The sequence below is a fragment of the Physella acuta genome, unplaced genomic scaffold, assembly GCF_028476545.2.
Source record: "Physella acuta isolate Inbredline_101_S28 unplaced genomic scaffold, ASM2847654v3 ptg001066l, whole genome shotgun sequence".
Taxonomy (NCBI): Eukaryota; Metazoa; Mollusca; class Gastropoda; family Physidae; genus Physella; species Physella acuta.
In genome coordinates this window covers 534103-606191 of record NW_026732583.1, presented here as the reverse complement: position 1 = coordinate 606191, position 72089 = coordinate 534103, and the positions used below count along the sequence as shown (strand labels likewise).

Below are 72089 nucleotides of genomic sequence, written 5' to 3'. Positions count from 1 at the left end.
AGACTTGCAAGCCCTATTACTTAATGTACCGTATCTAAACATAAACAAGTGTGATGAAACAGTAGAACAATGTGTTTATTACGGCCCTCGAATAAGGTAAACTGTGTTTGTTATACACTTCAACACGTAAAATCGTGTCAGAAAATACTACGAGACACTGAATTGAAGGTCAGGTGGTTCAAAAATCGATTCAAGGGGTGTAATTATCGTTATAAACTTTAACTCGTGATTAGAGTCGCGTCCCTTGCCTTCAGACTGACACTAATGTGACTGACGAAGTAATAGTTAGGTTGGTTGGTTTTTTTTTAGCCTTTTCTGTGTCACCGTGCCTATTCTAGCGCCCTAGATGGCATCTTTGGTTAGTTCAGGGAAGATCGAATTTAGGTTGTTCCTGAAAAAGTGGGCTGTGTTGTGTCAAGGATCGATGGAGCAGCTATTTTTAGTCGGAGCTTGACGGAAATATGAGGTGATAATTACACAGGCTGAAGATAGAACGTCATCGTCATTAGAGAAGTTTCCTCTCATCAGTAAATATTGTCTTTAGGAAACCGTATGTGACCTCACACCTATAGCACCAGTGCTTGTTCGTCTAGAATATGTAGCACCGGCGTTTTTGGCGTATAGAGTATGTAGCACCAAATTTTAGTGCATTATATGGCCTATTTAGGTATTCTAGTAGGATTTATGATGCAAATAATTAGACAGTAACTATTTTTGTTAATATTTTTACTTTTGTTCTATAGAAAAAAAATAATATGTATCTATCTACATTATATAGATAATATCAACTATATATATATATATATATATATATATATATATATATATATATGTATTTTTACCCATAAACTATCTGTAATTTAAGCTTCAAAGACTCCCGGTGTGGTGAGCTGAGCTTTGATACTCGGCTGGTCACCGAGATCTGGTCACTCTACTCCTAGAGCATGTGACTAGCACCACCCCGCCCCACCCCACCCCAACTTGTCCAGGATAACACCAACATGTCACTTGACCAACTTCCTTATTCTACCATCAACGCAGATTCCCTCTCTATAATCTTTAATGCCCCCCCCCCCACCATTACATTGTTTGCCCCTCCCCCCCCCCCCACCCACCCACTCCCGCACGCCATACATCTTTCACCCAATCCTTCTAAAGTTATTATCAACCAATCATCTTCCGCCTCGCCATTCCCGTTGTTCATCATCTCGTTCAGCCATCTTGTGTTTGTAATCATATCTGACACACAATTCTGGACCGCCTGTCGTCACGTGTCGTCTCGTGTCTTGCTAGTCCATTAGACCCCAGCATTGATAACCTCTTCATACTCACATACCAGAAACTAATCTTGTACTTTTTTTAAATCACTTATGTAATCCTATTGCAAAATATGAGTAACGTTTTTTTTATTAAGTAGTGATTTCTAAATCTTTGACTTTAATAATTCTACTTTGGTTAAAATCAATTTTAATATTTCCGGGTTTTTTTTTCTTTTTATTCTGAAAACGTCGACGTGTATTATCCTGTGAATGGGTCTCATATTATTACAAATTAGGTAGGTAGATACAAATATTTTGCCCAAAATGTTTGTAATGGGAATTTTTTTTTTAAATTGCGTTTGTTTTCTCTTGTTCAATCGGTTCCTAGAAAAATGCGCAATCGGAAACCTGCGCAAACACAAAAATGCACAAACATAAACTAATTATGTTAAAATTTACTTTAATTTTGTCATGTTTCGTAGAGAAAAGTTTTATTATGCTGCAAAACGTACTTATAGTCACTCTTTGTTAATGTCTATTGGGCTTGTAAGTTGTTAAAGTAGCTTACCAAGTTCTCGCTCCGGTAGTTGCCAGCTAGCGTTTTTGTTGTTTTTCAAACCAAATGTGAATATTTTTTATTAATTTTTTTTTAAGTTATGAAATCTACTTTCGCTTTTGGAATAAAAACGAACTCCGACAATGAGTTGTTTTAAGTAAATTAAGTTTAAAATAACACACACACACAAATATATTATATTTTATATAGATCTAGATAGATCTAGAATACATCCTGTATAATAATAATACATTTATATAAAATATGAGATTTATAGGCCTAAAAGATTTCAATCGTCAATCTGAAATCAAGCCTAAATTTAATAAATGTATAGAATCTATATATTATATATATAGGATATATGGCCTAGATCTAGATTTCTAGATCTAGAATTCTATATATAGATTCTAGATCTAGATCTATGACTTAAAAAAAAAAAGCCCTCTTGAAAATTCCGACTTAGACAGTAACATACGACATACAGGATTTATTTTTAATTTATAGACTCAAGAGTAGATTCTAGATCTAGATTCTTTTATTTTACAGTGTAATTGAGTGGAATTAATTACTAAAATTAGGCCTAATAAATAGGCTATTTACTTTAGGACTTAAGACAGGTAGACTAGAATATGTTCAATATCAATTTATATATAGAATCTAGATTATTCTAGATCTAGTCAGGGGCGTAGCGAGGGGGGGGGGTGCAGGGGGTGTGGACCGCAACGGGTGACAACATATAGGGGGGTGACACCAAGGCAAAAAATAGCAAAATATATAGAGAAAAACTTGAAGGGGGGTGCAAATCGAAAGTTTGAGGGGGGGGGGGGGTGCAAATCGAAAACTTGAAAGTTTGTCCCAGGGAAAGGTTGCAACGCCTCTGGGGGGGGGGGGGGGGGTGACACCATTAAGTGCCGCACCGGGTGACACCCGACCTCGCTACGCCACTGGATCTAGTGAAGTTTAGTGTGGTCTTGTTGTAGAACTTAAGTGTATGCAACTGTATTATTTTAGATCTAGTAATGTGTGACGTCATTTTAGGGGGGGGTCTGGCTTTTTGTGACGATATGTGACAGAGGGGAGGAGGTAAAAATCGTTTAAAAAGCGTGACGTCATTTATGGATGACCCCCATGGAGAAGATTCACACAGAAACAGTTGAAGGAAAGGGGCCTAACATTCAAACAGGTAGAGGTACCAACATGATTTTAGAGATCATATAGATATACATATATATAGGTGGAGGGGGAGAGAGAGAGAGAGTTCATCTGTAAATTGCGTCACACATTATATGATGATTTTTATCTCCCCCTCAATAAAGGAGGGCAGTAAAAAGAAGAATGTATGATAGCTGGGTAATCCTAATGCAACGTTGTTAATTTATATAATCAGATTATTGTGGAAGATGAATTTAAAATATGTATTATGACTTAGAGAAAGTTTGGTGAAATGGAAATATCTGCAAATTTAATTTATTGATGATGTGTAACTTATTTATATTATTCCTTTGGAGCTGATAGTAATAAAAAGTTAATGAAATTATAGAGTTTTATCCAATTGATGTTTCTAAAGCCTTGCATGAACTTAATTTAAATATATTTAGCTGCCCAGGCAAAGAACCCAATGAATTTTCCAGAATTGGCTTGTCGTTTGACCGATGGTAACAAAGAGAATCACCCAGGATCTTTGCTGATAAGAACATCTGAAGACGTACCTTATTCTTCTATACCTAAATGTGATTGGTCTAATGAAAATATTTATTCAGTGACAATTGCTAAAGATATTTTACCATTATTTCAAACATCATCTTCTGAAATGTTTTCTATCTCTAAACCTTCCACAATTTCTTCAAGTTTCAAGAGATATTTTAACATCATTGCCTACTTCCTACAGTTCTTATGTTCAAAATTTGCAATTTTCTGAGAAAAAAAGTAATAATAACTTTGTACCCAGTGTTTTAGTTTCATCTCCATTAAAATTTAATAAACCAATGAATTTCAAAATTAAATGTTTCTTATGATATGAAAGTAGTCTGTTAAAAAGATTTAATGTTTGGATGTCAATAAATTATTGACATGGACTTGTTTGCGAGTAAGCTTTTATACTTAATGTACAATGAAGATTCAGTTTTGATATCAATATAGTTGCTTCTTAAAGAATTAAACTATAAACAATAGCATTTATATAAATATCTCAATGGCAGTTAAGTATACTTTCATCATTGTTTTCAAATAACAAAATAGAACTAGTTTTAAAATTGAAAAAAAAAAATGAAAAGAATGTCATAAATGGATGGTTTTTTAATTACTTAAAACAGAAGATGTATTACAATGTATATGATTAATATTTGTTTTCATGGACAATTATCATTTAAATTCTTCATTAAAAGTTAAATTCAGCTTCCTTGTGTCTAACAATCCACATCCATGCTGTTCCATTTACCTAGAAATTAAATAAATAATATTTTTAACAACTTTCAGTAATATGAAAAAATTAATCATTGATTAAAACAGACAGCCAATATAGCAGATGAATTAAAATTCACCTGTTTCTGTGACATTTGCATGTAAAATTAGAGTATTCAGAGGTATATATACCCAGCCACCTTTAATTTCCCTATCTTGAGCCAGGTACTCATGAGAGCTGGTACTCATGAGACTTAGGACATCTTACCAGGACTAAAGCCAGGGAACTGAACTCTTATCTTTTAGAATAGAAATATGAAAGCTACTGTCTAACAGTCCCACTATCAAGCCATACATATTAATACTTACAGTAAATAATCTTAGTAGCAACATATTCTTTAAGAATTAGAACACTGAATCTGTTTCAAACTTGGGCTTAGCTGAAAAAAGGCTTATTATAAAAAAAATTCAGCTCACCTTTAGTTCAAGATCAGCACCAAAAGCCACAGTAAAGTGTGAGAAAATTGCTTGCCAAGTACCTAGAGAATTTAAATATAATAAATTATTAAGTTTATCCATATATTATATTAAAATAATTATTTAACTAATATGAGATATTAATATATATATATATATATATATATATATATATATATATATATATATATATATATATATATATATATATATACATTTATTGTAAAGGTTCAGTTTTCTATCTACTTAGCTTGTCTTAAAAACTAAAATATCTAGTTTACAGTTAACCATATCTTAACTATTACTAAACTATTAGTTTCATTTTCATTACTCGTAACTAAAAATTGTAGTCAATAGATCTAAAACTTAATTCTATTAACAGCTAACTGTAACCGTACTGACTCTGACCAATTTATTAATTTTTGTACCATGTAATTCATTAATAATTAGGCTTATACTAAAAGGCCAAAAGTTATCAATTGTAGAATTTATAGTCCCTGGTCTAGACTAACAAGACTAGCCTACAAGTCTAATAGTTCTAATACTCATGATCTAGTTTCTAAGTTTACAACTAGGCAACTTGCTAGAAGACTAACTTAACCAAACTTTAACCTGCTAAAAATAAAAGGGCCAAATACAATAGTAGTTGGCCTAGTAATACTTTTTTTTACTGTGCTACTTACACTGCTTTTGGTACTATTAATACGGCTAACTAACTACTAACTAAACTCTATTGTAGCTTGATGGAGATCTATCATCTTGCTCTTCTAGTAGTCTACACTACTTACTACTTAGAAAAGTAGTAGCACTACTGTAACAATTTCAATCTAAATTTAATCTATATATTACTAGATCTACTAATTGCAACACTGTAGAGGAGTGTAGTCTGATAAGCCTGTAAGCCCTAAATGTATCTAGATTCTAGTCTAATCTAGTTTAAGTCTAGTTATTAGTACCTACACTCTACAATAGTCTACAGTACTCTACACAACACTCTACTACTACTCTACTGGCTACTGATCTAGTAAATAGCTAGAGTAGATCTAGTCTAGATTCTAGATCTAAAAAAATCGATTTAAAATTAAAAACAGGTTAGCCTTACTTGCTCTTACTAAACTTAACTATAACTAGGGTAGGTTTTACCTAAACTAGATCTAATCTAGATCTGGAATCTGTCTAGATCTACTAGATTCTCTAGATCTAGAATAGATTTTAGATCTAGGGCCTACCATACTACCATCTGCATCTAGATCTCTAGATCTACTATCTCTATCTAGCCATCTATCTACAAGCGAAAATACTAGATCTAGTACTAGATCTAGATCTAATAGATTCTAATTCATGAACTTTAATACTCTTAGAACTAGAATCTAGATTAAAGCAATGTAGATCTTAGTAGGTAGATTCTAGAATCTAGATCGTGAGATCTAGATCTAGAAATCTAGATCTTCTAGATCTAGATTAGATCTAGAATCTAGATCTAGATCTGGGAATCTTGAGTCTGGTAGCAAAGACTGAGTAGAGTCAGAGTAATGTCCCCTAGCCTTGGACAAACTATCAACAAAAGAAATAAAATCAATATACTTACCGCCACAAAACTTTTATATTAAAAAATGCATACACGTGTGTTTGTTCCCATCCATATGAACAAAACAGCGTTGAAAGTTTTTACAATTGTTGCATTTCTGGAACGTTTGATGATTTTGAAATCTTGAAGCGGGACCTAGATCTACTAACAAATAGCCGCCATGTTTTTGTTATCAATGGGAATCCCGTTCACAACAATTGATTTAGTTCGAAAACTTTTATCTCTCCCTGGCTAACCAGACACGAATTAACGCGAGAAAGAACGATAAACTTACAAGTTCTATAAATGCTCGTTTTAAGAAAATAAAAATGCTCTTGCGCATTTTTTGTGCCTAGTTTTCCGTTTCGCATTTTCCCGGTCGCCGTTCAATACCGCAGAAAAAACGGCACAGTCGTGTGGGGTAGGCAGTATTGAAATATTTTTATTAAAATGTTATTCTCAGACACGTGTTCTCTGATTTATGATTCTCCAGAAATCATTCGTTCACCGGCAGCTGGGGAGAAGAACACAAAAGCTGCAGCGCCGACAAAAGGGTTGTCGACAAAAGGCGCCCCCGGTAGCGTCAGTCTGAAAGATTGAAGTTAAAATAAAACTCACCAACAAGTGGAGTGTCGATTGATGTGTCTGTTCACCAGACACATCCATCGACGCTCTGGGTTAACCCAGTCGCTTCACTCTGGTGATTTTAAAAAACTGCGACACTTCCTAATTAACGCGAGCATCTGACTTTTTATAAAACTTTTCGTAGTTTTGGTCAATTTCGTGGATCTATGGAGAAAGGGAGAAATCAAAGTTTAAAAAAATATTGTAGGACGTCGTGTACATATCAGCACAGTGAAATATTCTAGAATATCGTGTACACATCAACACAGTGCAACATTATAGTATAACTTATGTACATATCAACATCCTGCGTCTTTTGAATATTGTGGGTACACGTCAATATTGTGCAGGATTCTAAAATGTATTGTGTACATGTCAACATTGTGCAGGCTTCTAAAATGTATTGTGTACACGTCAACATTTTGCAGGATTCTAGAATGTATTGTGTACAAATCAACATTGTGCAGGATTCTAAAATGCATTGTGTACACAAGACGGTGCAACATTGTAGAATATCGTGAGTACACATTTTCTCGCTCAATGTTTGCACGGTCTTATCAGAGACAAGCACACCCTGGAGAAAGTCGCTGGCCCTCTCCCTACTCTCTCCCTACTCTCTCCCTCCCCCCCCCCCTTATTTCTTCTGATAGGGCATTAATTTCCTCGGTCCTCGTATCTCAGTGAAGTACCCGCGAAATTTTCCTCTCTGCTAAATCCTATTTCGTCGAATGGACGCTCGCAATGTAGGTCAAGTCAAAGTGGACCCAAAATGTTGACTAGACAGGCCTTGAGCACAGAGACAGATTTCGGGCAATGGGACGTTGGGGGGGGTGTCCTTTGGAAAAACAGGAAGTGACGTAGTTAGAGCTTTACAACTTCCGCTAACGAAAAAAATAGTTTTGAAACGGTTATTCCACTCGCTAATTACGGAAACCAATTAGATTCTAGCACTGCTAGCTGTAACTGCCAAACCCACATAGACCTCGACTGAAACGGGAGTCGATATGCAGACGAGAGTTTTCCCAATGCAAGTAAAACATGCATTTACTGGAATTGATGTGAACACACTGACACACCGTTATGGAGAATGAAGTGCGTCACACAACATGTAAGACAAACAACCACAAACGGGTTACAAGACACAAGACTCAATAAAACAAAGACTTGTTACAGTAATATATAAATATGTCATACCTATTTAGACTACCTACACACAGTCTATTTTAAATATTAATACTAACACGAAAGTAAAACGCAAACCTAGGATACAGTGGATACACTGATGTACACAACTTTAACATACACTAACCTGCACTAACCCACACTAACCTACACTAACCCACACTAACCCGATAGTGTCAAGTACTGGACTGGTGCCAACAAACCTCGTTGTCACGCAGCTTTTATACCCATCACAAACACGTACAAACTGGACTATGATCACGTGATTACAGAAGAGCTCAAGACACGAATGGTGAGCACTAGGGGAGGGGACGGGGTATTATGTATACACAACATCATTCACCCCTTTCATTCTCTTAACTCATTCACTACCCCCCCCCCCCCCCCCCCCCGCCATATTAATTATAAATAAAATATTAACCTTTTTTTCCAGTATATTACATAAACGATTTTGACCTCATAGAATTGTAATCACTGTTGAACTTCGATTATAACAGGCCAACTTATAACCCTAACCCTAACTAATTCTAGATCTAATCCTAATTCTTTCTGCGTACTTAGAGTAATCATGATCTAGATTAAAAAAAAAAAATTTCTTTTTACAAGCTTTTATTTAACTCACTTCCTCTGTCGTCAGTCGTCAGTCGTCAGTCTAGACGGAAACGCAGGAGTGAAAATTCGGACAGTTCTACTTGACCGATACGATTCAAAGTTAGCACGTGGGTCAAGACATGAAGACAATGCAATCTGAAACTAAATTTGACTTAATTGGATGCCTAATTAATTTTTTATGAATTAATTAAAATTTGGACCGAATTAGTAGGCATGTCTAGCCAACCACACCACACGCGTCATCACCTTCAATAGCTTCAATGGCTGCGTTCAAAAACCATTGCGCGCCTACTGAACGTGATGTTCAGTAGGCGCGCAATGGTTTTTAGTCATGTAACTCTATTGTAAATAAAACATGTAAAGTACTGAAAAAAAATTCATAAAAAACGTTTTAATAACAAGCTTTTATGTAATGATGCACTAAAAAGTAGAAAATAAATTATAGACTACTATTTAAATAACTATAAAGAAAAGCGTGGGTGTCTTCCTTAACATTAGTAAAGGTATCCAATAGATACTAAAGTGACCGACGCTTTTCTTTATAGTTATTTAAATAGTAGTCTATAATTTATTACAAGCTTTTATTTAACTCACTTCCTCTGTCGTCAGTCTTGACGGAAACGCAGGAGTGAAAATTCGGACAGTTCTACTTGACCGACACGATTCACAGTTGGCACGTGGGTCAAGACATGAAGACAAAGCAATCTGAAACTAAATTTGACTTAATTGGATGCCTAATTGATTTTTTATGAATTAATTAAAATTTGGACCGAATTAGTAGGCATGCCTAGCCAACCACACCACACGCGTCATCAATAGCTGCGCCATCACGACCACGTAATGGCTGCGTTCAAAAACCATTGCGCGCCTACTGAACGTGATATTCAGTAGGCGCGCAATGGTTTTTAGTCATGTAACTCTATTGTAGATAAAACATGTAAAGTACTGAAAAAAAATTCATAAAAAACGTTTTAATTACAAGCTTTTATTTAACTCACTTCCTCTGTCGTCAGTCTTGACGGAAACGCAGGAGTGAAAATTCGGACAGTTCTACTTGACCGACACGATTCACAGTTGGCACGTGGGTCAAGACATGAAGACAATGCAATCTGAAACTAAATTTGACTTAATTGGATGCCTAATTGATTTTTTATGAATTAATTAAAATTTGGACCGAATTAGTAGGCATGCCTAGCCAACCACACCACACGCGTCATCAATAGCTGCGCCATCACGACCACGTAATGGCTGCGTTCAAAAACCATTGCGCGCCTACTGAACGTGATATTCAGTAGGCGCGCAATGGTTTTTACAAGCTTTTATTTAACTCACTTCCTCTGTCGTCAGTCGTCAGTCTGTCTAGACGGAAACGCAGGAGTGAACATTCGGAAACTTCTACTTGACCGATACGATTCACACTTGGCACGTGGGTCAAGACATGAAGACAATGCAATCTGAATCTAAATTTGACTTAATTGGATGCCTAATTAATTTTTTATGAATTAATTAAAATTTGGACCGAATTAGTAGGCATGTCTAGCCAACCACACCACACGCGTCATCACCTTCAATAGCTGCGCCATCACGTAATGGCTGCGTTCAAAAACCATTGCGCGCCTACTGAACGTGATGTTCAGTGGGCGCGCAATGGTTTTTAGTCATGTAACTCTATTGTAAATAAAACATGTAAAGTACTGAAAAAAAATTCATAAAAAACGTTTTAATAACAAGCTTTTATGTAATGATGCACTAAAAAGTAGAAAATAAATTATAGACTACTATTTAAATAACTATAAAGAAAAGCGTGGGTGTCTTCCTTAACATTAGTAAAGGTATCCAATAGATACTAAAGTGACCCACGCTTTTCTTTATAGTTATTTAAATAGTAGTCTATAATTTATTAGTCATGTAACTCTATTGTAGATAAAACATGTAAAGTACTGAAAAAAAATTCATAAAAAACGTTTTAATAACAAGCTTTTATGTAATGATGCACTAAAAAGTAGAAAATAAATTATAGACTACTATTTAAATAACTATAAAGAAAAGCGTGGGTCACTTTAGTATCTATTGGATACCTTTACTAATGTTAAGGAAGACACCCACGCTTTTCTTTATAGTTATTTAAATAGCAGTCTATAATTTATTTTCTACTTTTTAGTGCATCATTACATAAAAGCTTGTTATTAAAACGTTGTTTATGAATTTTTTTTGTGTGCCTCAGACACGTTATTTATAGCGTAAGTTGTATGTTCGCTTTAGTATTACAGTTTTCATCATCGGCTTGTGAGGACTGATACAGATTTACAATAGTAATACTTCTTTCTTACTTGTAGCCTGCTTTCATTCATTTAAGATGGTTTACTTATACATAGATCTAATACAAAACGTCTAAATATAAAAAAAATAAAATAAAATTTAAAAAAAAAAAAACAACCTGAAACTGAAAATGCAAATGTGTAGTTAAATGATGATTCAATGGATTTTTTTCCATCAGCGTGGTGGTCTGAGGGGACGAGGGGGGGGGGGGGAGAGGGGGGAATTTGTTTTTTTTTTTTTTAATGTAGAGCTGAAATGAATTTGGGATTACAGAGAATTAAGATGTAACAAATTTTAAGCAATCAGAAAAGTTATGTTATTACAATGAGACACGTAAAAGCAAACACTCTTCCCTTTCAAATATCCATATCTATACAGTCCTCAATTAGTTTTTTTTTTCTTTTTTTTTTATTAATCCAATTGTTTTAAACATTTAAATCAGTAATAATAATTTATTTGATAGATTTTACACAGCATCAAAGACATGAACATCAATTGCATATATAATAATCAAAGGGAGAAAATAAAATGGCATAAGACTAGACTAAAATAAGGTGTGCAAACTCGGTTTCTCTTGACTGTTTAGTTTACTGTGCTCTGTCCTTAGCTGCGGAGTCAAAAGTTCACATTGTAGCCACCCATGGACAGAAATAGAAACGACCGTGGGAGAAGTGTCTCTGTAATTCTGTAATCACATACTGATCTATCATTCCAAAACTCTCCATGACATGAAATTGACCCTTGGCAATGAGGACACGCTACCTTGAAAAATTCGCCAGTCCGGTTGAGTGGGGGGTGGGGTGAGGTGTGTATGATCTAGATAAATACGTGTTTAACTAAGAAAAAAAGAACAGAAAGAGTTTAAATTTAAATTAAGCATTTATTTTAACCAAGTTGTTAGTTCTCATACTGAGACTGTGTCCATTTATTTTTAGATCCACTCTCAAGGAAAAGTTTGAAGTAAAATCTTAAATATAGAATCATCATTTCCTTTTAGATGAAAAAAAAGCAGAATCCAATAATAAGTAAATAAAGTAGATTTAACGGCATTTTTTCCCCGTTTCTTTTTCTTTAAATCAGATGAAATAAATGGGCCAGTTAACTCCCCTGGGGGTTCGAATTGAATTTTGTTTATCTTTCTTTTTCTTTCGAGAAGTATTGTTCGTTATGACGTCATCAGTCTTTGCGCAATTGGGGGGAAAAGCAGCCCCAGGGGAAACCTGTTAAGGTGAACATTCTGTGAACGTTGTATTGTGAACATTGTATTGTGAATGTTGCTCGCGCGCGTTCATTTTAAAGGTGCTATAATAAATGTAAGAGTTTTAAAAGGGGGTTTCATAAAAGTAAGATTTCCAACAGGTGGTTTGATAAAAGAAAGATTTTTGAAATGATGTTTGATAAAAGAAAGATTTTTGAAATGATGTTTGATAAAAGAAAGATTTTTGAAATGATGTATGATAAAATGTAAGATTTTTGAAAGGTGGTTCGATAAAGGTAAAATATTTCACAGGCCGTTTGATAAAAAAAAAAATTGTCCGAGGCCATATTTTTACTAGTGTTTATCTAGTTTTCTGATGAATGTGTTTAGATCGAAACTGAGACATTCGTTTAAGACATGTGTTTAGCCTGAATGTGTCTTTAACGTCAGACGTGTACTTGAGTAAAGAGTTGACGTCACGTATATAGTGTAAAAGTAAGAGGGGCGTGACGTGAGAGGGGCGTGACGTGAGCGGGACGTGAGAGGGAAGTGAATCTTACAACGTACGAGTGACGTAGATGGGTTTTAAAAAAGTATTTTTCAATTTAAAAAACAAACAAATTTATTTTCAGTAGCAGTTTTAAGATAAAAGGGTTGGGGTAGGTGCTAGTACTTTAATGTTAATGGGCTAATTTCTTTGGTGACAAAGTGTCACATTTTATTTGAATAGAAACACGTTTTTGTAACAATATGTCATTTTGAAGGTGAGAAGTTTTTGTGACGATGACGTAGTGCCAAACCTGGGAGGGGGGGGGGTCTAATGAATTAATGTTGTTAACGTAGTTTCGAGATGTGTAACGTTTATATTTTGAGAAATATGCTCAACTAGACGTTTGACCACGACCTATTTGATATAGACGTCCTTGAACTTACTTCTTTAACTCTTTAATCTCCCCACCGACAACCATAGTCTTACAAGTCAGCCCAGTCAGCTTATAAAGTCGGGGCACATAAAGGGAAATAACCATAAGAAAATTGTATAGAGGCATGGGTGGCTTCCCTTGGATACACTGCACAATAGCAAGAAAATATTGAACTACCGTCAATATAAACTCAGTAAACACGCCTACACCATTACTTTATCAATTTAGTTGGCTATATTTTATTACAAGCTTTATTAAGGCTTTTATTTAACTTACTTCCTCTGTCTGTCCTGCTTTTTTGTATTTTTTTTTCTGCGTGTTTTTGTCTGTCATTATGGATCTAACAGACCAATTTTTCTGAAACTTGGCACGTGGTTCAATACCTAATGACAATGCGAGCTATCATCAGAATTGACTTAATTGGATGTTTGATTAATTTTTAAAAACTTAATTTACTATTTAAAGTTATACGTGCTATAAAATTGCCATCCTCTACTCAACTGGTAATGTTATGTTATACACACTTCTAATACATACACACATCTGTACACACATCATTGGTAATCACATATTTTGTACACACTCATGTCTTATGTACACTCTTACATCTTATGTACACACTTCTATAAAAACTTGCATCTTTTGTACACACATCATCTGTACACTCTCATATTATGTACACATTCACATCTCAATGCACTTTTTCTGTATACACTTTTATAAACACTCACATCTATCAAACCGTACTGCCAAATTACCAATTCAATAACATGCAACAACTATGATATAAATCTGGTATTTTCGTCAACATCAATACTAGGCCTAGGTATTATAAGTAGATCACAGAAAGAGCTGAAAACATAGGTATATTTTTAATATAAATTAGGCCCTATATGTTAAGTGCTTGGTTTTTTATTGAACGAGTGTTTGCACATTGCTGCTGTGTATCTCTCGATTTTACAATTTTTTCTAAAGGTAGTCATCAGAGGGTGCAGGCAGGCCTCAAATATTTTTTGTCAAAGAGGGTGGGGCTGTAGACCGAACTATTTCATGTCATTTGAGTCTCATAAATGGATGACCCACAATTCCTATCTTGATGTAAAGTGTGCCGTCAGCCCTCTGTTAAATGTTTCGCTAACCTCAACGTCTTGTTATTGAATAATAAGCCTAGTGGCGTAGCGAGGTCGGGTGTCACCCGGTGCGGCACTTAATGGTGCGCCCCCCCCCCCCCCCAGAGGCGTAGCGACCCTTCCCGGGGGCAAACTTTCAAATTTTCAGGAGGGTGGGGGGGGGGGGGAATAAATGTCACGTGGGATAACCGTCAGGGGGGGGGGGGGAATAACTGTCAGGTGGGATAACCGTCAGGAGGGTGGGGGGGGGATAACTATCAGGTAGGATAACCGTCAGGAGGGTGGGGGGGGGATAACTATCAGGTGGGATAACCGTCAGGAGGGTGGGGGGGGGGATAACTATCAGGTGGGATAACCGTCAGACGGGTGGGGGGATAACTATCAGGTGGGATAACCGTCAGGGGGGGGGATAATTGTCAGGGGGTGGGGATAACTGTCAGGGGGGGGATAACTGTCAGGTGGGATAACCGTCAAGGGGGGAATAACTGTCAGGGGGTGGGGATAACTGTCAGGGGGTGGGGATAACTGTCAGGGGGTGGGGATAACTGTCAGGGGGATAACCGTCAGGGGTGGGGGGGAATAACCGTCAGGTGGGGGGATAACTGTCAGGAGGGTGGGGGGGGATAACTATCAGGTAGGATAACCGTCAGGAGGGTGGGGGGGGGATAACTGTCAGGTGGGATAACCGTCAGGAGGGTGGGGGGATAACTATCAGGTGGGATAACCGTCAGACGGGTGGGGGGATAACTATCAGGTGGGATAACCGTCAGGGGGGGGGGATAATTGTCAGGGGGTGGGGATAACTGTCAGGGGGGGGATAACTGTCAGGTGGGATAACCGTCAAGGGGGGAATAACTGTCAGGGGGTGGGGATAACTGTCAGTGGGTGGGGATAACTGTCAGGGGGTGGGGATAACTGTCAGGGGGATAACCGTCAGGGGTGGGGGGGAATAACCGTCAGGTGGGGGGATAACTGTCAGGTGGATAAACGTCAGGGGGGGGGGGATAACCGTCAGGGGGGGGGGATAACTGTCCTGGGGGGATAACCGTTGGGGGGGGGGGGGCGGGGAGACTGTTGGGTGGGGATGGGGACCATTTGAGTCTCGGTATCCAAAAATCACAATTACCAATACCAAGATAATTCTTAAGACGACGCTCGTTAGATGGGAAGTTCCTTGTAGTTAAGAAACGGTGAAACCGTGTGATCACCCCTGGGGGTAACGCATTGTTTACACTGCAGGCTACCTCCGAATGAATTCACTGAATCTATCACGTGATACGTTTCTCCCGAGTTGTCCCCCATTGTGGGACCAATGTCCTGGTCCTGTCTGAGTGGCGCCATGCCCACGGGACTTAAGGTTCACGTGTAGGCTTGTCAGAAATGTTGAGCTACTCGCGATTAGATTGCGGTTCTGATCAAGTGAAGCATTAACTCGGTTGTCTCCCTTGCCCGAAGTTCTCTCCCCTGCTGTCCACGTCCCCCTTACTTTAGACACGTCTTCAGTGGGATGTTCGCTTGAATGATCGCTAGACACGACTCGCACGATCGAAGTGGTCCATTTGTGGGACACACTGGCAGCCGTTGGGCTATTAATAGCTCAGCGTTTAGCACATGGAGATATTTTAGGATGCAGTTATCAGTGTTTGCCACTCTGTACTTATTTTCACCTTAAAGCTTGTACATGAATTGTAAGGTGGTGTACACATTCTAAAACCTGTACATGAATTGTAAGGTGATGTACAAATTCTAAAAGCTGTATATAAATTGTAAGGTGGCATACAAATTCAGAAGATTTGTATGCCAAAAGTTGGCTTCATATCCTGACAATTAACAAAATGTGTATGTCTGTGGATGTATGCATGCATGTATATAGATGAATGCCCCTGTATGGATGGATGTGTATGGATATCTGTTTGCAGAGGCATAGCGAAGGGGGGGGGAGGGGGGGGGGCAGGGGGGTACATATGTCCCTGGGCGCCGACCCTATGGGGTGCCAAAATGGGTTGGAAAAAAAATTAAAAGCTCATTTTAGCTGCAGTTTTGCATTATAAATATAAAAATATGTGGGGGGGGGCGCCAAATTGAAAGTTTGTCTCCGGGCGCCGGGAAGGGTCGCTACGCCTCTGTCTGTGTGTGTGTAAAAGTGTGACACCCCACAATGTGACAGTTCACAATGTGACACCCCACAATGTGACAGTTCACAATGTGACAGTTCACAATGTGACACCCCACAATGTGACAGTTCACAATGTGACACCCCACAATGTGATACATCACAATGTGACACCCCACAATGTGACAACCCACAATGTGACAGCCCACAATGTGACAACCCACAATGTGACAGTTCACAATGTGACACCCCACAATGTGACACCCCACAATGTGACAGTTCACAATGTGACACCCCACAATGTGACACCCCACAATGTGACACCCCACAATGTGACACCCCACAATGTGACAGTTCACAATGTGACACCCCACAATGTGACACCCCACAATGTGACACCCCACAATGTGACACCCCACAATGTGACACCCCACAGTGTGACAGTTCACAATGTGACACCCCACAATGTGACACCCCACAATGTGACAGTTCACAATGTGACACCCCACAATGTGACACCCCACAATGTGACACCCCACAATGTGACACCCCACAATGTGACACCCCACAATGTGACAACCCACAATGTGACAGTTCACAATGTGACACCCCACAATGTGAAACCCCAAAATGTGACACCCCACAATGTGAAACCCCAAAATGTGACACCCCACAATGTGACACCCCACAATGTGACAGTTCACAATGTGACACCCCACACTGTGACACCCCACAATGTGACAGTTCACAATGTGACACCCCACAATGTGACACCCCACAATGTGACAGTTCACAATGTGACACCCCACAATGTGACACCCCACAATGTGACAGTTCACAATGTGACACCCCACAATGTGACAACCCACAATGTGACACCCCACAATGTGACACCCCACAATGTGACACCCCACAATGTGACACCCCACAATGTGACACCCCACAATGTGACAGTTCACAATGTGACACCCCACAATATGACAGTTCACAATGTGACAGTTCACAATGTGACAGTTCACAATGTGACACCCCACAAAGTGAGACATCACAATGTGAGACATCACAATGTGACAGTTCACAATGTGAGACACCACAATGTGAAAATTCACAATGTGACACCCCACAATGTGATACATCACAATGTGACACCCCACAATGTGACACCCCACAATGTGACAGTTCACAATGTGACAGTTCACAATGTGACACCCCACAATGTGACCCCCCACAATGTGACACCCCACAATGTGACACCCCACAATGTGACACCCCACAATGTGACACCCCACAATGTGACAGTTCACAATGTGACACACCACACTGTGACACCCCACAATGTGACAGTTCACAATGTGACACCCCACAATGTGACAGTTCACAATGTGACACCCCACAATGTGACACCCCACAATGTGACACCCCACAATGTGACAGTTCACAATGTGACACCCCACAATGTGACAACCCACAATGTGACACACCACAATGTGACAGTTCACAATGTGACACCCCACAATGTGACAACCCACAATGTGACAGTTCACAATGTGACACCCCACAATGTGACACCCCACAATGTGACACCCCACAATGTGACACCCCACAATGTGACACCCCACAATGTGACACCCCACAATGTGACACCCCACAATGTGACACCCCACAATGTGACAGTTCACAATGTGACACCCCACAATATGACAGTTCACAATGTGACAGTTCACAATGTGACACCCCACAATGTGACACCCCACAATGTGACACCCCACAATGTGACAGTTCACAATGTGACACCCCACAATTAGAGACATCAAAATGTGACAGTTCACAATGTGAGACACCACAATGTGACAGTTCACAATGTGAGACACCACAATGTGACAGTTCACAATGTGAGACATCACAATGTGACAGTTCGCAATGTGAGACATCACAATGTGACAGCTCATAATGTGACACCCCACAATGTGACACCCCACAATGTGACAGTTCACAATGTGACACCCCACAATGTGACACCCCACAATGTGACACCCCACAATGTGACAGTTCACAATGTGACACCCCACAATGTGACACCCCACAATGTGACACCCCACAATGTGACACCCCACAATGTGACAGTTCACAATGTGACACCCCACAATGTGACACCCCACAATGTGACACCCCACAATGTGACACCCCACAATGTGACACCCCACAGTGTGACAGTTCACAATGTGACACCCCACAATGTGACACCCCACAATGTGACAGTTCACAATGTGACACCCCACAATGTGACACCCCACAATGTGACACCCCACAATGTGACACCCCACAATGTGACACCCCACAATGTGACAACCCACAATGTGACAGTTCACAATGTGACACCCCACAATGTGAAACCCCAAAATGTGACACCCCACAATGTGAAACCCCAAAATGTGACACCCCACAATGTGACACCCCACAATGTGACAGTTCACAATGTGACACCCCACACTGTGACACCCCACAATGTGACAGTTCACAATGTGACACCCCACAATGTGACACCCCACAATGTGACAGTTCACAATGTGACACCCCACAATGTGACACCCCACAATGTGACAGTTCACAATGTGACACCCCACAATGTGACAACCCACAATGTGACACCCCACAATGTGACACCCCACAATGTGACACCCCACAATGTGACACCCCACAATGTGACACCCCACAATGTGACAGTTCACAATGTGACACCCCACAATATGACAGTTCACAATGTGACAGTTCACAATGTGACAGTTCACAATGTGACACCCCACAAAGTGAGACATCACAATGTGAGACATCACAATGTGACAGTTCACAATGTGAGACACCACAATGTGAAAATTCACAATGTGACACCCCACAATGTGATACATCACAATGTGACACCCCACAATGTGACGACCCACAATGTGACAGTTCACAATGTGACAGTTCACAATGTGACACCCCACAATGTGACACCCCACAATGTGACACCCCACAATGTGACACCCCACAATGTGACACCCCACAATGTGACAGTTCACAATGTGACACCCCACACTGTGACACCCCACAATGTGACAGTTCACAATGTGACACCCCACAATGTGACAGTTCACAATGTGACACCCCACAATGTGACACCCCACAATGTGACACCCCACAATGTGACAGTTCACAATGTGACACCCCACAATGTGACAACCCACAATGTGACACACCACAATGTGACAGTTCACAATGTGACACCCCACAATGTGACAACCCACAATGTGACAGTTCACAATGTGACACCCCACAATGTGACACCCCACAATGTGACACCCCACAATGTGACACCCCACAATGTGACACCCCACAATGTGACACCCCACAATGTGACACCCCACAATGTGACACCCCACAATGTGACAGTTCACAATGTGACACCCCACAATATGACAGTTCACAATGTGACAGTTCACAATGTGACACCCCACAATGTGACACCCCACAATGTGACACCCCACAATGTGACAGTTCACAATGTGACACCCCACAATTAGAGACATCAAAATGTGACAGTTCACAATGTGAGACACCACAATGTGACAGTTCACAATGTGAGACACCACAATGTGACAGTTCACAATGTGAGACATCACAATGTGACAGTTCGCAATGTGAGACATCACAATGTGACAGCTCATAATGTGACACCCCACAATGTGACAACCCACAATGTGACAGTTCACAATGTGACACCCCACAATGTGACACCCCACAATGTGACACCCCACAATGTGACAGTTCACAATGTGACACCCCACAATGTGAGACATCACAATGTGAGACATCAGAATGTGACAGTTCACAATGTGAGACACCACAATGTGACAATTCACAATGTGAGACACCACAATGTGACAGTTCACAATGTGAGACATCACAATGTGACAGTTCGCAATGTGAGACATCACAATGTGACAGCTCATAATGTGACACCCCACAATGTGACACCCCACAATGTGACACCCCACAATATGACACCCCACAATATGACAGTTCACAATGTGACACCCCACAATGTGACAGTTCACAATGTGACACCCCACAATGTGATACATCACAATGTGACACCCCACAATGTGACAACCCAAAATGTGACAGCCCACAATGTGACAGTTCACAATGTGACACCCCACAATGTGACACCCCACAATGTGACACCCCACAATGTGACACCCCACAATGTGACAGTTCACAATGTGACACCCCACAATGTGACACCCCACAATGTGACAGTTCACAATGTGACACCCCACAATGTGACACCCCACAATGTGACACCCCACAATGTGACACCCCACAATGTGACAGTTCACAATGTGACACCCCACAATGTGACACCCCACAATGTGACACCCCACAATGTGACAGTTCACAATGTGACAGTTCACAATGTGACAGTTCACAATGTGACACCCCACAATGTGAGACATCACAATGTGACAGTTCACAATGTGAGAAACCACAATGTGACAGTTCACAATGTGAGACATCACAATGTGACAGTTTGCAATGTGAGACATCACAATGTGACAGCTCATAATGTGACACCCCACAATGTGACAACCCACAATGTGACAGTTCACAATGTGACACCCCACAATGTGACACCCCACAATGTGACACCCCACAATGTGACAGTTCACAATGTGACACCCCACAATATGACAGTTCACAATGTGACAGTTCACAATGTGACACCCCACAATGTGACACCCCACAATGTGACAGTTCACAATGTGACACCCCACAATGTGAGACATCACAATGTGAGACATCACAATGTGACAGTTCACAATGTGAGACACCACAATGTGACAGTTCACAATGTGAGACACCACAATGTGACAGTTCACAATGTGAGACATCACAATGTGACAGTTCGCAATTTGAGACATCACAATGTGACAGCTCATAATGTGACACCCCACAATGTGACACCCCACAATGTGACACCCCACAATATGACACCCCACAATATGACAGTTCACAATGTGACACCCCACAATGTGACAGTTCACAATGTGACACCCCACAATGTGATACATCACAATGTGACACCCCACAATGTGACAACCCACAATGTGACAGCCCACAATGTGACAGTTCACAATGTGACACCCCACAATGTGACACCCCACAATGTGACACCCCACAATGTGACAGTTCACAATGTGACACCCCACAATGTGACACCCCACAATGTGACAGTTCACAATGTGACACCCCACAATGTGACACCCCACAATGTGACACCCCACAATGTGACACCCCACAATGTGACACCCCACAATGTGACAGTTCACAATGTGACACCCCACAATGTGACACCCCACAATGTGACAGTTCACAATGTGACACCCCACAATGTGACAGTTCACAATGTGACACCCCACAATGTGACACCCAACAATGTGACACCCCACAATATGACACCCCACAATGTGACAGTTCACAATGTGACAGTTCACAATGTGACACCCCACAATGTGACACCCCACAATGTGACACCCCACAATGTGACACCCCACAATGTGACACCCCACAATGTGACACCCCACAATGTGACACCCCACAATGTGACACCCCACAATGTGACACCCCACAATGTGACACCCCACAATGTGACAGTTCACAATGTGACACCCCACACTGTGACACCCCACAATGTGACAGTTCACAATGTGACACCCCACAATGTGACAACCCACAATGTGACAGTTCACAATGTGACACCCCACAATGTGACACCCCACAATGTGACACCCCACAATGTGACAGTTCACAATGTGACACCCCACAATGTGAGACATCAAAATGTGACAGTTCACAATGTGAGACACCACAATGTGACAGTTCACAATGTGAGACACCACAATGTGACAGTTCACAATGTGAGACATCACAATGTGACAGTTCGCAATGTGAGACATCACAATGTGACAGCTCATAATGTGACACCCCAAAATGTGACAACCCACAATGTGACAGTTCACAATGTGACACCCCACAATGTGACACCCCACAATGTGACACCCCACAATGTGACACCCCACAATGTGACAGTTCACAATGTGACACCCCACAATATGACAGTTCACAATGTGACAGTTCACAATGTGACACCCCACAATGTGACACCCCACAATGTGACACCCCACAATGTGACAGTTCACAATGTGACACCCCACAATGTGAGACATCACAATGTGAGACATCAGAATGTGACAGTTCACAATGTGAGACACCACAATGTGACAATTCACAATGTGAGACACCACAATGTGACAGTTCACAATGTGAGACATCACAATGTGACAGTTCGCAATGTGAGACATCACAATGTGACAGCTCATAATGTGACACCCCACAATGTGACACCCCACAATGTGACACCCCACAATATGACACCCCACAATATGACAGTTCACAATGTGACACCCCACAATGTGACAACCCAAAATGTGACAACCCAAAATGTGACAGCCCACAATGTGACAGTTCACAATGTGACACCCCACAATGTGACACCCCACAATGTGACACCCCACAATGTGACAGTTCACAATGTGACACCCCACAATGTGACAGTTCACAATGTGACACCCCACAATGTGACACCCCACAATGTGACACCCCACAATGTGACAGTTCACAATGTGACACCCCACAATGTGACACCCCACAATGTGACACCCCACAATGTGACAGTTCACAATGTGACAGTTCACAATGTGACAGTTCACAATGTGACACCCCACAATGTGAGACATCACAATGTGACAGTTCACAATGTGAGAAACCACAATGTGACAGTTCACAATGTGAGACATCACAATGTGACAGTTTGCAATGTGAGACATCACAATGTGACACCCCACAATGTGACAACCCACAATGTGACAGTTCACAATGTGACACCCCACAATGTGACACCCCACAATGTGACACCCCACAATGTGACACCCCACAATGTGACAGTTCACAATGTGACACCCCACAATATGACAGTTCACAATGTGACAGTTCACAATGTGACACCCCACAATGTGACACCCCACAATGTGACAGTTCACAATGTGACACCCCACAATGTGAGACATCACAATGTGAGACATCACAATGTGACAGTTCACAATGTGAGACACCACAATGTGACAGTTCACAATGTGAGACACCACAATGTGACAGTTCACAATGTGAGACATCACAATGTGACAGTTCGCAATGTGAGACATCACAATGTGACAGCTCATAATGTGACACCCCACAATGTGACACCCCACAATGTGACACCCCACAATATGACACCCCACAATATGACAGTTCACAATGTGACACCCCACAATGTGATACATCACAATGTGACACCCCACAATGTGACAACCCACAATGTGACAGCCCACAATGTGACAGTTCACAATGTGACACCCCACAATGTGACACCCCACAATGTGACACCCCACAATGTGACACCCCACAATGTGACAGTTCACAATGTGACACCCCACAATGTGACACCCCACAATGTGACAGTTCACAATGTGACACCCCACAATGTGACACCCCACAATGTGACACCCCACAATGTGACACCCCACAATGTGACAGTTCACAATGTGACACCCCACAATGTGACACCCCACAATGTGACAGTTCACAATGTGACAGTTCACAATGTGACACCCCACAATGTGACACCCCACAATGTGACACCCCACAATGTGACACCCCACAATGTGACACCCCACAATGTGACACCCCACAATGTGACAGTTCACAATGTGACACCCCACAATGTGACACCCCACAATGTGACAGTTCACAATGTGACAACCCACAATGTGACAACCCACAATGTGACAGTTCACAATGTGACACCCCACAATGTGACACCCCACAATGTGACACCCCACAATGTGACACCCCACAATGTGACAGTTCACAATGTGACACCCCACAATGTGACAACCCACAATATGACACACCACAATGTGACAGTTCACAATGTGACACCCCACAATGTGACAACCCACAATGTGACAGTTCACAATGTGACACCCCACAATGTGACACCCCACAATGTGACAGTTCACAATGTGACACCCCACAATGTGACAGTTCACAATGTGACACCCCACAATGTGACACCCCACAATGTGACACCCCACAATATGACACCCCACAATGTGACAGTTCACAATGTGACAGTTCACAATGTGACACCCCACAATGTGACACCCCACAATGTGACACCCCACAATGTGACACCCCACAATGTGACACCCCACAATGTGACACCCCACAATGTGACAGTTCACAATGTGACACCCCACACTGTGACACCCCACAATGTGACAGTTCACAATGTGACACCCCACAATGTGACAACCCACAATGTGACAGTTCACAATGTGACACCCCACAATGTGACACCCCACAATGTGACACCCCACAATGTGACAGTTCACAATGTGACACCCCACAATGTGAGACATCAAAATGTGACAGTTCACAATGTGAGACACCACAATGTGACAGTTCACAATGTGAGACACCACAATGTGACAGTTCACAATGTGAGACATCACAATGTGACAGTTCGCAATGTGAGACATCACAATGTGACAGCTCATAATGTGACACCCCACAATGTGACAACCCACAATGTGACAGTTCACAATGTGACACCCCACAATGTGACACCCCACAATGTGACACCCCACAATGTGACACCCCACAATGTGACAGTTCACAATGTGACACCCCACAATATGACAGTTCACAATGTGACAGTTCACAATGTGACACCCCACAATGTGACACCCCACAATGTGACACCCCACAATGTGACAGTTCACAATGTGACACCCCACAATGTGAGACATCACAATGTGAGACATCAGAATGTGACAGTTCACAATGTGAGACACCACAATGTGACAATTCACAATGTGAGACACCACAATGTGACAGTTCACAATGTGAGACATCACAATGTGACAGTTCGCAATGTGAGACATCACAATGTGACAGCTCATAATGTGACACCCCACAATGTGACACCCCACAATGTGACACCCCACAATATGACACCCCACAATATGACAGTTCACAATGTGACACCCCACAATGTGACAGTTCACAATGTGACACCCCACAATGTGATACATCACAATGTGACACCCCACAATGTGACAACCCAAAATGTGACAACCCAAAATGTGACAGCCCACAATGTGACAGTTCACAATGTGACACCCCACAATGTGACACCCCACAATGTGACACCCCACAATGTGACAGTTCACAATGTGACACCCCACAATGTGACAGTTCACAATGTGACACCCCACAATGTGACACCCCACAATGTGACACCCCACAATGTGACACCCCACAATGTGACAGTTCACAATGTGACACCCCACAATGTGACACCCCACAATGTGACAGTTCACAATGTGACAGTTCACAATGTGACAGTTCACAATGTGACACCCCACAATGTGAGACATCACAATGTGACAGTTCACAATGTGAGAAACCACAATGTGACAGTTCACAATGTGAGACATCACAATGTGACAGTTTGCAATGTGAGACATCACAATGTGACACCCCACAATGTGACAACCCACAATGTGACAGTTCACAATGTGACACCCCACAATGTGACACCCCACAATGTGACACCCCACAATGTGACAGTTCACAATGTGACACCCCACAATATGACAGTTCACAATGTGACAGTTCACAATGTGACACCCCACAATGTGACACCCCACAATGTGACAGTTCACAATGTGACACCCCACAATGTGAGACATCACAATGTGAGACATCACAATGTGACAGTTCACAATGTGAGACACCACAATGTGACAGTTCACAATGTGAGACACCACAATGTGACAGTTCACAATGTGAGACATCACAATGTGACAGTTCGCAATGTGAGACATCACAATGTGACAGCTCATAATGTGACACCCCACAATGTGACACCCCACAATGTGACACCCCACAATATGACACCCCACAATATGACAGTTCACAATGTGACACCCCACAATGTGATACATCACAATGTGACACCCCACAATGTGACAACCCACAATGTGACAGCCCACAATGTGACAGTTCACAATGTGACACCCCACAATGTGACACCCCACAATGTGACACCCCACAATGTGACACCCCACAATGTGACAGTTCACAATGTGACACCCCACAATGTGACACCCCACAATGTGACAGTTCACAATGTGACACCCCACAATGTGACACCCCACAATGTGACACCCCACAATGTGACACCCCACAATGTGACAGTTCACAATGTGACACCCCACAATGTGACACCCCACAATGTGACAGTTCACAATGTGACAGTTCACAATGTGACACCCCACAATGTGACACCCCACAATGTGACACCTCACAATGTGACACCCCACAATGTGACACCCCACAATGTGACACCCCACAATGTGACAGTTCACAATGTGACACCCCACACTGTGACACCCCACAATGTGACAGTTCACAATGTGACACCCCACAATGTGACAACCCACAATGTGACAACCCACAATGTGACAGTTCACAATGTGACACCCCACAATGTGACACCCCACAATGTGACACCCCACAATGTGACACCCCACAATGTGACAGTTCACAATGTGACACCCCACAATGTGACAACCCACAATGTGACACACCACAATGTGACAGTTCACAATGTGACACCCCACAATGTGACAACCCACAATGTGACAGTTCACAATGTGACACCCCACAATGTGACACCCCACAATGTGACACCCCACAATGTGACACCCCACAATGTGACACCCCACAATGTGACACCCCACAATGTGACACCCCACAATGTGACACCCCACAATGTGACAGTTCACAATGTGACACCCCACAATATGACAGTTTACAATGTGACAGTTCACAATGTGACACCCCACAATGTGACACCCCACAATGTGACACCCCACAATGTGACAGTTCACAATGTGACACCCCACAATTAGAGACATCAAAATGTGACAGTTCACAATGTGAGACACCACAATGTGACAGTTCACAATGTGAGACACCACAATGTGACAGTTCACAATGTGAGACATCACAATGTGACAGTTCGCAATGTGAGACATCACAATGTGACAGCTCATAATGTGACACCCCACAATGTGACAACCCACAATGTGACAGTTCACAATGTGACACCCCACAATGTGACACCCCACAATGTGACACCCCACAATGTGACAGTTCACAATGTGACACCCCACAATATGACAGTTCACAATGTGACAGTTCACAATGTGACACCCCACAATGTGACACCCCACAATGTGACAGTTCACAATGTGACACCCCACAATGTGAGACATCACAATGTGAGACATCAGAATGTGACAGTTCACAATGTGAGACACCACAATGTGACAATTCACAATGTGAGACACCACAATGTGACAGTTCACAATGTGAGACATCACAATGTGACAGTTCGCAATGTGAGACATCACAATGTGACAGCTCATAATGTGACACCCCACAATGTGACACCCCACAATGTGACACCCCACAATATGACACCCCACAATATGACAGTTCACAATGTGACACCCCACAATGTGACAGTTCACAATGTGACACCCCACAATGTGATACATCACAATGTGACACCCCACAATGTGACAACCCAAAATGTGACAGCCCACAATGTGACAGTTCACAATGTGACACCCCACAATGTGACACCCCACAATGTGACACCCCACAATGTGACACCCCACAATGTGACACCCCACAATGTGACAGTTCACAATGTGACACCCCACAATGTGACAGTTCACAATGTGACACCCCACAATGTGACACCCCACAATGTGACACCCCACAATGTGACACCCCACAATGTGACAGTTCACAATGTGACACCCCACAATGTGACACCCCACAATGTGACACCCCACAATGTGACAGTTCACAATGTGACAGTTCACAATGTGACAGTTCACAATGTGACACCCCACAATGTGAGACATCACAATGTGACAGTTCACAATGTGAGAAACCACAATGTGACAGTTCACAATGTGAGACATCACAATGTGACAGTTTGCAATGTGAGACATCACAATGTGACAGCTCATAATGTGACACCCCACAATGTGACAACCCACAATGTGACAGTTCACAATGTGACACCCCACAATGTGACACCCCACAATGTGACACCCCACAATGTGACAGTTCACAATGTGAGACATCACAATGTGACAGTTTGCAATGTGAGACATCACAATGTGACAGCTCATAATGTGACACCCCACAATGTGACAACCCACAATGTGACAGTTCACAATGTGACACCCCACAATGTGACACCCCACAATGTGACACCCCACAATGTGACAGTTCACAATGTGACACCCCACAATATGACAGTTCACAATGTGACAGTTCACAATGTGACACCCCACAATGTGACACCCCACAATGTGACAGTTCACAATGTGACACCCCACAATGTGAGACATCACAATGTGAGACATCACAATGTGACAGTTCACAATGTGAGACACCACAATGTGACAGTTCACAATGTGAGACACCACAATGTGACAGTTCACAATGTGAGACATCACAATGTGACAGTTCGCAATGTGAGACATCACAATGTGACAGCTCATAATGTGACACCCCACAATGTGACACCCCACAATGTGACACCCCACAATATGACACCCCACAATATGACAGTTCACAATGTGACACCCCACAATGTGACAGTTCACAATGTGACACCCCACAATGTGATACATCACAATGTGACACCCCACAATGTGACAACCCACAATGTGACAGCCCACATTTTTAGTTCACAATGTGACACCCCACAATGTGAGACATCACAATGTGACAGTTCACAATGTGAGAAACCACAATGTGACAGTTCACAATGTGAGACATCACAATGTGACAGTTTGCAATGTGAGACATCACAATGTGACACCCCACAATGTGACAACCCACAATGTGACAGTTCACAATGTGACACCCCACAATGTGACACCCCACAATGTGACACCCCACAATGTGACAGTTCACAATGTGACACCCCACAATGTGACACCCCACAATGTGACAGTTCACAATGTGACACCCCACAATGTGACACCCCACAATGTGACACCCCACAATGTGACAGTTCACAATGTGACACCCCACAATGTGACACCCCACAATGTGACAGTTCACAATGTGACACCCCACAATGTGACAGTTCACAATGTGACACCCCACAATGTGACACCCCACAATGTGACACCCCACAATATGACACCCCACAATGTGACAGTTCACAATGTGACAGTTCACAATGTGACACCCCACAATGTGACACCCCACAACGTGACACCCCACAATGTGACACCCCACAATGTGACACCCCACAATGTGACACCCCACAATGTGACAGTTCACAATGTGACACCCCACACTGTGACACCCCACAATGTGACAGTTCACAATGTGACACCCCACAATGTGACAACCCACAATGTGACAGTTCACAATGTGACACCCCACAATGTGACACCCCACAATGTGACACCCCACAATGTGACAGTTCACAATGTGACACCCCACAATGTGAGACATCAAAATGTGACAGTTCACAATGTGAGACACCACAATGTGACAGTTCACAATGTGAGACACCACAATGTGACAGTTCACAATGTGAGACATCACAATGTGACAGTTCGCAATGTGAGACATCACAATGTGACAGCTCATAATGTGACACCCCACAATGTGACAACCCACAATGTGACAGTTCACAATGTGACACCCCACAATGTGACACCCCACAATGTGACACCCCACAATGTGACACCCCACAATGTGACAGTTCACAATGTGACACCCCACAATATGACAGTTCACAATGTGACAGTTCACAATGTGACACCCCACAATGTGACACCCCACAATGTGACACCCCACAATGTGACAGTTCACAATGTGACACCCCACAATGTGAGACATCACAATGTGAGACATCAGAATGTGACAGTTCACAATGTGAGACACCACAATGTGACAATTCACAATGTGAGAAACCACAATGTGACAGTTCACAATGTGAGACATCACAATGTGACAGTTCGCAATGTGAGACATCACAATGTGACAGCTCATAATGTGACACCCCACAATGTGACACCCCACAATGTGACACCCCACAATATGACACCCCACAATATGACAGTTCACAATGTGACACCCCACAATGTGACAGTTCACAATGTGACACCCCACAATGTGATACATCACAATGTGACACCCCACAATGTGACAACCCAAAATGTGACAACCCAAAATGTGACAGCCCACAATGTGACAGTTCACAATGTGACACCCCACAATGTGACACCCCACAATGTGACACCCCACAATGTGACAGTTCACAATGTGACACCCCACAATGTGACAGTTCACAATGTGACACCCCACAATGTGACACCCCACAATGTGACACCCCACAATGTGACAGTTCACAATGTGACACCCCACAATGTGACACCCCACAATGTGACACCCCACAATGTGACAGTTCACAATGTGACAGTTCACAATGTGACAGTTCACAATGTGACACCCCACAATGTGAGACATCACAATGTGACAGTTCACAATGTGAGAAACCACAATGTGACAGTTCACAATGTGAGACATCACAATGTGACAGTTTGCAATGTGAGACATCACAATGTGACACCCCACAATGTGACAACCCACAATGTGACAGTTCACAATGTGACACCCCACAATGTGACACCCCACAATGTGACACCCCACAATGTGACACCCCACAATGTGACAGTTCACAATGTGACACCCCACAATATGACAGTTCACAATGTGACAGTTCACAATGTGACACCCCACAATGTGACACCCCACAATGTGACAGTTCACAATGTGACACCCCACAATGTGAGACATCACAATGTGAGACATCACAATGTGACAGTTCACAATGTGAGACACCACAATGTGACAGTTCACAATGTGAGACACCACAATGTGACAGTTCACAATGTGAGACATCACAATGTGACAGTTCGCAATGTGAGACATCACAATGTGACAGCTCATAATGTGACACCCCACAATGTGACACCCCACAATGTGACACCCCACAATATGACACCCCACAATATGACAGTTCACAATGTGACACCCCACAATGTGACAGTTCACAATGTGACACCCCACAATGTGATACATCACAATGTGACACCCCACAATGTGACAACCCACAATGTGACAGCCCACAATGTGACAGTTCACAATGTGACACCCCACAATGTGACACCCCACAATGTGACACCCCACAATGTGACACCCCACAATGTGACAGTTCACAATGTGACACCCCACAATGTGACACCCCACAATGTGACAGTTCACAATGTGACACCCCACAATGTGACACCCCACAATGTGACACCCCACAATGTGACACCCCACAATGTGACAGTTCACAATGTGACACCCCACAATGTGACACCCCACAATGTGACAGTTCACAATGTGACACCCCACAATGTGACAGTTCACAATGTGACACCCCACAATGTGACACCCCACAATGTGACACCCCACAATATGACACCCCACAATATGACAGTTCACAATGTGACACCCCACAATGTGACAGTTCACAATGTGACACCCCACAATGTGAGACATCACAATGTGAGACATCACAATGTGACAGTTCACAATGTGAGAAACCACAATGTGACAGTTCACAATGTGAGACATCACAATGTGACAGTTCACAATGTGAGACATCACAATGTGACAGCTCATAATGTGACACCCCACAATGTGAGACATCACAATGTGACAGCTCATAATGTGACACCCCACAATGTGAGACATCACATCCCCTTGAGTTTGGCCCCGTTTAGATCCCTGATTTTACAGCAAAGAAAGTGATGGGCTAACTTCATACAATTCACTTTAAATTGTAGCTAAACAGATATACTCTACTTTACCTGACATATAGAGGATCAGATCTAGAAAAGAGAGTATGCTATGACTTACACCTTAGAAAAACAGCTTTAGTCTTACAAGTTTTATTCAGATACCAATAAAATCCAGTGCTATTGTTTTGGTAGTTGTCAGAGAGAGAAAGAATAAATAAGATATCACAAGCACAGCAGAAATTCTTGACACAAAACTGGGTTCGATGCTTCAGGTTGTCTCGTTCAATACAGGTGGTGACAAACAAAAAGGTTTTTTTATACAATACAGGTGGTGACACAACAATGGTTATCTCATTCAATCCAAGTGGTGACACAAAAATAGGTTTTATACAGTATAGGTGGTGACACAAAACTGGTTTTCTCATTCAATACAAGTGGTGACACAAAAATGTTTGTATACAATACAGTTGGTGATACAACAATAGTTATCTCTTTCAATACAGGTGGTGACACAAAAATAGGTTTTATACAGTACAGGTGGTGATACAAAACTGGTTATCTCATTCAATCCAAGTGGTGACACAAAAATAGGTTTTATACAGTATAGGTGGTGACACAAAACTGGTTTTCTCATTCAATACAAGTGGTGACACAAAAATGTTTGTATACAATACAGTTGGTGATACAACAATAGTTATCTCTTTCAATACAGGTGGTGACACAAAAATAGGTTTTATACAGTACAGGTGGTGATACAAAACTGGTTTTCTCATTCAATACAAGTGGTGACACAAAAATGTTTGTATACAATACAGGTGGTGACACAAAAATGGCTTTTATACAATACAGGTGGTGACACAAAACTGGTTATCTCATTCAATACAGGTGGTGACACAACAATGGTTATCTCATTCAATACAGGTGGTGAGACATAAGATTTGTTACATAGTACAGGTGGTGACACAATAATTATCTCATTGAGTACCATGATAAAAAGAATTTATATCATTATTCATACAACACAGGTGGTGACACCACAAGTTATCTCATATTAAACAGGAGGTGACACAACATTGGTTCACATCATAAGCAAACATTAGAGTTGGTCTTTGGTCAAACAATGCTTTACAAAAACAGTTCCTTGATTTACAACATCAACACAATTGTTTCTTTATCACTGTAAGTAAGGCACCAACATATGCTTCAAAAAGAAACACATAAATATAACACTTTGACATACATGATACGCATAGAACTGGTACATTATGCCTATAAAAACTGATACATACATACTTATCTAAACAAAAGAAACGTACATACTTATTCAACAACAGATACACATATAGAAAAAGGGTAACATACATATTTATAGAATTTAGACATATAATCAAAGACATACAAAATATGTACATACATGCAACAAATACAAGCCTACACTAAACAAAGATTAGGTTATCAGAGTGTAAAACAAATTAAAATTCTAATAAAAAATCTATCCAAAGAAAACACCATACAAAAAACTGTTCCTAGTCTAATGAGAGAAATTTATACTGATAACATGTTAAACATTCTAGTTTGACATTATTTAATTAATAGTATTCATAGTTGTATTAATTAGTAATAGAATCATTTTTTAAATTATTCCACGTCTACCAAACGGAATGGTTATTATAAGGATTCTTAATTAGCAATAGTAATTAACTTAATGTTCACACAAACATTATATTAGTGAATATTTATTATACATATGTGGATAAAATGTAAACAGGATTAATAAAGACTTCATTTAGGTAGTCTGGCCACCTTGCAAGGGCAGTTAAAGCTAGGCTTCCAATAATTGGCTGTGAAGTTGAGACACCAGAAAGTGGCCATCAGTAATGGTCCAACAAGTTGAGACACCATGGCCATCAGTAATGGCCCGTCTTGAGACAGGGTAAAGAAAGATTTTATATGAAAGGGACATAACCAGGGAAAATAATAATGAAAAATGGGTTGTGTCCCCTGAATGCAGCTTATTTTTAAAATAAGTCTGTAAGTGCTAACTTGAGGAATATTACATTTGATGATGCTAAATCCCCAACACTCCCCCCCCCCCCCCCCCCCCACTAACAAGTCCTTACATTTGACAGACAGTGCCAGAGACATTTTCCCCTGCATTACAATAAACAAGACATTAACTTAAACACTAACACAAATAGAAGACCATATTCTATGGGGTGTATTCCAACTATAACAAATGCTAGATCAACAAATGTTTCAACTAAATAGAAGTTCATTTTCTTTACCCAAGACAAATTATTTTCTTGACCAAGTGACAAACAAAAATCCGAGCCTCCCTAAAGTGTGCAAATAAATAATCCTTTATTAAAACTATTGGTTGCCACAGGTGTATGAATAGATTGCACTCAACTTTGATTTACAAGCACATTAGATGTGTTATGTACAGGATATAGAGGTGTGGTTTGTTTTTTAACACAGTCCAACACCCAGTCACAGTCTGCTCAGCAATATGCACACAACTCATTTATACACTTTACATTTTTAGTTCAGTCAAGTTTTTAAATATAATCTTATAGAATCTTTTTTACATTGGAAAGTGTTTTTAAAACTGAAAAATGTGTTAAAACTCAAGCTTTTCTTTCAACTTCAAACTTACGTATACAAAATCAGGCTAGAATATTGCAAGCTCCTTGATAGCAAGCTCCAACCTGGCAAGCTGAAATTTGGCAAACCTCAACAGGCATAAAAATCTGACCCTGTGACTACAGGAGTGCTGGTAACATATCTGATAAAATGTCAAGCTGAACAATTGTCTATCTACAAAATACATCTGCTTCTAGCAAATTTAGTTCTGTGAATAATTTTTTTTTAAATATTAAAATAAATACAAATGATGTATACATAAATGAAAAAAGAAATATATTTCACAGGCAAACAAAAGAAAATTTAAAATCACACGTCGGTCCATTGGCACATAATACAACAGATCTGATTGGTTCTTTTCAAAAAAACAATTTCAACAACTTCCAAAAATGTGTTTTTACAATGTTTCAATGACCAGTTTCTAATTATAACTGACACCATTTCATCAACTAAGATTTTAAAAGTACAGTAGGACACTCCATAAACAAGGGAATAGAAACATGCAAAGAAAACATCATCAATGGACTAGCTCAACACAGATATAGGTCAACATATCAAGTTTTATCAACACCAGAGCTAAAGACCTTAGGATCAACATATCAACACCAGAGCTAAAGACCTCAGGATCAACACCACAGCTAAAGACCTTAGGATCAACATATATCAACACCAGTCATTGTGGTTTATAAGAATAAACAGAAAATTAAAAGTACATTAATAAAACAAAAATTAGAAAAGCACAGTAATTAAAGCTAATGTAGAAGCTCCAGTGAAACAAAAACAAAGAAAAAACTACTTGTAAACTACTCGTGCTCCATCATACTGGCTAGAAACATTTTTTTTTCTAATCTACCAATCACAAGCCTAAATAAAATTGAGCAAGAAAACTGACATTTACATGCAATGAACAGGTGTGTAACAGGTGAAATAACAATAATACTTTGTCTTACAGCAGTTGTACGGCATTGGAAGTCTTTAACACATAAAGCACAACATAGCAAACTGGTAGCTTAGGTCAACCAAATTAAAGAGTATGACAAGGTTTATGTAGATACAACTAGATGGAAAAATAAGAATAATTCCCATAAGTCTATAGCAAACTGGTAACTTAGGTCAACTAAATCAAAGAGTATGACAAGATTTATGTAGATACAACTAGATGGAAAAATAAGAATAATTCCCATAAGTCTATAGCAAACTGGTAACTTAGGTCAACCAAATCAAAGAGTATGACAAGGTTTATGTAGATACAACTATATGGCAAGCTAGGAAAAGAAGTTAAGGCCAGTTCTAATGTTACATGTCTCTGTTAGAAAGTACATAAAATACAAAATTTCATTCTTTTGAATTATATCTTTCTTTGCAATATTTGTTTAAAAATTAAGATAAATATTTAAAAGTTGTGAGAACTCTTGTTCATTTTTTTCTTATGAAGAAACTTTTGTTCATCTTTGGCACTGAACTATTGTTATACTTGCTCGGATCCCTTGTAGCCTGGGTTATATGGCAGGTGGGGTGGGGCATGTTTCCACCAGGGTGTGTCCGAGTGTACAAGCACACCCTGGGGTACTATTGACCTAACAGAGGATCACTCTGATTTGTTTGTAACAAGGTGAACACAAACATTGGAAAAACTTTGGCACAAACAGGTGAAGAGTTAGTCACTTGCAAATTGGTCTCACACACCAGCAAATATCTGGCCAACATATGGCCTTCCTGATATTTGATGAATTCCATGGTAAAAGTGTAAGATGCCAGTGAGTACACACAGAAAAGTGATTTTGAAAAAAGATGAGCTTGTTGGTACACAAAATTTTGATGACATCTAACACAACAGTGAGTAAGTGATCCCCATCTCTCTAAGGAAGTAACAAGCAACTACATGATTAACTTAACAATTCTTAACATTTGCACATTTCAAGTCAGGGCATCTATCAGAAGTCAGGGCAATTTTCAGAAGTCAGGGCATCTATCAGAAGTCAGGGCATCTATCAGAAGTCAGGGCATCTATCAGAAGTCAGGGCATCTATCAGAAGTCAGGGCATCTATCAGAAGTCAGGGCATCTATCAGAAGTCAGGGCATCTATCAGAAGTCAGGGCATCTATCAGAAGTCAGGGCATCTATCAGAAATCAGGGCATATATCAGAAATCAGGGCATATATCAGAAGTCAGGGCATCATTCGGAAGTCAGGGCATCTATCAGAAGTCAGGGCATCTATCAGAAGTCAGGGCATCTATCAGAAGTCAGGGCATCTATCAGAAGTCAGGGCACTGTTAAAAGCTTGGCATCTGGATCCTGCCCAGTTTATGCCAGCAGGTGTTGTCCTTGGAGAGGTCAAGGTCTCTCAGACGTATGTAGACAGCCCCCAGGAAGTTGTTCTCCTTCAGGACAGCGCTGTCCCAGACAGTCACCTGCAGGATGCGGTACTTGATCTCCTGCTCCGACAGCTGGTACTGGAGCTGTAGACCAAACAACTCAAATAGAAGGACTAATCTTGTACATTACATCATGTTGGTAAATATGTACTCGGTAAATACAGTAAATTATTGTTTTACTTATTGTAATGTAGATATTTTAATGTTATATTTAATACATCTTTACTGTGATAAATTATTGTTTTAGTTATGGTGATGCTGTAGACATTTTAATGTATTTGATACATCTTTATTGTGATGCTGAAAATTTATCTCAGTTATTAATTATGCAGCTCCCTTTTTCTTCTATACTTTTGCATATGCAGTTTATTTTAAAATATTCAAAACTGAATGAACTATTTACAGGCCAGTAGTTCAAAGGTACCAGCTATAAGTGAAAAATTTTCCATAAACATAAGGGTCATAAACTTGAAAAACTGAAGTGTCTAAACTTACCAGTTCATTGTAAGTTGGGTCATTGGTTGTCTTCACAGTCTTTGTCTTCAGTTTGGTCACCTTGTCTGGATCAGGTAAAAGGTAAGTCTTGACATACGGGCTAGGTGGCTCTGTGGTGCCAGACTGGGGACATAAGATAATGCTCGGGTAAAAGGTAGGTGCCAGACTGGGGACAAAAGATAATGCTCAGGTAAAAGGTAAGGTAGGTGCCAGACTGGGGACAAAAGGTAAGGTAGGTGCCAGACTGGGGACAAAAGATAATGCTCAGGTAAAAGGTAAGGTAGGTGCCAGACTGGGGACAAAAGATAATGCTCAGGTAAAAGGTAAGGTAGGTGCCAGACTGGGGACAAAAGGTAAGGTAGGTGCCAGACTGGGGACAAAAGATAATGCTCAGGTAAAAGGTAAGGTAGGTGCCAGACTGGGGACAAAAGATAATGCTCAGGTAAAAGGTAAGGTAGGTGCCAGACTGGGGACAAAAGGTAAGGTAGGTGCCAGACTGGGGACAAAAGATAATGCTCAGGTAAAAGGTAAGGTAGGTGCCAGACTGGGGACAAAAGATAATGCTCAGGTAAAAGGTAAGGTAGGTGTCAGACTGGGGACAAAAGATAATGCTCAGGTAAAAGGTAAGGTAGGTGCCAGACTGGGGACAAAAGGTAAGGTAGGTGCCAGACTGGGGACAAAAGATAATGCTCAGGTAAAAGGTAAGGTAGGTGCCAGACTGGGGACAAAAGATAATGCTCAGGTAAAAGGTAAGGTAGGTGCCAGACTGGGGACAAAAGGTAAGGTAGGTGCCAGACTGGGGACAAAAGATAATGCTCAGGTAAAAGGTAAGGTAGGTGCCAGACTGGGGACAAAAGGTAAGGTAGGTGCCAGACTGGGGACAAAAGATAATGCTCAGGTAAAAGGTAAGGTAGGTGCCAGACTGGGGACAAAAGGTAAGGTAGGTGCCAGACTGGGGACAAAAGATAATGCTCAGGTAAAAGGTAAGGTAGGTGCCAGACTGGGGACAAAAGGTAAGGTAGGTGCCAGACTGGGGACAAAAGATAATGCTCAGGTAAAAGGTAAGGTAGGTGTCAGACTGGGGACAAAAGATAATGCTCAGGTAAAAGGTAAGGTAGGTGCCAGACTGGGGACAAAAGATAATGCTCAGGTAAAAGGTAAGGTAGGTGCCAGACTGGGGACAAAAGGTAAGGTAGGTGCCAGACTGGGGACAAAAGATAATGCTCAGGTAAAAGGTAAGGTAGGTGCCAGACTGGGGACAAAAGGTAAGGTAGGTGCCAGACTGGGGACAAAAGATAATGCTCAGGTAAAAGGTAAGGTAGGTGCCAGACTGGGGACAAAAGATAATGCTCAGGTAAAAGGTAAGGTAGGTGCCAGACTGGGGACAAAAGGTAAGGTAGGTGCCAGACTGGGGACAAAGATAATGGTCATTCTTAATTTTAAAGTTGGAAGGGATTTCTTCCAACACAATTAAGTGTTACATGTCAAAATGTTATGGGCTAAACTAACCAAACCTCACACAAACTAACAAACCCTAACAAAAACTAACCAACCCTAAAAAAAAACTAACCAAACCTCATACAAACTAACCCACCATAACACAAACTAACCAACCCTAACACAAAATAACCAAACCTCATATAAACTAACCAACCCTAACACAAATAAAACTGACCAATCCTCGGACATGCATGATCATGACTTGCAGTGCATCTTTCTTGTACTGGATGGAAAGTTTGATCTCTCCCAGAATTCCAGTGCTACCTGCTGTGTTGGAGCGCTGAACTGCAGGTTCTAGGGGCAAATCAAAATCATATTTTATCAATTTTTTTGTATCAACATCATACTGTATCAACTTTTTTATCAACACCATATTTTATCATTACTTTATTAACACCATATTTTTTAATCTCTTTGTCAAACACATTTTATGCTTTCATAATAAATATCATATTTTTTCATTTCATAACCAACATAATTTTTTAGTATTTTGTAATGGACCTCATTTTTTATCATTTCCAAAGCTTGGAATAAATTTCCAACCAACAAGCTAAAAATGTATTTTGTGTCTAGCAGCAAACAGAGCCAATGTGAGTACAACTGTGTATGACTAAAGCCTAACCTCTGAGACATTGAGTTTATATTGAGTACAACTGTGTATGACTAAAGCCTAGCCTCTGAGCCATTGAGTTTATATTGAGTACAACTGTGTTTGACTAAAGCCTAACCTCTGAGACATTGAGTTTATATTGAGTACAACTGTGTATGACTAAAGCCTAACCTCTGAGACACTGAGTTTATATTGAGTAAAACTGTATGACTAAAGCCTAACCTCTGAGACATTGAGTTTATATTGAGTACAACTGTGTATGACTAAAGCCTAACCTCTGAGCCATTGAGTTTATATTGAGTAAAACTGTGTATGACTAAAGCCTAACCTCTGAGACACTGAGTTTATATTGAGTACAACTGTGTATGACTAAAGCCTAACCTCTGAGCCATTGAGTTTATATTGAGTAAAACTGTGTATTACTAAAGCCTAACCTCTGAGACATTGAGTTTATATTGAGTAAAACTGTGTATGACTAAAGCCTAACCTCTGAGTTTGACGACATTGAGTTTATTTGTCTCTGTCTCCTGTTCATCCCTCAGCAGTGGGTGGAAGAATGTGTACACCAGCTCACACTACAACAGGGAAACATATAAAAACTTCTCAATATTTCAACAAAACAATTCACCTTTTTTTAAAAATGAACCTATTATCATTGAAGCAATATAAATTTATTTTGTATTTAATTAATATAATATTAAATTAATGTAAATTAATTATAAAATTATTAATTATATAATATATTAAATTATAAAACTCCAACCTCTGATATCTCGGCAGTCAAAGTCCACAAGAAACGAAGGAAATTAATTATTTCTGTCCTACGACTTTCTGCAACACTTCTTATATTGCTTCGTCCAAACACTAATCTGGAAATCAGAAATAACTTTTTTAAATGTGGTGTCATTTAAAATATACAAGATATTTCATGGCTTTAATATCAAAAACTGCACAACAGCTGTACATTATAAAGTGTACAAGTTATCTAAAGCAAGACAGATCTGGCAGGTTATCTAACACAAACCTTTTAGAAAAGTTGGGCCATGTAATGAGAGGAAACATTTCATTAAGTTTGTCCCTGAACTCCACAAATTCCAGGAACTGACGGAAGATATACATAGGCACTTTCTGGTTCTCCCTCTCCACTTTCAATATGAAAATCTGAAACGTCAATTCGAGTTTTAAACAATAATTTTTTTTTAATTTTAAAAATTAATTAGAAAATCTGAAAAGTCAATTATTTTTAAACAATTTTAAAACAGGGGAAAAAACAATTGGAGTTTTAAAAATTAATAAAAAAACTGAAAAGTCAATTAAAGTTTTAAAACTCAATTAGAAATTCAATCAAAGGTTTGAGATAATAAATTCTGGTGTGTTACAAGACTTACATGTTTGTCAAGTGAAAATGTAACTACCCGCTTAAGAAAAGAGTGGAATATTTTTTTTACAAGAGGTGGGGAGGGGGGACGCAACAGATTTCCCCACCTATTTTTGGTATTTTCAGGTTTTTAGAACATTTCCAAATATTGAAACGAAAATTTTAAAATAAATAAGCCCTGATAAAATGCAATAACTGAATTAAGGTAAGCCTAGAATCAGTTCATTTGCTAATCTTACACTACATTCATCATTTAATAACTCTCAAAAACACATCAAAGACATCACATCACAGACATCACACTACACACATCACCACCAGCTTGACATTAAAAGAAAACTTGCAATTTCCTTTTCCATTTTGACAAAATTAAACAGAGCATTGAGAGGCAGAAAGGTTTTCCACCTTTTTTTTAAAACAAAAATTAATTGTCCGACAGAAAATTATCTGCGGACAAAGTACATCAAATGAAAAGATTTTGTAAAAAAAAACTAAGAAGTTCTATCTATATACAATGTTTGGTGAAGACTTACATAATGCTTGTCTGGTGTGTATCTCTTCTGAAATCTGACTAGCTCTACTGAGGTGATTTTCCCATCTGTGTCTTTGCTGCAGTAGAAAATTTGGAATACAAGACACATCAGGACAAATGGAATACAATAAACAATAATAAAACATCATACAACGTCAACTCCTATTTTGTCATTCTTTGTTCAAATAAATGGCTTATTTTTTTTACAAAACCAAGAAATACATTTAAGTTAAAAAAAATAACTTTTGCAAATAAATAGTGTATTAAATAAAGTGGGAGCAATATCCCCTAAACTTTCTCGTATATTACATTTTTAAAATAGAATAGAATCATGTAGAAAAAGAACTGCATACCAAATTAATGTAAAAAATGTGCATATAATAGAGCATAAAATTAGTGTTTTATAAAGGAAACATTTGATTAATTCCCCAAAATCAAAAATCATAACTGTATACAAAATATGGAAAAGTTGAAAGCAAAAGTGTACAAACTTATAAGACTTGGGTACAAAAGACAGAAGAGTTCCCTCGTTGTGACTAGAAAACTTGAGCTGGGCCAGGTTGTGGATGAAAAAGTTGAAGGATGTAAACACAGAGTTGACGCTCTCTTCAATCATTCTGTGGGAGGGGGGAGAAAACATTAGGTACATGTTGCGCATCTTTCTGGTCACCTTCATGCACACACATATCTAATCTAACACAATGAAGTTAAAGTCTTCAAAACTATGTCTGTATTTTTAAAATTAATTAACATATGAAATGGGTTTAATAAATCTGCATTCTTTAACATGCCGCTACATGTGAACCATGTATCTTATTGCCAGGTAAATGTGTATGTTTACTTGGTAAATGTGTAAGTTTACCAGGTAAATGTCGCTGTTTACCAGGTAAATGTGTAAGTTTACCTGGTAAATGTGCAGGTTTACCTGGTAAAGGTGTATGTTTACCTGGTAAATGTGGCTGTTTACCTGGTAAATGTGGCTGTAGCCTGCGCCTCTGTCTGGCCAGGTAAAAGTGCATTCTGCACGTACTGCACCGCCTGGTCTGTTACACCTGGGATACCTGATCTGGCCATCTGCTCAACAAAAAAAACATTGACGCAGTTATCACATGACTAGACTGGATCACCTGACATCAGCTCAAGAGATTTCAAATGTCTAAAGCCATTGACTGACCAATATCCTAATGTGTTAAATGACCAAATACCCAAAAAATGAATTGTTACAATATATAATATCTGTACCTTGTGAATCGTGTTCAATTATAATTATATCAACCAGTTCATAGTGAGTAAAAGATGTAAACAAGTTATGGAAAAAATGACAGTGTTCATAAAGAGTTTAGCAACTGGCAAGGATGTTCAAGCTACTTACAGTTCATGTTCAAATGTTTTGTAACACAACAAATTAATCAAATTTTTTACCAGAAATAATACTTTACCCATAATGGTTTTTTTTTTAAATATCTCAAAACCACAAAAATATACTTAAATTTTGGAAAACAGCTCTTTAGTTCACTGTGGTAGTATTTACGACAAAATTTTGAGGCTTCATTTAAAAATTACTAATTGGTATTTTTATTCAAAGGTCCATATTTGTTAAATTTTAATAATGTGAATAAAGTAAAAATAGTAACTAAATCGTAGACTCACAGATATAAAAAGACGTAAATAAATCCAACACTTTCCAAAAAAAAAAAAGATGTGAACAAATCCCACACTCACCAATATAAAAAGACATGAACAAATCCCACACTCACCAATATAAAAAGACTTCTGAACAAATCCCACACTCACCAATATAAAAAGACATGAACAAATCCCACACTCACCAATATAAAAAAAACTTCTTACCAAATCCCACACTCACCAATTTAAAAAGACATGAACAAATCCCACACTCACCAATTTAAAAAGACATGAACAAATCCCACACTCACCAATATAAAAAAAACTTCTTACCAAATCCCACACTCACCAATTTAAAAAGACATGAACAAATCCCACACTCACCAATATAAAAAGACATGAACAAATCCCACACTCACCAATTTAAAAAAACATGAACAAATCCCACACTCACCAATATAAAAAAAACTTCTTACCAAATCCCACACTCACCAATTTAAAAAGACATGAACAAATCCCACACTCACCAATTTAAAAAGACATGAACAAATCCCACACTCACCAATATAAAAAGACATGAACAAATCCCACACTCACCAATTTAAAAAAACATGAACAAATCCCACACTCACCAATTTAAAAAGACATGAACAAATCCCACACTCACCAATTTAAAAAGACATGAACAAATCCCACTCTCACCAATATAAAAAGACATGAACAAATCCCACTCTCACCAATATAAAAAGACTTCTGAACAAATCCCACACTCACCAATATAAAAAGACATGAACAAATCCCACACTCACCAATATAAAAAGACATGAACAAATCCCACACTCACCAATATAAAAAGACATGAACAAGTCCCACACTCACCAATATAAAAAGACATGAACAAGTCCCACACTCACCAATATAAAAAGATGTTAGTCCCACACTCACCAATATAAAAAGACATGAACAAGTCCCACACTCACCAATATAAAAAGATGTTAGTCCCACACTCACCAATATAAAAAGACATGAACAAGTCCCACACTCACCAATATAAAAAGATGTTAGTCCCACACTCACCAATATAAAAAGACATGAACAAGTCCCACACTCACCAATATAAAAAGATGTTAGTCCCACACTCACCAATATAAAAAGATGTTAGTCCCACACTCACCAATATAAAAAGATGTTAGTCCCACACTCACCAATATAAAAAGACTCCTGAACAAGTCTGCATGCTGTCTGAGGATGTTGAAGGCCTGGCAGCAGAGGTCCACAAAGTTCTGGTACCTGGGTCCTGTTTTGGCTCCATCATTGATGACATATGCCATGTCAGAGGTCAAGACAAATGGCACTCGATCTCTAACGACAGGATTTAAAAACTTTAATGCATTGTTTATATAAAATTTTAGCTAACATAGCCATACATCTTAACTTCAGTAATTTTCTCAGAGTACCCATCAGATATGAAGGAACTCAGGGACATCTATTGGACTATATCAGCATAGCAGTCTTTACTTTCCCCAACAAACCAAGTAGGGCCTACCTATAAGATTTGGGTGACTTGGTGACATCCATTGTATTGTGAGAACCACTCAAGACTAAGTTAACAAGACTGAGTTAACAAAAGTTTAACCAGTGTGTGTACCTTTTGAATGTGCCAAACATCTGGGCATCCCCCAGAAACTTGCTGAAGTCTATGTGGAACATGTGGCCTGACTGCTTCAACATGATGTTGTCATTGTGTCTGTCACACACCCCTAGCACATACGTGGCTACACAGTAGCCAGCACACGAGTACGTGAAGTTGTCCACAGCCTGGGGGGGGGGGGGGGGGGGGACAGAGAGAAAATAGGCAAGTTGTGAGAGAAAATGGACAATTTATGAGAAAAATGGACAATGTGTGAGAGAAAATGGACAATGTGTGAGAGAAAATGGACAATGTGTGAGAGAAAATGGACAATGTGTGAGAGAAAATGGACAATGTGTGAGAGAAAATGGACAATGTGTGAGAGAAAATGTACAATTTATGAGAAAAATGGACAATGTGTGAGAGAAAATGGACAATGTATGAGAAAAATGGACAATTTATGAGAGGAACTAAAGTTTTATGAAAGAAAAGTGCTGATCAGCTCATGAGCTCAGGCTAAACCAGCCTGTTCCAGACCAAGGTTCAGCTAGCCAGGTTGGCCCACAGTCCATGCTAGACAACATAACAAGTCATAGATTCTTCCAAATTGAACATTAATTAACTAACTCTTGATGAGTCAAATAATTAGATGACTAAAGCTTTCATGCAAGAGAGCCAGAGATAAAAAGGCTAATGAACCCTTTAGACAAGAAGAGATACTGACGGCACCAGAATGTATCCACCTACCCTGTTGTACTCCAGTTCTGTGGGGTTGTGTTTCTGTAGCCATTCTTTGATTGGTCTATCCTTGAAGGAACCCGTCACACCTGAGAACACCTGGATCTTCCTCAGGGTCTCAGACTCTGTGATCAGCTCAATTATACCTGGAACATGAATTTTTGACAATTATACCTGGAACACGGGAAATTTTGACAATTATACCTGGAACATGGGAAAATTTGACAATTATACTAGACACAGGAAATTTTGACAATTATACCTGGAACATGAATTTTTGACAATTATACTTGACACACGGGAAATTTTGACAATTATACCTGGAACATGAATTTTTGACAATTATACTTGACACACGGGAAATTTTGACAATTTTGCAAACAACGTCAAGACAAACCCTGAATACACACACAATGGATCTCAAACAGTCACCACTAAGTAAGCACAAATAAATCAACAAAGCCAGCACAGACCCCAGTGAATCTCAAACAGTTATCACTAGGTTAGCACAAATAAATCAACTAAGCCAGCACAGACCCCAGTGAATCTCAAACAGTTATCACTAGGTTAGCACAAATAAATCAACTAAGCCAGCACAGACCCCAGTGAATCTCAAACAGTTATCACTAGGTTAGCACAAATAAATCAACTAAGCCAGCACAGACCCCAGTGAATCTCAAACAGTTATCACTAGGTTAGCACAAATAAATCAACTAAGCCAGCACAGACCCCAGTGAATCTCAAACAGTTATCACTAGGTTAGCACAAATAAATCAACTAAGCCAGCACAGACCCCAGTGAATCTCAAACAGTTATCACTAGGTTAGCACAAATAAATCAACTAAGCCAGCACAGACCCCAGTGAATCTCAAACAGTTATCACTAGGTTAGCACAAATAAATCAACTAAGCCAGCACAGACCCCAGTGAATCTCAAACAGTTATCACTAGGTTAGCAAAAATAAATCAACTAAGCCAGCACAGACCCCAGTGAATCTCAAACAGTTATCACTAGGTTAGCACAAATAAATCAACTAAGCCAGCACAGACCCCAGTGAATCTCAAACAGTTATCACTAGGTTAGCACAAATAAATCAACTAAGCCAGCACAGACCCCAGTGAATCTCAAACAGTTATCACTAGGTTAGCACAAATAAATCAACTAAGCCACCACAGACCCCAGTGAATCTCAAACAGTTATCACTAGGTTAGCACAAATAAATCAACTAAGCCAGCACAGACCCCAGTGAATCTCAAACAGTTATCACTAGGTTAGCAAAAATAAATCAACTAAGCCAGCACAGACCCCAGTGAATCTCAAACAGTTATCACTAGGTTAGCAAAAATAAATCAACTAAGCCAGCACAGACCCCAGTGAATCTCAAACAGTTATCACTAGGTTAGCACAAATAAATCAACTAAGCCAGCACAGACCCCAGTGAATCTCAAACAGTTATCACTAGGTTAGCAAAAATAAATCAACTAAGCCACCACAGACCCCAGTGAATCTCAAACAGTTATCACTAGGTTAGCACAAATAAATCAACTAAGCCAGCACAGACCCCAGTGAATCTCAAACAGTTATCACTAGGTTAGCAAAAATAAATCAACTAAGCCAGCACAATAAAACACCTTTCTTTGGTCCAGTGGCCAGACAAGAGAAGAGAATCATCCGCAGATCCAGGCCTTTCTGCAGCCACAGGTTATCCATAATCCGGATCATCTGCAGGGTCAACATGTCCTGCCTCAGGTCATCTCCAACCTGTCAAGGTCAATCAGAGGTCAATCACAGAGGTAACAAGTGGACCAATGGTATTTAAATTTAGTTTAATTAATGAACAAAATAATTTCAGTGACTTCAAGTGGGTAAGCTGTATTTATAATGACTGTCACTGATGTTTCAACTAAACTAAGTCAGTCAATCCATTCACTAGTTCTTGCATTTTAAAATTAACAGTGTAGACTAAACATGATCAGTGAATAATCTCCCTTGATGGATGTGAACTTACCTTGTAGATGGCATAATGTGAGTCTGCCTTAGGGTTTAGATTTTTGAACACCAGTTTCAGAGGAAAGGCATTTGAAGTAAAGTAGGAACATGACTGAAAAAGTGGAGTTAAATCTTTTAATTTTTTCTACTCAAACAAAAGTCTATTGATTTTACATCATTTTACACACATGAAATATTTCTTACTTGTCTTAATACAATGATTAACCAACATGAGTAATTTAAATGAAAAAATCTTAACCTACTTTCATATCAAGTCCCACAACTTCAATACTGGGGTTATAAGGTAGTAGTATTCTCCCTTTCTTTTCTATCATTTCATGCAAAGGAATTAATTCCCTTTTCAGTGTATTCTGAAATAAATTTTATTTTCATGTAAGCTCAGTTATAGTCTAAACAATGTTTCTTCAATCTTTCTATAGAGAACAGTCTGTCTTCAAATTTTATGTTAAGTCTTATTTCAATAGCTTATAAATGACAAATTGTTTTTCAGATTTTGATCAGTCTGCTTACATCTTTGTCCTTAGCAGTCTTGACCTTTTCTGCTACAGATGTCACGACCTTGACTAGCTCTTCCTGTTTCTTAAACTCTTGATAGAGGGCGTCGCCAGTCACGGAGGCCAGGGCAACAAACATCAGCTCGTACCTGCGTTTGAATGTTGCATCCTGGGAGGCAGCACCTGCGTTTCAACAACAGACACAGTGCTCAGTTACGTTTATTTAATTAACAAAGTATTTATGATATGCAGCTGGCCATAAAACCACATGTCCTGGGCCAGAGTTATAAGCCACAGTGTGCATCTGATTCCAAAAGGTTAGCTGTCACAGTGAGCTGAATAACCAGGTGCTTCTTATAGAAACTTATCAAAACTATACATCTTACACAAGCCATAGTAAAACTAAGACAAACTTCACACAGACCTTTCAGTAGCCAGAAGAACTGGTGAGCAAAGCGGGGACTTTTACATGACTGTTCTAATAACAGCTTGGCCAATGGGGAGTTGTGGTAGCTCTCAAACTTGAGGCCCTGTTAGGGAGACAAAATATAAATTTTGTTTTTGTAGAGTTGTGGTAGCTCTCAAATTTGAGGCATTGTAAGAAAGAAAATAAATATTTAGCAAGTGGAGAGTCGAGTAGCCCTCAAATTTGAGGTCCTGTTTGGGAGACAAAATTATTTAGCTAGAACAGAGTTGAGAAGCTCTCAAATTTGAGGTCCTGTTTGGGAGACAAAATTATTTAGCTAGAACAGAGTTGAGAAGCTCTCAAATTTGAGGTCCTGTTTGGGAGACAAAATTATTTAGCTAGAACAGAGTTGAGAAGCTCTCAAATTAAAGGCCCCTGTTGGGGGCGAAAACCAATTTAGCTAGCATTATTTAGCTCTACTGCAATAGAAGCATACCTGGATCATCTGGGGCAGAAAGTCTATCAGGTCATCTGAAGGGATTTTGTTCAAGCAGTCAGCAGCAAACTGTCTGACCCTCAAGTCAGGAAACCTGTCAGGTAAACAAGAAGCCAGTCTTTGTACTTTACAACACATCTGGTCACAGATTTACAAAATGGGAACAAAAATCTTTTGTTTCTCTACTGTCCCACCCTACACTATGTATGTTATGACTGAGGTAGTGTACTGACTGAGGTAGTGTACTGACTGAGGTAGTGTACTGACTGAGGTAGGTGTTTCTCTACTGTCCCATCCTACACTATGTATGTTATGACTGAGGTAGTGTACTGACTGAGGTAGTGTACTGACTGAGGTAGTGTACTGACTGAGGTAGGAGTTTCTCTACTGTCCCATCCTACACTATGTATGTTATGACTGAGGTAGTGTACTGACTGAGGTAGTGTACTGACTGAGGTAGTGTACTGACTGAGGTAGTGTACTGACTGAGGTAGTGTACTGACTGAGGTAGTGTACTGACTGAGGTAGTGTACTGACTGAGGTAGTGTACTGACTGAGGTAGGAGTTTCTCTACTGTCCCACCCTACACTATGTATGTTATGACTGAGGTAGTGTACTGACTGAGGTAGTGTACTGACTGAGGTAGGAGTTTCTCTACTGTCCCATCCTACACTATGTATGTTATGACTGAGGTAGTGTACTGACTGAGGTAGTGTACTGACTGAGGTAGTGTACTGACTGAGGTAGGAGTTTCTCTACTGTCCCATCCTACACTATGTATGTTATGACTGAGGTAGTGTACTGACTGAGGTAGTGTACTGACTGAGGTAGTGTACTGACTGAGGTAGGAGTTTCTCTACTGTCCCATCCTACACTATGTATGTTATGACTGAGGTAGTGTACTGACTGAGGTAGTGTACTGACTGAGGTAGTGTACTGACTGAGGTAGTGTACTGACTGAGGCAGTGTACTGACTGAGGTAGTGTACTGACTGAGGTAGGAGTTTCTCTACTGTCCCATCCTACACTATGTATGTTATGACTGAGGTAGTGTACTGACTGAGGTAGTGTACTGACTGAGGTAGGAGTTTCTCTACTGTCCCATCCTACACTATGTATGTTATGACTGAAGCAGTGTACTGACTGAGGTAGTGTACTGACTGAGGTAGGAGTTTCTCTACTGTCCCACCCTACACTATGTATGTTATGACTGATGTAGTGTACTGACTGAGGTAGTGTACTGACTGAGGTAGTGTACTGACTAAGGTAGTGTACTGACTGAGGTAGGAGTTTCTCTACTGTCCCATCCTACACTATGTATGTTATGACTGACGTAGTGTACTGACTGAGGCAGGAGCAGCTCAAAAGCCTGCATGGGGTGAAGTGTTTTCCAGCAGCGCAGCAGGGAATAAATTTCTGGCAAACTGGCCCAGTCCCACGACTGAGCAGCCTGGAGGATTCTGGGTAACAAAGAAGGGTAGTCGATCATGTAGTGGCGATGGCTCCACAGAATCTCAAACTCTTCAGCAGTAAATCTAAAAAACACAGAAATAAACATTTCTGATGTATCAAAATAATAGTAAACCTGAAATGCACCTAAAAAAAATTTTAATAAGGCGATCTGTAAATGTGAAAAACACATTGACCACTGTTTATGGGAAGAAAATGATGATTGAATGAGGAAGAAACAGAATAGGAACAAGCTGAGCATTACACCAGCAAAATTTCAAATTACAAAATATTTTCTCTTAATTATTTCTTTAAAAATACTGTTTAAGTTCTAGTAAAGATTTTAAAATTACCAGAAACTTTTGAAGAAAAAAATATTTTTGAATAAATTGCAACTTACGCTGAACAGGATTCTTTCTCCATAACCTCATGAACCAGCATGCGGATGGCAGGCAGAAGATCATTGAAAGACTTGCGCTTGCTGTGGCGGTAACAAAATACATTTCTATAGACAAGTGTAAACTCTTGAGGGAACAGGTAGAACACACTTAAAAATAAACATGTAGCCAGATGGGCTATATAATATGTAGATTTATTCCCTATCTTACAAAAACTGACCTATTTGCAAAGGTTGATGGTTCTGGAAAGAAAATGGTGCGGTCAAAATCAGGAAGATTTACCTGTGAGAAATGGGAATTTTTTTATATATTTTGATTGAATACAATGGAGGTTGGTGTGATGCTTTCGAGAGGGAAGAGTTAAAATCTATGACAAATTTACTGCCCTCAATGTTAGTTTGATGAAATGATGTACATACTAGAATGTGGCTGTCTCATTCCTGGTTGTAGTGTTTCATTTTTTGATAAGGGATTGTATGTAGAAACCAAAAGGGGTTATGGTATATATGATCTGGGACCTACCTGAAGTAGTACTGAGTCAGGAAGTAGAGTTTTACAAGATGGCATTATGGGATCTGATCTAACACCCATCATGAGTGGTACCAGCTGAGGACCTTGGTTCAAATAGCTAAATGGAGATTATCACAATTGCAATAGCGTTCATCGGAGCAAAATTGAAAGTAAAAGTTTGTATTTAAAATGGTCCAAGTGTATAGTTGCAACATATCTCTTGTTGTAGAATAATGCAACTGATATTAATTGTTAAATTAATCCCAAAAAGAAATTAAGTATAGATATAATATAATATATATGTGTGTATGCAATTTAATTATTAATTACATAGTATTTAATTACCCCTTTTCATTGAAGAGCTGTATAGATGCGGCTCCTAATGAGTAGATTATCTTTTTGTCTGCAGTGACCTCCCCTTTTTCAATGTTTTTATCTGCCCCTGCTGGGTATTTGCTAACAGCACAAAGCATTAGGCAGAGTCTTGTCTCTCTTGGCATTGTTGACAAAGCCATACGTTCAAAGTTCAGCCTAAAAAGTAATCCATAAACATTAATTTTATCTTTTTGGTTTATTTGTGAACAAGTATTCTTAAGTTTGATACCAGATACAAAATACTAAAACAGAAAAGAAAAATTATTGGACCAGATCAAAAGACTAAAACAAAAATAACAAGATGGGCCAGGTTTAAATTATTACTATAAAATATAACCAAACAGAGAATTAATATTTAAAATAATATACCTGGACAAACTCAAACAAAAAAAAAGTTTTTTTTTTAAATTAAGATTAGAAATATATTTCTAAACAAATCAACAATCAATAAAGTTTTAAAAAAGAAGAAAAAAAAACAGAAATTATCTAAGCTAATTTTTTTAAAGCAGTCCTTTACATAGTGTATTATTAAATAAAGATATAAAATAATACCATTCATCCCAATGGACCCTCTCACAGAGCCCAACAGACAAGGACTTGAAGGTTGTAGAGACATCAGGCACAAGCTTCTTTGTGCCATGGTACAGGCTACAGACTATCTTGTACTGGTCATATCTGTCACAGAAACATCGCTAGTGGTGTAGCATAACACGTACACAAAACATAAGATGGTACAGGCTACAGTAACATCACTAGTGGTGTACCATAACAAAACACGTACACAAAACATAAGATGATACAGGCTACAGTAACATCACTAGTGGTGTACCATAACAAAACACGTACACAAAACATAAGATGGTACAGGCTACAGACTATCTTGTACTGGTCATATCTGTGACAGAAACATCACTAGTGGTGTAGCATAACAAAACACATACACAAAACATAAGATGGTACAGGCTACAGTAACATCACTAGTGGTGTACCATAACAAAACACGTACACAAAACATAAGATGGTACAGGCTACAGACTATCTTGTACTGGTCATATCTGTGACAGAAACATCACTAGTGGTGTAGCATAACAAAACACATACACAAAACATAAGATGGTACAGGCTACAGAAACATCGCTTGTGGTCTATTTTTAGATACCTGTTTGAAGCTCCAGGTGGCAGGCCATGAGCAGAGGAAATACAAACAAGAAAGTTATCCTTGACCTTCACAACTTCTAAATGATCTGTTGAAGAAGAAAATTTGATTTTAGTCCATTAGTAAGAGTAAATATATTTCTCTCTAAACTGCAGAATATGTAGAATAATATGTTATAACAGTCATCATCATTCCTTTGTGGCCCCTGGGGAGCAAAGGGCTGCAACCACACATATCCATCGGACTCGGTTTTGGGCTGCTCCCTTCATCTGTGCCCATGTGAGCCCAGCTGTTTTCGCCGCTTCTTCAACCGTTCTCTTCCATGTTTTCCTTGGCCGGCCCACCCTCCTTTTCCCCTGGGGATTCCAATCCAAAGCGTGTTTTGCTATGTTTTCTTTTTCTTTTCTTAATATGTGTCCGATCCATCCCTATTTACGGGCCTTGATATCTGTCTCTATAACAGTATACAGAGCTTATTCTTTAAGTATTAAAATGCAAAATTCTGATTTTGAACTTACCGTGTGGAACCACAACGGAAGAGCCCAGGAAAAAGTCTGTGAGGAATGTCCTACAGTACATCCGCACCAATCGCTTGACAGCATCAATCAGCAGATTGACAGAAGCCTCTAGGTCCTCCAGCAGAGAGCAGCGAACCGCAACGCTAGATCAGATTTTGAGACATTTTAGTGGTGGTTTTATAGCCACACTACAATCAGATTTTGTGACATTCGAGTGAGTTTTTATAGACACACTAAATCAGATTTTGTAACATTTCAGTGGTGGTTCTATAGACACACTAGAATCAGATTTTGTAACATTTCAGTGGTGGTTCTATAGACACACTAGAATCAGATTTTGTAACATTTCAGTGGTGGTTCTATAGACACACTAGAATCAGATCATGTAACATTTCAGTAATTCAAATCTTAAGCGTCTAACATCAGGTTCTAACAGTTGGGTAGAGTGAGTCCTGCATGTGACCTACTTGATGGCGTCCTGAGTGTCTTTATCCTGAGAATGGCTTCCAAACATTGACTGGGACCTGGCACTTGGGTTCTGATCAAGAGGAAAGAACAGACAAGTTTATATTATCAGAAGTACAACAAGGTACTATTGACTACATGTGACCAGCAAGGTTTTAAAATGGTGTTGAGACGTGCTATATGTCATGGTGTCAGTATGTTACTGCGGATTATATGTACCAGGCTTGCATAGATTAGATAGATTATGACAGTTGATGTTAGAGTTGAAGAGAATGCATAGTGTGCAGAGAGTATGTATTTGCATGTTGGTTGTAAGATGACATAGGAAGGATGCCTATGACATGGTGGGGACAGAGGCGTAGCAGGGGGGGGGGGTGGGGATGGGGGACGACATATGTCCCCGGGCACCGACCTTAGGGGGGTGCCAAAATGGGTTGGAAAAACAAATTGAAAGTTTGAGGAGGGGGGTGTAAATCGATCGAAAGTTTGAGGGGGTGGGGGGGTGCAAATCGAAAATTCGTCCTCGGGTGCCGGGAAGTGTCGCTACGCCTCTGGGTGGGGAGACTAAATAGCCTAGCTGTTGTTTCTGAAAGTGCTAGTGTGTGAATTAAATTAGAGAAACCTTTGACCAAGGTCCTTACCACAAGTTCTTCTACATTGCGTCTGATCTGATCCAAGGCCTTACTGATCTCAACAGTTTCAACCTTGGCCAGGTTAAAGCAGATGGCCTTGACCGACTGGACCAGGGTCTGCACCTGGAAACTGGCTGCTCCATCCTGTCAAACAACGACCCATCATGCAAGGGATTACCAATTGATTTAGTACTCTCCACCCACACACAAACACTACATCACCAAACACAAGAGTACATGATATTAATGGGAGGGTAAATGTTTACAAAGATGAGCAAAGCTGTAGTAATGATATGCAAGCTTTTAATCAACCACCAACAGCAGGTTGAGTCACAAAGCTGCTGTCAAAAATTAGATCTTACATTGTTGACAACTTGAGATTAGCTCACAGACTATTACAAAAGTAAAAGCAAACAAACATTTTAAATACATACATTTCAGAAATTAATAGTACTAAGCTAATATTGCTACCCTCCTATTATATGTAATCTAATCTAATATAGCTACAAATATCAATGCATCATTAAAAAAGACCATTAAAAAATGACATCTAAATGTAGCATTACCTTCCTACAATGCTCCAGTATAACATCCACCTCATGATAAAATGTGTCTATAAGTACAGATAAAGCCTCTCTAGAAAAAAAAATAAGCAACAAATTTTGTTTCACCTCGTTAAACCCTATTAGACAAGACTACAACTATTCACATTATTCACACCTGATAAGCTAATGGCGACTTTAGCTAAAGCTATTAGTGCAGTAGCAAGGATAGAAATTTAAAGTAGTGGGGGTAGATTTCTGTATAAAGCATAAACCAAGCCAGATAGCTTTATTACAGCACTAATAAATGCATTCAGCTTTATTACAGAGCTAATAAATGCATTCAGCTTTATTACAGCGCTAATATATGCATTCAGCTTTATTACAGCGCTAATGATGCATTCCCTCTAAACTGTCATCTGCTAATGACAACTTTATCTTAGAATGTCATGTGTTATTATATGCTCGCTTTTTCAATGTTGATAACAGTTTCTACTTTAATGCCATTTGCTAATAAAAGCTTACTGTCTAAGTGTCATGTGCTAACTCAAATCTTCAGACTAAATGTCATGTCCCTCTAAATGTCATGTGCTAACTCAAATCTTCAGACTTACATGTGTTAACACAAGCCTATGGACTAAACAGCAAATTGTAAAAAAATCTTGAGACCAAATGTCAAGTGCTAACACAAGCCTTCAAACTAAATGTCATGTCCCTCCAAATGACATGTGCTATTAAAAGCCCTAGTAGTGAAAGCCAAGTAACCCTGAATGGTACCATCTTTAAGATCATAAAAATCCCACTCTATAGCCTTGATAATCTATAAGCATCAGAGCTAAAGCCTAAAATATTGGCATACATAACAAAAAATGGACTCATATTTTCATTTCTAGTACAAATAGTCAAGCAAACTTTCTCAAATAGATACAAAAAACTCATTAAAAGCATTCAGAATAATGTTACAAAATATTATTTAAAAAGCACTGGTCCAATGGAGACCATATGTGCTTTTGAGTGAATTAAGTTTACTTAGTTTAAACAAATGGGAGGTAACTCACTGTGAAACTGATTTGCCATCCATGTTGATGTATTCTTTAGGGAAATACAACATCTGGATATCATCATCTCTCTATAAACAAAACAACATCATTACTGGCTTACATTTCATACACTAAATGGACACTCAACTTTCTAATTGAAATAGCCAAACAGTGGGGTTTTTTCTTTAATTATGGGTGCAATAATTTTAACATTTTAATGAGAAGTGTTTAATCAAGAAATAACTTTTTATCAGTTTTTTATTAAGCAGCAATTATAATTATTATATTAATATTTTTTTAAAAACCTACTGATTTACAATTAATCTTAACTACTTCAGTACTTTGGGGCGCAGCCTTAAACTCGATTACAAAAATAAAACTATCAGTTATCAAAGACTGCAGACAAACAGTGCTCACAGTTCTGATGAATGGCCGAGACACTTCCTCACAGGTGATCAGCTCCAGGGAAACATCCTTGTCCAGCTTCAAACAGCTGTGCACATAATCAAAGTTGGCAAGTGGCATTTCACTGGAATAAGGGAGCATGACACTTGTTTTATTTATTAAGGGGCAGTTCAGTGAAATAATGGAGTATGACAGTTGTTTTATTTATTAAGGGGTGGTTCAGTGAAATAATGGAGTATGACACTTGTTTTATTTATTAAGGGGCAGTTCAGTGAAATAATGGAGTATGACACTTGTTTTATTTATTAAGGGGCGGTTCAGTGAAATAATGGAGTATGACACTTGTTTTATTTATTAAGGGGCAGTTCAGTGAAATAATGGAGTATGACACTTGTTTTATTTATTAAGGGGCGGTTCAGTGAAATAATGGAGTATGACACTTGTTTTATTTATTAAGGGGCGGTTCAGTGAAATAATGGAGTATGACACTTGTTTTATTTATTAAGGGGCAGTTCAGTGAAATAATGGAGTATGACACTTGTTTTATTTATTAAGGGGCGGTTCAGTGAAATAATGGAGTATGACACTTGTTTTATTTATTAAGGGGCAGTTCAGTGAAATAATGGAGTATGACACTTGTTTTATTTATTAAGGGGCGGTTCAGTGAAATAATGGAGTATGACAGTTGTTTTATTTATTAAGGGGCAGTTCAGTGAAATAATGGAGTATGACAGTTGTTTTATTTATTAAGGGGCGGTTCAGTGAAATAATGGAGTATGACACTTGTTTTATTTATTATAGGGAAGTTCAGTGAAATAATGGAGTATGACAGTTGTTTTATTTATTAAGGGGCGGTTCAGTGAAATAATGGAGTATGACAGTTGTTTTATTTATTAAGGGGTGGTTCAGTGAAATAATGGAGTATGACAGTTGTTTTATTTATTAAGGGGCGGTTCAGTGAAATAATGGAGTATGACACTTGTTTTATTTATTATAGGGAAGTTCAGTGAAATAATGGAGTATGACAGTTGTTTTATTTATTAAGGGGCGGTTCAGTGAAATAATGGAGTATGACAGTTGTTTTATTTATTAAGGGGCAGTTCAGTGAAATAATGGAGTATGACAGTTGTTTTATTTATTAAGGGGTGGTTCAGTGAAATAATGGAGTATGACAGTTGTTTTATTTATTAAGGGGCGGTTCAGTGAAATAATGGAGTATGACAGTTGTTTTATTTATTAAGGGGCGGTTCAGTGAAATAATGGAGTATGACACTTGTTTTATTTATTATAGGGAAGTTCAGTGAAATAATGGAGTATGACAGTTGTTTTATTTATTAAGGGGCGGTTCAGTGAAATAATGGAGTATGACAGTTGTTTTAAAAGGGACTGTATCAAACAACTCTATTAGTAATATTCTACAAAGCAAAAAAAAAAATTTAAATGGATTTTAAAACTCTGGCTAACTCTCCAAAAAATACTGTAAATTTTACTACATTAAATTTGTTTTTATTAATGCAATTATAGCATAATGTTATTCCTAATGAACAATTAAACTCAAAACTTTACTGTTTCAATGATTTACATGACACAAAATATACAGTGACAAATATATCTAAACGAGCTGGCCCGCTGCATAACATACGCCGCTATTTAGTTGTTTCTAATTTTCAGTAATTCATAATTTGTGAATTCGACAGTACCAACGCTGACACTGAAAATATTTCTTTAAAACACTATAAGTAGCTCGTTAAGGACCATAACACCCCCCCTTCCCCCCCCCCCCCCCCCCTACGTTTAAAATCGTTGGCTCTGCTTGTAAACATTTAGAGTGAACACAGCTCACTAAAACCATGTAGGGGTGGGGAGGTAGGGAGCGCGTTTACAGCTTGTTTTCTAGGCGCGTTTGCAGCTTGTTTTCTAGCGGCTCCCAGAAGAGAATTATATATATAGATGTATCTACTAAGAATTAGAAAATGAGGACTTCATGGCACAATATATTTTATATAAAACTACAGAGTCAACTGTTGAGACCAAATTTGATAGTGAAGGCCTTACTTGTCCAGATATTCCGTGCGGTCATACACTTTCAGCAGAAATTTATTTGTATCAGGCTGGGGATCAGCTGGGAGAACTGTGTAGAGGACGTGGCTGATCAGGTGCTCCACCAGCGCGGTCGCTGTCAATGTTTGACACAATTAATATACTTAAACAAAATTGTTGCTGTCGATGTTTAAAATAATTAAAATATTACAATCAAGACAACTATAAAGACAATTTTTAGAGTCATTTTGTTTTTTATACTACTGTGTACCCTGAATGAGATTAAATATCTTGCTGAGTGAACAAGGATTATTTTAGGTACTGATCCCATCACAGATACTGGTGGCCACTGCCGGTGGGGTCAGACAATGAAAATCATGCTGACCCCATTACAAGAACAGAACCCCCATATCAGATGGGGTCAGACAACCAACAAAACCCACCCAACATCCAAGATGAGAGTGAACATAAACCACACTTTATAGCAATAACAACTGACTTACTGTCACAGGTAAATGACACAGGTTCCGAGGCAAACTGTGTGTGGACGTTGACCTTGACCTGGATTGACCCCATATGACACTCTCGTATCTGATTTATAAGGAATCCCTGGTTTGTCTTTTCATCAGTTGATAGATATCTCTTCTTTAGGCTGAAACATATCAAATCCATAAAATCATAAAGTATTTATAATTCAGTCAATAAACTATTTAAAATTACAAGTCATAGGGTTATTGACACATAAATAAAAGATATTTTCAAAAAGAAAATTATACAAAAATGACTAACTGGGTAGCATATTATGCAAATATGACTTACTCTGCAACCATTTGACAGAATGATTCGGATTCAGGATCTATAAATGTTCGCTTTCTCAAATGTTCAAATCTTGTGTCCTTTTAAAATCAAACAATAGAAACATGGCTGATCAAAATATTTTAGATTTTAAATTGATCTATCTTAACCCTAGTAAAAACAAACCAGTATCTGATCCCACCATTGATGACTTTAACTGTGGTAGAGGGATTAGGTTCTTAACATTTCTTATTTTTAACATTTATCATTTATTTTGGCTGTCTCAGCCTCAATATTAGTTCTATTGTTGTATCGTTTAATAACCAAATAAAGCTAATGCTTCAGCTAGTTATTTACCGCACTAGTCAGACAAAAGTTAAGCACAACAACAAACAGCTATAACAGGTGAAAAACCTACCTGAGGCAGGCGCCAAGATGGTGGTCTGGCAGGCTTGTCACTGGTCCCCACAACAATGTTACCTGGGGCATCATACGCAGGTGACCTAAACACCTCTCCTGCTTCAGTTCTCAAAAATTCTTCATCACTGGTCCCAAAAGTTTGCCCAAACACATCGGCGTTGAATGCTTCAAAACCTATAGGGGGAGGCTTGACAGTCTGCTGTGTGCTGGTCATGGGTGTCCATATATGGTCATCTCCAGCAGTGGCAGCACCAGTGTGTTCCTCATACAAGTTAGGAAAAGCTTCTCCAAAGGAATACGTGGTGGGCGCTGGACTTTGGGGGGATGAGACCTCACTGTGGGAGATTGATTCTTTCCTCCCACGGGAGTAAAGAGGATCAAAGTAATCGAGAGAGAGGTACTCATGCTCAGGTAAAAAACTCCCCAGTTTGATCAGGTCCCCATCTGCTGTGCTGGTTGAACTCTCCGAGGGGAAAAACGTGTCATCAAAACCTGTGGGGGCTGGTGTGGGGAACAGGTTGCTGGGTGAGGCGGAGGACTCTCTAGACGCGCCTCCTGCTGGATGTATGTTTGGTACATAGTTTAACTTAGTCCCCACCCCAGTACTGGCTTGTGGGTTGTGGTCGTACGCAGCAGATGTCATGTAGTTTGTGCTGTAGCCGGCTGTGTTAAACAGGCTGAGATAGTTGTTGGCTGGGTACATCAGGTTGTTGTCTGCCACAGTGCTTGGGAGTTGTGGGTACACATGCAGGTTTCCTTTGGGGGCTACAGTGGAATATGAATTATAGAACTGGGATGATGCTAGACTGGTAGCGGCACCTCCTGAGTTTAGGTTGTTAAATACACTGCTGTTCCAGCCATACCCACCTATATTTTGTGAAGCCACAGAGCTGGTGGGTAACACGCCTGCGTTTGTTTGGTACTGTGATCCATTGTATGCATACTGCAATGAAGTAGGCAACTGTGGTGTTATCCCTCTAAAGGCATGGCTTATGTCTGGGTATATATGCTTGCGGCTGTCCCGAATTTCATCAGTTGATGAGCTGCGTGGCCGCGACTCAGTGTTCACACTAGGGAATACTGACCCACTGAAATCTAGCCCGTCCAAGTCAGGGTGCATGGTACAACCACTGGTAGACTGGGGCAAGGAAAATCTGCTGTCCATTTCAGGCACTGGTTGAAGGTCATCATTAGAAAACATGGAGTTAGATTTCGGGAAGGTCATTTTTCGTTTTGCATTGCTATCATCATTGCCAAAATCAGGAGAAAAAACTGTCATTTCCCCTTCTTCGTTTTTTCTGGCCAGGCTTTTCCTGCGAGCGGGTATTGGTGGCGCTCGGTGCCCCTCCAATAAGGTGTCTGGCACGTTCACTGGACTGCGACGACGAGGAGCAGCGACAGGGGGTGGGATGAGGCCCTGAGTGGGGGACTGTCTGTCCCTATTTGATGCCATGTCATTAACTGTCTACAACCTCACAAAATATAACAACTCTCAGGTGGGGTGCTGTCTGAATACCAATTAATCCCATTGCCATTCCCTGTTGGTAAAAATCTAGTATTAATACTTAATCAGTTTAAAAATTAAAATGTAATATTAAAGCAAAATATTCTTGTTAACAACATTACATGTCCGTGGTATGTGGACAGACAAATTTAAATGAGATTGTTTATATTATTGTTTGAGTTTATAATATATTTTACTCAAAGCAACAAGCCCACAAAGGGTACAAAGGGTCGACTCGAAATATTGTCCCATAGGCCTACATTTTTAGATTCCATACGACAGCGTAGGTAACTTATAACTGTAATGTATGTAAGTACACACAAAGTAGGCCTAAAAAAGGACCTAGATCTTACTAGATCTATTATTATTAAGTAGTGAAAAGTAGTGAAAAGTATTAGTTTTTAGGCTATTATTAACATTTTAATTTAACAGGCCTACTAAACACTAATAATTTAAAATAATTTAAAAATACTTAGCAAATAGTATAGACTATAAATTTACTATAGGTCCTAGTAGTTAGTAGGCCTGATATTTAATAATAATATTACTATAATAATAGATCGTTATTCTATAGTAATATAGTATATCTGTATTCTACTACTGTTTAATCAGTAGGAGATCTAGAAATCAGTGTTTACTGTTTACCAGACATAAGATTAAGATAAGATTTAAATTAAAGTCAAGTCCCCTCTTCTATTTCTAGTCTAATTACTTATTACTAAATCAAAATCAATGTCTTATCTTGTTAGTTTTAGACTAAACTAAAACTCTAAACTCTAAAACTAACGACTAACAAGTACAAGATTAGTGATTCAGATTAGTTAGGATTAGGCCCGATTAGTTAGTGGCGATTAGGGTAGTAGGCCATTTCATTAGGCTAGGTCTTATTAATTAGGCTACTAACTTAGTCTTTGATCTAGAATCTAAATATTGAACAAGTGTACAAGTAGCGAGTAGATCTACAAGGGTTGGGCTAGAAAAATTATGTTGACATTCATTTTAAAAAATGTCATGATTCATTCAAATTTTTCTTAGGCCTACACCTCAAAATTATTAAAATTAAATTAAATCTACATAAACAAAACACCACAGGCCTGTTTCTACCTACCGTTATTTTATCAATCCATTATAGTCTAAATAACTAGGTTCTAAAAAAGAACAATATAGATCTAGATCTATTATTATTATGACTTTAAAATAACAACAACAAACGTACGAAGTTCTATAAAAAGCAACAATTGTTCGAGTCGAGTCGCCATATTTTTACCTGAAGTACAAATTAAAGATAAACATAGTAAAGGGAGGCTATTGCATACATTGTTTATTATTAGTTTTAATTATTAGCAAAGTCGATTGAAAAACACTAATAAAGTCATAAAAAATAAATAGCACTAACTACATTCAAGTACATTCAGCAGCTTTATATACTATCAAAATGTGTGGTTAGAGTGTATAACATTACAACTATTATTCTGAGACTTTAATAAAGCTACAGGATATAGGCCTAGTATTCCTGGGTTAGGCTATAAAGATATATGGCATAGTTTCAATTAATTTCCCAGAAATAATTGTAGGTCTTACATGAACTAGAAACTATGATATTACGTTTTGAAACTATTATTTTCTTATTACCATAATTTTCAGTTATCTGCCTTACTATAAGAGAGGATACATAATTACTGAAGTTAGGATTATTGTTAAGGAACGATAATGTTGGGTAACAAAACTTTTAAAATGACACGCCCCCTCTTAAAACCATGTCCAAGTTTTAACTGTTACTTCCCTTTATTGACAAAAGAAGTTTTAAAAAAACTAGATCTAGATTTCTAGATCTAGATCTAGAACTATAGCGTAATAATAGAAAATAATACTTTGTCTTTATTTTATTTTAATTTAAACTGGCGTGCACATGTAATTACATTTCAAAAACGTGTCATATTTCCAAACTCTAGCCAAAACTAATGCTTTCAGTGTTTCTTCCAGACTTTTTCTCCGGGGGGGGGGGGGGGGGGGGGCGGCGGACAGTAGTAAAAGTGTATGTTTACTATATAAATTCCATCTCGTTCGGGGGGGGGGGGGGGTAGACGAAACAGGAAGAAACTCTGAATGCTTTAGTGCGATTTGTAATGTAAAATTATATTTATAAAATTTGTCATGATGTAATTGTGATGAAGATCTAGGACGGTTAAAACATCAGTGACTACAGGGGGTAGCTGTGCCTAACGGACATAAGTTAGCAGCAGCAAGCTACGGTTCTCATTTTGTAATTTAAAAAATATTCATTAGGAGAGTGAGAGTGGTGAATAGTATAAAGAAATTAGAGAGTCTATATATATATATATATATATATATATATATATATATATATATATATATATATATATATATATATATATATATATATATATACGCCGTATATATATATATATATATATATATATATATATATATATATATATATATATATATATATATATATATATATATATATATATATACGCCGTATTTATATATAATCCATTATCAGTGTTCAGGGAACTTAGCCCATTGTTGTTTCAGATACTTTGATAACAACTGAACTCATTGAGACTACTACGTCAGTGATAGTCACTGTATTGTGTTGTAAGCAAACCGTGCCTAGCAGGACACCGCCAGGAAGTAATATGTAGCTGGTGTAAGAACGTCATTATATAGATCGTGTAAGCTAAATGGTTTACTGTAAGAATGTCATTATGTAGCTTGTGTAAGCTAAATGGTTTACTGTAAGAATGTCATTATGTGTAAGAATTTCATTATGTAGCTCGTGTAAGAATGTAATTATATATAACTCGTGCAGTGTTTCTTCCAGACTTTTTTCTCCGGGGGGGGGGGGGGGCACTTGAAATTTTCGGGGGGGGGGGGGGGGGTAGACTTTCTTCGGGGGGGGGACCACTGTTAAAAGTATATATTTTCTAGATAAATTATATAAATTTCATTTCGTTCGGGGGGGGGGGGGGAGATGCCTGGAAGAAACTCTGAACTCGTGCAGACTAAATAATTTACCGTAAGAATCTCATTATGTAGCTGGTGTAAGAATCTCATTATGTTATTTATGTAAGAAAGCTATTATATAGCTGATGTACGAATGTCACTATGTAGTTAGTGTCAATATCATCATCTCTGAACGCCCTTTTGCACTTGAGGCATCAACAAGAGAGCCATTTTGTTCTGTCTCTAGTTAGAATCTTGCCTGTTGCATCGTTACACTGCCTTCCTTCAACTCCCCCCATCAACAAGAGAGAGCCATTTTGTTCTGTCTCTAGAATCCTGTCTGTTGCATCGTTACACCGCCTTCCTTCAACTCCTTCTCATTTGATCTTTCTCGTTTCCTGCTGCTGTCCATCAGTCATACAGACCTACACTCCTACACTCTCACAGTTTACAGTCATACAGACCTACACTCCTACAGTCATACAGTCATACAGACCAACACTCCTACACTCCTACAGTCATACAGTCATACAGACCTACACTCCTACAGTCATACAGTCATACAGACCTCCACTCTACAGTCCTAGCCAATGCACCCATTCCTACCACATGGCCCAGTCATCATATCTTCTGCCTCTGATAACTACTGCTATTGTTAAAGGTTGAACGAGTCTTCTCCTTAACGCATCATCTGAGGCCGTGATTCTTGTACGAGAACCAGGATTTCCTGTTATTCTGCTGATTTTCTTAGAAAAGCAGTTACCGGGATGTTTTAGTTGATATTTTTGTTGATGTTTTTGTTGATGTGTTTGTTCATGTGTTTGTTCATGTAATTGTTCATGTGTTTGATCATGTGTTTGTTGATGTGTTTGTTCATGTGTTTGTTCATGTGTTTGTTCATGTGTTTGTTCATGTGTTTGTTCATGTGTTTGTTCATGTGTTTGTTCATGAGTTTGTTCATGTGTTTGTTCATGTGTCTTACACGAAAAATGAGCAGGATATGGTACTTATGATCGGCAATATTAAGGCAATCATCAGGAGTGTTCTTTTAAGGGGTCACTCTGCACCCCCACCCATCTCTACATCCCCTCCCCGAAACACATACACCGACCACCTCCAGAAGGGAAGAAATCCTGATAGTAAGTTAATTAAGATACTTTAAACAGCGACAACCTTATCTCCAGTCAAACGAACACATTTGCAAGTGAAGTGGTCAACGGTTGTATTGTTTTGTAGCTGTGCAGAGTTTATGTTTAGCCGTAAAACGGACATTGGGGGGGGGGGGGGGGAATTCTAATCAGATGAGATTTAACACATGTCGTCGCCTTTGTTATTGACATGCTTGGATTTTTTTTAGTTTAGTTGACATTTAACGCGTGTCATGTGTTATCGTATCTGTGAATGACCTCCGCTCACTAGTTGACATTTAACATTAGTCATGGGTCATTAGCTTGTGAATGGCAATAATGGCATAGGCCTACATCTCAACGTCATTTTCTTGTGAATGACATACACCACAACGTCATTTTTTTATGAATGACATACACCACAACGTCATTTTCTTGTGAATGTGGCATGTACCAGAACGTTGGACTAAATAAACAGACACATTTCCGGAATTTTATCTATAGAAATATTGTAGTCCTTTAAGCAAACAGAAGATCTGCATTTCCTCCCACCCTTTCTCTGTGTGTGTGTGTACAGCGTGTGTATGTGTGTATTAGTGAGTTGTGTACGTGCTATGACAATGCTGTGTCGCACCTCCCCAATGCCACAGACGAGACAAAAATAAACGACATTGGGCCCGGGCTTGATCAAACCACACGTCAAGAAACTTGCAGGAAAGATGGTCGCTTCATCCCGTGTCGCACCAATGCTACAGCTACACCATAGCTGGCATGTTAAACCTGCAGTACAGCTGGTAGGCTAAACATGTAACACAGCTGGTATGCTAAACATGTAACACGGCTGGTATGTTAAACATGTAACACAGCTGGTATGCTAAATATGTAACACTGCTGGTATGCTAAACATGTAACAGCTGGTATGCTAAATATGTAACACTGCTGGTATGTTAAACATGTGCCACAGCTGGTATGCTAAATATGTAACACAGCTGGTATGTTAAACATGTGCCACAGCTGGTATGCTAAACATGTAACACGGCTGGTATGTTAAACATGTAACACAGCTGGTATGCTAAACATGTAACACGTTATGCTAAATATGTAACACAGCTGGTATGCTAAACATGTAACACAGCTGGTATGCTAAACATGTAACACTGTTGGTATGCTAAATATGTAACACAGCTGGTATGTTAAACATGTGCCACAGCTGGTATGTTAAACATGTAACACAGCTGGTATGCTAAACATGTAACACTGCTGGTATGCTAACCATGTAACACAGCTGGTATGTTAAACATGTGCCACAGCTGGTATGCTAAACATGTAACAATACTGGTATGCTAAACATGTAACACTGCTGGTATGCTAAATATGTAACACAGCTGGTATGTTAAACATGTAACACAACAGGTATACTAAACATGTAACACAGCTGGTATGCTAAACATGTAACACTGCTGGTATGCTAAATATGTAACACTGCTGGTATGTTAAACATGAAACTAGTAAAATCCATATTGAAGTGGGGCTTGATGAACGATGCTTGAACCCACTTGAAGTTTAAACAATCCAATCCATTATTTACACGGAGAGTTATTTAATGATTAATAAACATGTGCAGCATATTGTATCGTTTTACTGTAAAAAAAAATAACTAGACAATAGTAAACAGAATAGAAAAAAGGGAAAGAAAAAAAAGCTCTTATAATTTAAAAAGAAGATGAAAAAGGCGTAGGCACTACTGCATTTTATTTTTAAAAATAGGATAAGGGAAAGTACTGAGTAATTGATAAAAATATAATAATTACAGAGTGTTTTCCCTTTGATCATAAAACATTACCGTAATAATTTTTTTTTACATTTCTTACATCAAAATTAAAACAAATGAATAAACAGTGTTTCATACATGCATTTCTTATTTTCTCGGGTGCAGTGAGTCAGTGCCCCCCCCCCCCCAACCTCTTCCTGAACCTGTCCACCGTCCTCGTCCAATGGACGAAATTTAAAAAGTTTTAAATTTAGATAGATATTGTATAACGCTTTCATAATTGCTCTGACCCCTATTGCATAAATTACGTGTTTTTGTTTTTTTTCGTTGTTTTTTTTTTTTTTTAAACGAACAGTGACGGCAATTGAAACTATTTCAAATAAATGTTAAATCTTAGCGACAACAAAACTACCACAAGACCTATCAACGCCCTCATATCACGAAATGGTTCAGCTTCTGAAAACCCACACGGGGTCCTAAGTAGCGCTACTAAAATTTGAAAAACTCAACGGTTGCTTGTATTATAAAACATGTGAATAATATGGTCGAACCCCATGTTGATGAGCGTATTGTGTCTGAGCGTGTCGTCCAAATGGTGGTAGCTTACTTGTCTCGCACACTAGTAGCTTTTGTGAGGTGTCACTACCCGCACAATAGGTGTGCTACTACCCTCACAATTGGTGTGCTACCGCCCTCACAATTGGTATGCTACCACCCGCACAGTTGGTGTGCTACCACCCACACAATTAGTGTGCTACCACCCTCACAATTGGTGTGCTACCACCCGCACAGTTGGTGTGCTACCACCCTCACAATTGGTGTGCTACCACCCTCACAATAGGTGTGCTACCACCCTCACAATTGGTGTGCTACCACCCTCACAATTGGTGTGCTACCACCCTCACAATTGGTGTGCTACCACCCTCACAATTGGTGTGCTACCACCCTCACAATTGGTGTGCTACCACCCTCACAATAGGTGTGCTACCACCCACACAATTGGTGTGCCACTACCCGCACAATTGGTGTGCTACCACCCTCACAATAGGTGTGCTACCACCCACACAATTGGTGTGCCACTACCCGCACAATTGGTGTGCTACCACCCTCACAATTGGTGTGCTACCACCCTCACAATAGGTGTGCTACCACCCACACAATTGGTGTGCCACTACCCGCACAATTGGTGTGCTACCACCCTCACAATAGGTGTGCTACCACCCACACAATTGGTGTGCCACTACCCGCACAATTGGTGTGCTACCACCCTCACAATAGGTGTGCTACCACCCACACAATTGGTGTGCCACTACCCGCACAATTGGTGTGCTACCACCCTCACAATTGGTGTGCCACTACCCGCACAATTGGTGTGCCGCTAGCCGCACAATTGGTGTGCCACTACCCGCACAATTGGTGTGCCACTAGCGCACAATTGGTGTGCCACTACCCGCACAATTGGTGTGCCACTACCCGCACAATTGGTGTACCACTACCCACACATCTGACGTGCCACTACCCGCACATCTGACGTGCCACTACTTGCATAAAAGTTGTGCCACAAGTCAATAATTTGAAATCCAACTGAATTGCTCTCATAATACAACATTCCTCGGCAGTTCCGCGTTGTGATATACCAGACCTAAGTATTGTTACAATACACCATGTAATGCTGTACAGTGGTTCTCACAGGTTTCAGGGGCCACCTCACATGTTAGACGCAAGCACATTGGTTCTGTCGGACAGTTGGCACTGTAATCACAGTTGGCTCTGTAATCACAGTTGGCTTGTATACATCTGGCTCTGTAATCACAGTTGGCTCTGTAATCACAGTTGGCTCTGTAATCATAGTTGGCTCTGTAATCACAGTTGGCTCTGTAATCACAGTTGGCTCTGTAATCACAGTTGGCTTGTATACATCTGGCTCTGTAATCATAGTTGGCTCTGTAATCATAGTTGGCTCTGTAATCACAGCTGGCTCTGTAATCACAGTTGGCTTGTATACAGTTGGCTTGTATACAGTTGGCTCTGTAATCACAGTTGGCTCTGTAATCACAGTTGGCTTGTATACAGTTGGCTTGTATACAGTTGGCTCTGTAATCACAGTTGGCTTGTATACATCTGGCTCTGTAATCACAGTTGGCTCTGTAATCACAGTTGGCTTGTATACAGTTGGCTCTGTAATCACAGTTGGCTCTGTAATCACAGTTGGCTTGTATACATCTGGCTCTGTAATCACAGTTGGCTCTGTAATTACAGTTGGCGTGTATACAGCTGGCTCTGTAATAGTAGTTGGCTCTGTAATCACAGTTGGCTTGTATACAGCTGGTTCCGTAATCTAGCCTCAAGACCAGGTGGGCTCAAGATTTGGCACATGTCGGCTCATGTGTCCAGTCCAAAACTGATTTGACGTCTAGACGTAGCCCAAAAGTGAGAAGGATTTGATCGACAGCAGAGGCGTAGCGAGGGGGGGGATACATATGTCCCCGGGCGCCGACCTTAGGAGGCGTCAAAATGGGTTGGAAAAACAAATAAAATCTCATTTTAGGTGCAAATTGAAAGTTTAAGGGGGGGGGGGGGGGGTGCAAATCGAAAGTTTGACGGGGGGGGGGGGGTGCAAATCTAAAGTTTGAGGGTGCAAATCTAAAATTGCAATGTTGCTCCCGAGTGGGGCGCCAAATTGAAAGTTTGTTCCCGGGCGCCGGGAAGGGTCGCTACGCCTCTGATCGTCAGTGAGACAGCGAGACAGTAAGACAGTGAGACAGTGAGACAATGTGTGTGACAATGTTAGACTCCGTGAGAACCCTACCCCAAGCCAGCCCGGCCATAAAGCACACCCACAGATTATCTAATCAAGGGGAACAATCGTCAACCCACCTACTCCCAAGGGCCATTACCCCACCTCTTGTAACCTTATCTAAGCTGCCATTGTTTTAATATTCTCTAAATTACTTTCTCTCGCAACCGATCCCCCCCCCCTTATTTTATTAGCTGGGTCCCACTAAATCAATCGAACCCACGGCACCGTAGCGCGGTTAATATACGTCTGCCTACAGCCAGACGACACGTGAATCAACCTCGTTCTGGTTACACACGTGGTACTAGCACCACGTGACATTTCGCACGAGCACAATATTAAAATTAATTAAATATTTTAATGACTTGTGGGGGGGGGGGGGGGGGGTTAAAATAAAATGTAAATGCGCTAGTTGAAATGGATGTTGCGTATGTCAGAAAATGGACGTCGTAATATTTGGAAGAGAAAGTGTGTATTTAATTAAGTAGATCTACTTTTGATAAGCTGTTGTCACTGTTATAAAGTCGACACGGATCTCGTATTGTGTTATAGTTTGGTTAACCGTGTTATGATCTTCATCTTTTCCCGTTCTTTGCCAAAACACTTGAGGCAGGTGAAATAGACTTTGAGCGGGACTCGAACTCGAAACTTTCATGCTAGCAGTCGTTAGCTTTACCGTACGACCGGGTAGTAGTCGGCTATTGTTTGTGGTGAATCGTATATTGTTCTTATTCTGAAGCTCAAAACTTACAATAGGGCATCCTTTCGTTTCAAACTGGAAAAACCTTTGGCAAAACCTAGAGGAATTGACCCCAATTACAGTACAGTTTTTTGAAAATAAAATTTTAAATATTTTATTAATAAGCATCAGTGTACCGTGTTAATAATATTCCTGATTTGATAGCTAAGTTAAAATACTTCGAAAATTCCATTTAAATTTTCACTTGGTTGAGTGCTTGCCCTGCCTTTTTCCTGCTTCCGTCTGTTTAACTCCTAATCAAAGGCGAGCAACTCTTGTTTTATTATTCCCAATTTCTCGCTTATGATTGGTGTTGATATGGGGTAACCCCCCTTGACCCGCCCTGTTGACACCTCTAGGGGACCGCCATCAGCCTTTCGGACACCTGATAACTTCAGCGTTTTCCCCCGTCATTTACCGCAGGTGCCGAAAAAAACCCACAGTAAATAATAGAGTCGTGGAGTGTCGGGAAAAGCCGGTCCTTGGACCGTCATTCTATTTATTATTTTCTCCAACGGGTTGTAAATTCTAAGGTATCTGATTAACAAGGCCGTTTTTTTTATCTCTCCTGGTTTTTGTGGCACTTTGCGCGCCATTGAAAAACTTGAAACTAGTTGGGACACGGCCGAAACAAACCAGATACTTCAAGTCTGTTCGTTCGTGCTTTGGTTTTATTGGGTCCTTGATTCTTTCAGGGCGCGTATCAATAACCGTTTAATAAGGTAGAAAAATTCTTATTTGGGAGCAATTAAAACACAGGTGCAAGAGTCGTGATCTTGTAGGTCTTGTGTTGATCGGTTGCCACGGGATACAAGAATAGTTTATAATAATTAGGATTTTATATCAACTACAGAATCATCATAAATAAGAAGGAGGAAGTGGCGCTGGGCGGGACACACAATACGATAGGCGCATTCAAATATGGCACTCCAGGCGCTCAAGTGGAACCCCCAGGGAAAGCGGAAGAGAGGGCGCCCAAGACAGACACGGAGACGGAGTCTTCTTTAGGACCTGAAGACAGCAGGCATGTCTTGGG

General features: G+C 39.7%; 1 protein-coding gene and 1 long non-coding RNA gene across 4 annotated transcripts; both read right to left on the bottom strand.

The window, feature by feature from the left end:
* Positions 1–4166: 4166 nt before the first annotated feature.
* LOC131955428 (uncharacterized) lies at positions 4167–6434 on the bottom strand. The gene is made up of 3 exons (XR_009388857.1): positions 6281–6434; positions 4693–4754; positions 4167–4252 (listed from the first exon to the last, which is right to left on the bottom strand). It is a non-coding gene; the product is annotated as an uncharacterized LOC131955428 (long non-coding RNA).
* Positions 6435–34810: 28376 nt separating this feature from the next.
* On the bottom strand, positions 34811–63135 carry LOC131955437 (phosphatidylinositol 4-phosphate 3-kinase C2 domain-containing subunit beta). Of its 3 annotated transcripts, none has more exons than XM_059319559.1 (36): positions 63046–63135; positions 60144–61683; positions 59750–59826; positions 59434–59582; positions 58946–59066; positions 56903–57014; positions 56504–56574; positions 55470–55539; positions 54913–55047; positions 54274–54344; positions 53807–53949; positions 53292–53376; positions 52685–52807; positions 52103–52288; positions 51770–51875; positions 51468–51529; positions 51250–51330; positions 50747–50935; positions 49402–49495; positions 48924–49029; positions 48516–48682; positions 48248–48355; positions 48004–48096; positions 47627–47756; positions 46005–46141; positions 45276–45445; positions 44833–44989; positions 42969–43075; positions 42493–42618; positions 42003–42078; positions 41116–41252; positions 40855–40960; positions 40579–40666; positions 39657–39775; positions 37982–38104; positions 34811–37570 (listed from the first exon to the last, which is right to left on the bottom strand). In XM_059319559.1, the coding sequence occupies exons 2-36, from the start codon at positions 61596–61598 to the stop codon at positions 37385–37387; spliced, it is 5466 nt and encodes a 1821-aa protein (XP_059175542.1). In that variant the 5' UTR covers positions 61599–61683; positions 63046–63135; the 3' UTR covers positions 34811–37384. The 3 variants fall into 3 exon arrangements, with proteins under 3 accessions (XP_059175542.1, XP_059175540.1, XP_059175541.1); XM_059319557.1 differs by lacking the exon at positions 63046–63135 and adding an exon at positions 62758–62917; XM_059319558.1 differs by lacking the exon at positions 63046–63135 and adding an exon at positions 62866–62906.
* Positions 63136–72089: the final 8954 nt, after the last annotated feature.

Bases quoted from the DNA above. Each gene is read 5' to 3' on its own strand.
- LOC131955437 (XM_059319559.1), bottom strand. From the start codon at position 61,598: ATGGCATCAAATAGGGACAGACAGTCCCCCACTCAGGGCCTCATCCCA. The intron at 56,575-56,902 runs GTGAGCACTGTT...TTTTGTTTATAG, and splicing joins CTCGGCCATTCATCAGAACT to AGAGATGATGATATCCAGAT. The intron at 40,667-40,854 runs GTTGGAGTTTTA...TCCCTGTTGTAG, and splicing joins TGACTGCCGAGATATCAGAG to TGTGAGCTGGTGTACACATT.